Here is a 72,089-nt window from a genome sequence, read left to right as displayed (position 1 = left end):
ATGGGTGAAAAGAATTCTCACAATAGGAAACAATTATGAGAGGATGGCAGCAAGCTAGAACCATGAATCCTGAAGAGAATGGAGCAAGATTTAAGAGAAACTCTTCTTCGGTCTTCAAAATTCGAGAATGATGACGAGAAACACCACCATGAATTTTTTAGACACTCCGGGCGAATCAAAAGCGAAGAGGTTGAGCCAACGATGAAGAGAATTTGACCGATCTTGGAGAAATACATATGACTGATGACAATTCATTCTTACGTCAAACTTGGACAAGAATTTGTGAAGCTCCGGGGAAAATTAGAAGAGTTAGGTAAGATCCTAGGAAAAGACCTGTGGGTTAGGGCCCACTCAAAAGAAACACCGTCGAACGATTACTTGAAAGGGAGATTTCACCCGTTGATTTAAATGGCTTGGATAAGATACCAATCTCGAAAGAGCTTGAACGAATGCAGAGTGGAAACATGAATCTTCAAGATAACTTGAACACTCCGGAACAATCGAATAGCAGGTGAGGAATGATTATGAGGTGCACCGTTATGGGAAAATATTTGAAACGAGGAAAAAGGGGTATGATCAACAACGCTTGAATTGAATCCACCGGATAAGAAAAGAATGACGAATGATGAACTTGAAACTTCCTTAGTATCTTCCTGAGAATCAACGGATAAGAACATTGACGGAAAAGAATTGAGAGACTTCACATCAATAAAAAGGATACTTGATTAAGAAATCAGAGTCCTTGAAGAAAAAGGGTGGGAGGGTGGGAAAGCAAAGGCAACTTGGGACGGATGAAACAAACAACATTGAGAAGACTTGAGTTGATCAGGCGGATGTTGAAAAAGATCGGATCCACTTGAAGAGAAACACGCCGGTTGAAAAGGATTGACATGACAATCTTGATTATTAGGAAGGATTAGTATTCACATAGAAATATGAGAAAACTGCTTAGGAAAAGTATGGAATCAACATTTGACTTCGAAGCAACTCGAATACCACAACTGAAAACAAAACAAAGGATTGGCTTGCAGAATAAGCCGGAACAAACATATGATAGAGATTTCGTCTGAAGTTTTCGTGGTGGGGCCCACATGGGCTCGATCGTACAGCACCATCATGTACAAGGCAGTGCACATGACATACGAAGCGTCCCCGATTCAGCATAGCGAAGGACTCTTTAAGACACAACGAGACCACTGTAAAACCAACGGTGAATAGGCGGACCACTAGACGTCGAACCCCAATTTCATATCAAACATCTGTTGGAAAGATATCCTAGGAGTTACTTGAAATCCCACTTATAAACTCCCGAAACTTTCCGGTTATGCAATCAGGTCTTGTGAATAGAGGGGAAGCATAATATCTCACCCAAAACTAGCAAATCCTACATCCAGCTGTATCCATCCTTCAACACATAACCAAGAAACCTTCGGAAATCGTTTACCTCAACATTCGAAAAGCATCCGTTATACAAGTTATGGCAATACTCCCGAACTCCCACCCCAGTACTGGGTGGCATCGAGGTTATCTCACCAACAACTTCATAAAAGAGATTTTCGATGTCGGCGAACTCAGGTATTCCAGAACTGCAACGATAAAATTGTGACGACAACACCTCGGAGCTCAACTCCCCGGGACACTACCACAACCCCTAAATGTCAGGAGGCACCAAGAACAATGTTCTCATCACAAAACCATCGGAACGATTACAAGATACCCGCGTGATCCTAAAAAATTTTCGTGAAATTTGAGAAGAGGAGAGTCAAAACTCTATGTCAGGAGGCCTCACCAGAGCGACGAAGGGACTGAGGAGAAAAAAGAATCCTACTCTCCGATGTATATAATCCTAAGACTCAAAACATTTTTTTTCTATACTCAACAACGCCAGCGATTCGATCATGCAGGGGGCTCCTAAGTCGGGGAAGGCTCTGATACGACTTGTTACACCCATGATGCGGCTATATCTCCCACGTGTCGGAGCACGACTTAGAGGCATAACCGCATAGTAGGCATGTCGGAAGATGGGTAATCTTTACACATCCCATGTACTAAATAAGAAAGGGATAAAGAGTTGGCTTACAATCGCCACTTCACACAATACATAAATATAGCATTACATCATCCAGAATACAATCAAGCTCCTACTACGAAACCAAATAAAGAAAGACAACCCCAAAATGCATAGATCCCCGATCGCCCCGACTGGGCTCCACTACTGATCATAGGAAACACAACAACACAACGAACAAGATCTTCATCGAGCTCCCACTTGAGCTGGGTTACGTCATCTGCACTGGTATCATCGGCACCTGCAACTGGTTTTGGAAGTAATCTGTGAGTCACAGGGACTCAGCAATCTTACCCCCTCGCGATCAAGACTATTTAAGCTCATGGGTAGGAAAGGGTAGTGAGGTGGAGCTGCAACAAGCACTAGCATATATGGTGGCTAACTTACGCAAATGAGAGCCAGAAGAGAAGCAAAGCACGGTCGTGAACTAGAAGTGATCAAGAAGTGATCCTGAAACTACATACGTTCAAACATAACTCCAAAACCGTGTTCACTTCCCGGACTCCGCCGGAAAGAGAACATCACAGCTACACACGCGGTTGATGCTTTTTAATTAAGTTAAGTGTCAGGTTTTCTACAACCGGATATTAACAAATTCTCATCTACCCATAACCGCGGGCACGGCTTTCGAAAGTTCAAACCCTGCAGGGGTGTCCCAAATTAGCCCATCACAAGCTCTCACGGTCAACGAAGGATATTCCTTCTCCCAGGAAGACCCGGTCATTCTCGGAATCCCCGTTACAAGACATTTCGATAATGGTAAAACAAGACCAGCAAAGATGCCCGATGCGCCGACATCCCGATAGGATCTGCACATATCTCATTCTCAGGGTAACATTGGATGAGACTAGCTACGAGTAAAACCAAACCTCAAGTTTCCCCGAGGTGGCCCCGCAGGTAGCTCGGTTCGGACCAACACTTAGACAAGCACTGGCCCGGAGGGTTAAAATAAAGATGACCTCGGGTTGGCCAACCCAAGGGAAGGGTAGGTGGTGGTGAGGCAAATGGTAAAACCAAGTTTGGGCCTTGCTGGAGGAGTTTTATTCAATGCGAACTGTCAAGGGGTCCCCATAACACCCAACCGTGTAAGGAACGCAACATCAAGGAACATAACCGGTATGATGGAAACTAGGGCGGCAAGAGTGGAACAAAACACAAGGCATAAGGTCGAGCCTTCCACCCTTTACCAAGTATATAGATGCATTAATTAAATAAGTGATATTGTGATATCGCAACATATCCATGTTCCAAACATGGAACAAGCTCCATCTTCACCTGCAACTAACAACGCTATAAGAGGGGCTGAGTAAAAGCGGTAACTTAGCCAAACAACGGTTTGCTAGGAAAGGAGGGTTAGTTCCTTGACATGGCAATATGGGAGGCATGATATAGCAAGTGGTAGGTATCGCGACATAGCAATAGATCAAGCAACTAGCAAGCAAAGATAGAAGTGATCCGAGGGTATGGTCATCTTGCCTTAGATCCCGCAAGGAAGAAGAACGAGTCCATGAAGAAGACAAACAGACGTAGTGGAACGGATCCTCACAACTCCGGAACGAAACCGAAGCTAACGCGAGAAGCAACCCGGAAAGAAGCAAACAACATAACAAACAACCAACACATAAGCATAGCATGATGCACAACCAAGTATGATGCATGTCCGAATTAATGAGGCATGGCATGGCAAAGTGCACAAACAACATGACAAATTAAGTGGAGCTCAATGTGCAACGAGTTGCATATTGACGGAACACCACATGTCTTATTTAGTTCTCTCTCGTTTATGTACCCAACGATATTAAATGTTGTTAAACATGACAAGAGGGTGAAGCATAAGAAAACTATACTATCTAAATAATTTAAATGGGGCCGGATATAACAAACAACAAATCCGGTAAACCCCCATATGCATTAGCAATTTAAGGCAACCACAACTTTAAACATTTTAAATGTTATTATCATGATGCAGATGACATGTTCAAGTTTATGCAATTTTTTTAACAAAAATGTTGATATGAGCAGATGTGAGGCATTTGTCATCGTGGCGGAAATGAAAGGGGTGCCACGGAAACGACTCCGAAAATGATGCCATGGCAAAATATCGGTTTCGGTAGCTCATGGAGATACTGGTGCAGAAGGAAAAGTGACGTGAGCGTGTCATGCAAGATGGTGGGGTGATCCCGGTAACCGGGTTCTCACGGGTTAGCGGCAAACGAGGAGGACCGAGCAAGTGACAACTCAGACATGGTGCAAACATAGGGTGCATCTCATACAATCACATGCAATCGCTCTCGGAAGGTCGTCTCGGGGTTATACCTCAACGCGTGCGCTTCCGGACGGTTCAGGTTTGTAGAGGAAGTAGTCGTTCATGTCCGTAGATGTTTAGGGGGTCACCACACAGAACTTGACGTCCATGAGGTCTTTGCGGGTCGACGGTAGTGGTTAACGTTTTGTAGACGTTTGAGTCATCGGTAGAGGAACTTGACGCTTGCGTTACACGGGTCTTCGACAATGGTAGTGGTACATATCGTAGTGGAACTTGGTGCATCCAAGGTCTTCGGGCGTAGTGGTACACATGTCATCGGGGTACTTGTCGGATCCGAGAGGTACTTGGCAACAGTAGTGGTACACATGGTCTTCAGCGTGAGCAGTTGTACACGGTCGGAGGGGAACTTGGCACGTCATCGTGTAGTCATACATCGACGTCCTCATGCACTTTGACGACTCTGGAAGAGGAACTTGGCAACCACTGTCTTGACGTCAACGGTGCCAGGCAGCGGAGAGCACACACAACAGGGCACAGCAAAAATTGTGCACGGCAGCAACGGGTTGTCCAAAGGAGGCAGAGGCCATGGCACCAAGGATGAGCGGCGGCTGGAAGGAATGGCCGGTGTCGGCCTTGGCACGAAGCAGGGAAACAGCGGCAAGGGCATCACAGGAGCATGGCAACGAGGCAGCGCTGCTCGGGGTCGAGATACAGGGCACACCAGATGTTTGTGGCGGTGCAGAGGAAGGAGAAGGACAGCCGCTGGGCTTGGGAAGGCGCCGAACTTGCTGGATCTCATGGGGTCTTGGTGGGGCATAAGGTGACGGAGCTTCGGCGGGGTCGAGCGTGGCCGAAGGAGCATCGGCAGGGTAGCCAAGGAAGCAAGGCGAGTGCTCCCACGACATGGTAGCGAGGAGGTAGAGGAGAGCTAGCACGGAGGAGGTTGGGCGATGGGAGGACCTTCGCTCACGGTAGAGCTAGGGCTCACCAAAGCAGTGGGTCGCGGGCGCCATGCCAAGGTTGAGGTGGCGGAGGTCGGACACGGGCGCCGGGGCCGCTGTAGATGAACCTTCAAGGCAATGCAGGAGGCTAGGCGCGACGCCGTGGGCAAGGCGCCGACGTGGAGGAGGCGGCGCTCGACGGCGGGGCTACCATCGAGGAGACATGGTAGCATCGGGTGGGAAGAGGACGAGGGAAAGGAGAGGGAGTGGGACAGCGAGCGAGAGATGGGGGTCGAGCGTGGCGGCGGCGAGCAGGGAAAGATATCGAGAGGGAGTGGTTGGGGCCTAGGGTTAGAGTCCAGATGGGCCTGGGGAATGGTTGGTCCCGCGTGGGAGGTTGGCCTGGGCTGGGTTTCTCTCTCCTTCTCTCTTCTCAAAACTGGAAAAGAAAAAAAGGAAGGAAGCAAAAGAGAGAATTAGGGAAGGAATTCGGGAATGAGTTTACTTTTTCTGGACTCGTGAAAATGTGCTCGTTCCAAGAAAATTGGAGTGCGAAAGATAGCAAGGTTTAAATTCAAAAGCATTTGAATTTAATTCAAATGGTTTGAACAAGGGTAGGATTTTGAAGTGCCCAAAAATGTTCAGATTTTTGGAGGAACCTCGGTAAATGGGAAAAGAATTTTTGGCAAGGTTTTGAAGTCAAGCTTGAACGAGGAAAGACATGGGGAAAATGCAAGTGTGTTATGGTGAATTCCAAAAGAATGGAATATTTATTAGAGCTCCCTAATATCAGGAGGATATGCTGGAAAGAAAATCACCATGTGAATTCCCTCGGTTTAAAGGGACCGAAGATCCATACGATTTATTTAGTTGAGCTGGAAAGAATAAAGACATGATGATATGATGCAATGCACATGATGCAATGACCCAAACAAATCAAACGACGAAAATATGGAAATCAAGGAAGGCATCTGAAGCTCCGGTCTTGGGGCGTCACACTACGGGTCCATAGTTATTAGCTAGATGGATTCGTCTCTCTTTTTGGATCTCAATACAATGTTCTCCCCCTCTCTTATGGAGATCTATTTGATGTAATCTTCTTTTTGCGGTGTGTTTGTTGAGATCGATGAATTGTGGGTTTATGATCAAGTCTATCTATTAACAATATTTGAATCTTCTCTGAATTCTTTTATGTATGATTGGTTATCTTTGCAAGTCTCTTCGAATTATCTGTTTGGTTTGGCCTACTAGATTGATCTTTCTTGCAATGGGAGAAGTGCTTAGCTTTGGGTTCAATCTTGCATTGTCCTTTCCCAGTGACAGTAGGGGCAGCAAGGCACGTATTGTATTGTTGGCATCGAGGATAACAAGATGGAGTTGTCATCATATTGCATGAGTTTATCCCTCTACATGATGTCATCTTGCTTAAGGCGTTACTCTGTTTTCATTAACTTAATACTCTAGATGCATGCTGGATAGCGGTCGATGAGTGGAGTAATAGTAGTAGATGCATGCAGGAGTCGGTCTACTTGTCTCGGACGTGATGCCTATATACATGATCATACCTAGATATTCTCATAACTATGCTCAATTCTGTCAATTGCTCAACAGTAATTCGTTCACCCACCGTAGAATACCTATGCTCTTGAGAGAAGCCACTAGTGAGACCTATGGCCCCCGGGTCTATCTTCGGCATATTAATCTTCCAATACTTAGTAATTTCCTTTGTTTTTTACTTTGCTTTTATTTTACTTTGCATCTTTATCATAAAAATACTAAAAATATTATCTTATCATATCTATCAGATCTCACTCTCTTAAGTGGACGTGTAGGGATTGACAACCCTTTATCGCGTTGGCTGAGAGGATTTATTTGTTTTGTGCAGGTACGAGGGACTCACGCGTAGCCTCCTACTGGATTGATACCTTGGTTCTCAAAAACTGAGGGAAATACTTACGCTACTTTGCTCCATCATCCCTTCCTCTTCGAGGAAAACCAACGCAGTGCTCAAGAGGTAGCATGCGCCACTAACGGGCCTTTTCCTAGTAGTGCAAAGCCTCGTTTAGGAGCGGGGTTTGGACATGGTTAGAAGTTTCTGGGCCGAGCTCGCATGACCTGGGCCTCCAGGTTTCGAAAGTAGTATCCGGAGAAGAGTCCGGCCTTGCAATGATTGTCGGAGACGCTATTCTTTCGGTGTTGAGCTCTAAGGCTGCAAAGTGTCCGGCGGGATCTAAACTCCCATCTTCAGACATGATGATGCGCACCGGATCTAAGGACAGAGCGGTGGTTGAGGCCGTGAACCCTTGGAAGATCAAGTCTCCTCGGATATCAGTGACATAGTTAAAGTATCTAAAACTATTCTGGTGACTAGGGGCGTAGTTGTCGATCTACTCTAGGTGGCCAACTGAGTTGGCCCGCAGTGCGAAGCCGCCGAATTCAAAGATCTGGTAGGGAAGGAAAATATCCTTCGTGACAGCATTGTTGTAGATGATTGATGGAGCCATTGAGCCTTTCGACGATGGCACAGTGGAGATCTCAATGAAAGCACCAATGTCGGTGTCAAAACCGGAAGATCTCGGGTAGGGGGTCCCTGAACTATGCATCTAAGGATCAATGGTTGTCGGTGTCAAAACCGGTGGATCTCGGGTAGGGCATCCCGAACTGTGCGTCTAAGGCGGATGGTAATAGGAGGCGGGGGACACAATGTTTACCCAGGTTCGGGCCCTGTCGATGGAGGTAATACCCTACTTCCTGCTTGATTGATCTTGATGATATGAGTATTACAAGAGTTGATCTACGACGAGATCGGAGAGGCGAAACCCTAGAAGCTAGCCTATGGTATGATTGTTCTTGTCCTACGGACTAAAACCTCCAGTTTATATAGACACCGGAGGGGTCTAGGGTTACACAGAGTCGGTTACAAGGGAGGAGATCTACATATCCGAATCAGCAAGCTTGCCTTCCACGCAAAGGAGAGTCCCATCCGGACACGGGACGAAGTCTTCAATCTTGTACCTTCATAGTCCAACAGTCCGGCCAAAGGATATAGTTTGGCTGTCCGAGGACCCCCTAATCCAGGACTCCCTCATAGCCCCTGAACCAGGCTTTAATGACGATTAGTCCGGCGCGTAGATTGTCTTCATCATTGCAAGGCAGGTTCCTCCTCCGAACACTCCATAGAAAATTTTGAACACAAGGATAGTGTCCGGCTCTGCAAAACAAATTCCACATACCACTATAGAGAGTATAATATTTCCACAAATCTAATCTGCTGACAACTTTTCATAACGCCATGGCCACGGTTATTATTCTAACCATTTTTCTCAACCAGCTACTGCATATATTGCGAGTCGGTTTTCTTGGCACGTCTTGTCGAAGCAGATATCGTGTCCCCTTATCCTGGGATCCTCATCAATATGGGCGTGGGTAACCCAACCGCGCCATCAATCACGAAGCTTGGGGAATAAGCGAGTTTTACCAGGCAAGTGGGGAGGCCCGCAGTTTCTACCGCCCTTATAAAGGGATAAGGACTCCTCTTTTTTACCCACGCCCTCTTCTTCCCTGCCTATCCATTCTCGCGCACTCGAGATCTAGCGCCCAAGTTCGCATCTTCTCCGCAAAAACACTCCGAACTTTTCCGGAGCGGGAGGCAAGTGGATGGCCTCCTCCGTTACGGAGGAGAACATCACGAAGCTCCACAGATATCGCGCACCGGCTCCCAGGCGCGGGGTAGATCGTTCCTACCCCCGAGCCCCAGGAAAGGGTTGTATTCGTTACCCATTTCGTCCGCGGGCTGGGATTTCCCCTCCACCCATTTGTTCGCGGGCTCATGTTCTACTACGGGCTGGACTTCCATGATCTGGCCCCCAATTTCGTCCTCAACATCTCGGCGTTTATCATCGTGTGCAAGGCTTTCCTCCGCATTAAGCCCCACTTTGGCCTATGGCTGAAGACCTTCAATGTTAAACCGAAGGTGGTGGTCGGCCAGCAAGCGGAGTGCGGAGGCGCCATGGTGAGCAAAATGCCCAATGTCACCTGGCTCGAAGGCTCCTACGTGGAGACCATGAAGGCGTGGCAATCGGGGTGGTTCTACATCACCGAGCCGCGCGACACCAACTGGGTGGCGGCCCTCGAATTCCTATCCGGCATCCTCATGCGGCTAACCTCCTGGAAGGAGAAGGGCTTATCTTGGGGTTCATCGGTGGAGCTGACCGGACTCCAGAACTGTGTTAAAAACATGATAAGCATGAAAATCAAGCTTGTCAACGTGGTCTAGGTCATGCTCTTCCGCCGGATCCTCCCGTGTCAAATACGGGCATTCAATATGTGGGAGTTCGACTCGGCAAGGCACCAGACGTTGCGAGAGCTCTTTGACACGACGCACCAGGACATCTGGAGGGTGTTGTTCAAGTCTGCCGAGGTACCTCCTCCCCTTACCGAGGACCGCGAACTCAGCGCACATCGCCCTGCTAATCCGGTAAGCTCTTTATATCTCATAAGGCGTTTCTTTCCTTAGTATAATTATGTGAGGGATCTGAGCCTCCACATTATTTGACAGGAATGGGTCGCGACAGCGGAGCGGATCGACTGTCCGGCCCCACTGCTCGAAGATCCAGCAAGTACTCTCCTGACAGAGCTGCTGGTTCCGGCGCCCTATGAGGCGCCGGAGAAGAAGGCCAAGAAGAAGGCCACGGGGACCAGGAAAGGTCTCCAGCGCAAGGTTGTACCGGACTCGTCGTCCGATAACACCGAGACGCCCTCCTCCCATGAAGACGAGGAGGAGGAAGAGGAAAATTCTCCCTCTCCAGCCGGGGGGAGATAAGAAAAGGAAGGCCGCCCCATCCGGGGAGGCCAAACGGTCCAAGAAGGGAAGAGCCCTCCTTCCGGACCGCTCCACCACGGCCGCATTCAACGACGAGGAGTGGTTGCCCAGGGACAAGCCCCTGGCGAAGTCGTAAGAATCAGGATACCATAATAGTTCTGGTATATTTCTTTTTATTGTTTCTTATCATGTCGAACATGATCATGCATCCCACCCAAGGACCGTCTGGACGTATCCTCTTCGGATGGGTCTCTGGGCCTGTCGGAGATGAACAGTGATTCGCTCCCGACCGCCTCCTCCCCCCGCCCTAAGGATGACGCCGAGGTGTTGTCCCGAAGGGCACCAAGCCAAGGGAAGGTAGTTCCGGGGGCGCCCCAAGGCGACCTCCCAGACGTCGGGCGCATGGGAGGCAAGGCTCCCATGGGCCCTAATGATGGGGGCAGAAAGTCCGGCTCCCGCCGAATACTGCGCCGGAACCTCCAGTGGTTCTGGACTCTGTCGGGTGACCCCTCACTAAGGGGGGCGAGCCATCTGTGCCAATGGCCTCTGTCCATCCAGAGGCACCGGAAAACTTGCTGCAAGCGCTTCGCGTCGCTTCCATTGACGAAGAGCACTGCACTGTCATGAGTGCGGTGGTAGAGAAGGTTCAGTCCGCTAAAAGCGGACTGACTAAAGCCTGTGCCAGCCTCCTAATAGGCTTTGTGGTAAGTAATCAATTTATAAGAAAATGTTATAGCATCGACAGTAGCCCCTGATGCTCTGTTTGGCGTTCGCAAAGAAAGGCCGAACAGAGGATCAAATAATAATCACAGGAGTCTAATCAGAATGTGTCTTATGTGAATAAGCAGGCTTCGCTGCTGGCTGCCGCCGCTCGCACTGCGGAGGTCTCCGTACTGAAGCGGGACCTTGAGCGGTCCGAAAAAGAGCTCGGCCTTACCAAGAGGCAGCTCGAAGAGAACAAAGGTAAGTAATACCCGTCCGTATATTGATAAGGAATAAAAAAAGAATGTGGTTGTTAAGTCACAGGATCATCATGAATTTTGCTAGGGGCCATGACCGAAGTGGCGGCCCTGAAGGAGGCACTGTCCGAGGCTGAAGACAAAGCAGCCAAGGAGCGCACCGAGCGCGAGAAGTAAGAGGCTCGAGTTGGCAAGGTGCAGCAAGAGCTCCAGGATTTCGTCAAAATATACCCATCCTTGGAGCGTGACTCTAAGACGCAAGGGTCTGAGCTTGTGAACGCCCTTGAGAATGCAAAAAATACCAAGGCCAAAGCCCACAAGGCCCTCCAGGAGCTTCAGGCAGTCAATAAGATAGCGGCGGGTAAGGAATTCATTATGCAAAGCAAGCATGTGACGGAAACTTTCCTTTTACTTACATGAGTTCGGAGCTCTCCAGGAGCGTTCGCAGATCTTCCCCGCAGTGTGTCCGATGTCGTGGAATTTTACCGTGCCTAGGAAGGGAGCTCAACAGAGAAGTTGTCCTGGTCTCAGTATACTGGGACCGAACATCTGATGACCTTGTGCGACCAGTTGAAGCAATTGGTCGAGCTCCACAAGGCGGCCGAACAGGCCATGAAGGGCCTCATAGTCCGGATGTGGCCTGGTGAGCCCCTTCCTGGTAGCTACTTTGGCCTGGTGAGGCGGCTTGTGAATGCCTGCCCACGACTTGAAGTCATAAAGCGGTCTGTCTGCATTGAGGGTGCGCGTAGGGCTTTTGCCCGAGCGAAAGTGCACTGGGCGAAGATGGACGCCGAGAAGCTGGTGAAGGAGGGGCCGCCGGAGGGCAAGGAGTATCGCCGCCCCGAAAAGTATTATGACAGCGTCCTGAAGGGGTGCCCGCCTTGTGGCGGAGGAGTTTTCTAAGGATGTAATATTTGAATGAATGTACACATGTGATCCTGTAATATGAAAACGAGCTCATATGCGCTATATAACGCTTGTTGATTTAAAATATTACCTTCTGTGCGACCGTTTATAAATTCTAAGAGTTGGCTACTCGTTGGCTTCTGCCCCCATGTAGCTAGTACTGAGGTGCTCGGGATAAATCTGATCACTCTTTATCCTAGTTTTGGGTCCTTCGAAGGAGCTGTTCAGCACAACGAACCAGGCAATCGGATTATAAAGCTTTATCACTCTCACTTAGCCATAGAAGTCTACAATTTTAAATTTTGGAGAAGCCCCTAGTATTCGGAAGGTCGAAGTTGGGGCGCTATGAACGCCTAAATCAGACAAGGCCGACTCCTCGCCTGAAGTAGAAAAAATCTTTAGGGATTTGGGACCTCTCGAACAGTGACCAGCTCTCGCAGCATCATGATAGTCAGTTTTCGGCTTTCTCTACTGAGGTGCTCGTCCGGAAGAACCGGGACGCAATCGCAGTAGTTCTCCCAGTTCTACCTTAGCCGATATAGCGGAACGTAAGGCACCAAAACATGGGAGCCGGGAAAACCCAACTATTAACCCAAGACATGATTCGGAGCTGATGCATATAATGCTATAAGTTCGGGGTGCCGCACTGTCGAAAGTGTTCAGACTTTTCTAGCCGTGTTATGGGGTACACTCAAGCCCCTGGCGTACTGATCGTACCAGAATGTATGGGAGCAACTTGTCATGAATAGACAAACAAGGAAAAAAAGATGAACAAATGTAATAATAAGCTGACACTGTGCATTGTTATTTATAGGATACGTCAAAGCGTATGTGTATAAGTAGTACAATAAGCAAAAATATGACTATCTGACATGTTCGATCCAAGGGCGAGCTGCGTGTGGGTATGTAAAACAGGTATAATGATCGGTATGAGAGACCACCTGGGGATTCCCTTGTAAGTCAAAGCTTCTTGCTCCCTTGGTGCTTCCCTCCCGTGATGGGTCCGATGATCTAGCTATCACACAGGGCCTCCAGAGAATAGGGTCCTGAAAGGAAGAAAATGATAAAGATATACTGGTCCTGAGGCGGTTGAACCGTATGTCGGCGTTCTGGGAACAGGGGTCCCCAGACTTGCCTGCCTGCGGCCTGCGGCGTGGCTCGAGGAGGGGCCCAGCACGACCCATCTTCATCAACACAGACCCAAGACCCTCGCGAGGGGTCAAGCCTCGCGGGGTGGACGACACAGAGCTTCCTCAGGCACGGCCTCATCAGGCTGGCTCGCAATGAGGCGGAGATATCAAGGCGGGGTACCTCACGATGTTCCCGTGACGCAAGCCATGACGACCAAGGGTGCCAGGTGGGCGCCAGCCCGCGCAGTGTCCTCCTTTCCTCTTTGGTGCAAAGGGAGCAAGCGTAGGCGAGAGCATCAAGCAAAGGCACCCATTTCGGTGCAACGAGACCAAGACCAGCCCAATGGCAGGGAGGAAGTCATTGTGGAGCCCAAGCCATCGTCACCACTAGAGCCTTTGGCAGGCGAGAACCAACTTTAGTCAGGATAAGTGTACCAGATTTCCCCCTTCGAAATGGCCAATTGTTGGCGCCCTTCCCGCTTAATATTTGGGAAGAGGACTAGGGCCTTTGCCTATAAATAGGACTAGCCACCCCCAGGGTAGAGGGAGAGAGAATCGAGAAGAGAGAGAGAGAGAGAAGGGTGACTGAACTCCTCCTAGCAGTTCATCCCCCCAGCCAAGAACAGACCCTCGCGAGGCTGTTCTTCCTTGTATTGCTCATCATCATCAGCCCAAGAGGCAATCCACCACACCACACACTTGAGTAGGGTATTACACCACAACGGTAGCCCGAACTAGTATAAACCCTGTGTCTCTTGTGCTGTTCTTTCCATAGCTTAGATCTTAGCGAGGCGGAGGGGTGCAGGTAGGTAGAAGGCGAAATCTCCGCGCACACCCTAGTGTTCGAACCTCAAGGGTCTACCGGAACCCGAAATCCGACATTTGGCGCGCCAGGTAGGGGTGCACCGGAGTTTTCCCTTCCGCCACCGCCACGACCTGCCTCGCGATGAGTAGCGCGTCGCCCGCTCCGGCCTCCGGTGCCAGCACGGGGGCCAGGGGCACCGAGCCCTGGCCCCAGCCCTGCAACGGGTATGGTGGTCGGACAAGTTCAAGCCAACGACGCCGCCCTGCTGCAGCGGCGCGACTGATCCGCTGGCCTTCTTGCTGGCATACGAGGAGGCCATCCTCAAAGCTGGAGGTGACGTTAGGGTCATGGCCAGCTGGCTCCCCACGGCCCTCACCGGCGCTCCGCGCGCATGGCTGCTCCACCCGCCGGCAGCCTCCGTGGCCTCTTGGGAAGAGCTCCGCAGCCTCTTCCCCGCCAACCATGCTACACCAACACCCTCGGTCGTCGTGGCCCTCCTGGGTGGCTCGCAGGCGCCGCCTACAAGTCACCACGTCAAGCCGTTCATCCGCCGGGTCAGCGCCGCTTCCACGCGGCAGGGGGCTCTCCCGGACCGGGCGGTGCCCAAGGCTGGCCTGACCTTCTGCTCGGAGGACCACCCCTCCAACTCGGCCTGCTCGGGTGCGCTCCCCATGCTGTGCACCCCCACCATCTGCCAGGTGGCCGTCACCAGAACTCTCATCGATGGCGGTGCGGGCCTCAGCATGCTCTCAGTTGACGCCTTCAACCTCCTCTTCATACCCCTGGAACGGCTGCAACCCAGCCGGCCCTTCTCGGGCGTTGGGGGCGGATCATCCAGCTCCTTGGGACAGATCCGGCTCCTAGTAACCTTCGGCACCTACAACAACTTCCGCACGGAGCTGGTCGACTTTGACATCGCCCCCATCGGCCTCCCCTACAACGCCATCCTCGGCTACCCAGCGCTGGCCCAGTTCATGGCCGCGACGCACCCGGCGTACAACCTCATGAAGATGCCCGGGAGCAGCGGTGTCCTCACCGTGCACGGGGACACCGGAGACGCGCTGCGAGTGCTCAAGCTCGCCTTCAAGATGGCGGCGTTGGCACAGCCCGCCGACTCGGAGACCCCCGAGCCCAAGGGGCTGCACCCGCCAAGAAGAAACAGTTGTTCACCCAAGACAAGGCAGAAACCAAGCAGATACCCATCGATGAGGACGGGTCCACCCATGCCACTTTCACCATAGGCGCCAACCTCGAGCCCAAGCAGGAGGAGGCCCTAGTCAGGTTCCTGCGCGCAAACAAGAAGGTATTCGCTTGGGAGCCTGACCAGTTAGCAGGGATCCCTAGGAGCGTAATCGAGCATCACCTCAACGTGTGCCCCAACGTGCGCCCTGTGAAGCAGAAGGCAAGGCGGCAGTCCACAGAAAAGCAGGCCTTCATCGTCCAAAAGACCCGCAAACTAGAAGCCGCTGGGGTAATTCACGAGGTCCGATACCCGGATTGGTTGGCCAACCCTGTCGTTGTGCCAAAAAAGGGAGGGAAGGAGCGCATGTGTGTCGACTTCACCAACCTCAACAAGGCATGCCCGCAAGATCCGTTCCCGCTCCCCCGCATCGACCAGATCGTCGATTCCACCGCAGAATGCGACCTGCTATGCTTCTTGGATGCCTTCTCTGGGTATCACCAGATCAAGATGGCGGTAGAAGACGTCGAAAAGACAGCTTTCCTAACCCAGTGTGGGGTGTACTGCTAGACGTGCATGCCATTCGGGCTGGGTAACGCAGGGGCGACCTTTCAGCGGCTGATGCACATCACCTTGGGCCCGCAGCTCGGGAAGAATGTTGAGGCTTACGTCGATGACATTGTGGTGAAGTCTCGGGAGGCCAGGACCCTGATACAAGACCTGGAGGAAACCTTCGCGAGCCTCAACCCAGAGAAGTGTGTGTTCGGAGTCCCCTCGGGCAAGCTCTTGGGTTTCCTCGTGTCCCACCGAGGCATCGAGGCTAACCCGGAAAAGGTCAAGGCGGTCGAGGACATGAGCCCGCCAAAGACCCTCAGAGAAATGCAGAAGCTCACTGGGCGCGTGACCGTGCTGGGGCGCTTCATCTCCAAGTTGGGGGAGCGAGCGCTGCCCTTCTTCCAGCTAATGAAGAAAAAGGGGCCCTTTGAATGGACTAAAGAGGCCGACAAGGCGTTCCAGGATCTCAAGAGATACTTGACCAGCCCTCCGGTCATGGTGGCCCCGCGCCCTTACGAGCCCCTGGTGCTTTACCTCACCGCCACTCCCTACTCCGCCAGCGCAGCCCTGGTGGCGGTTAGGGAGGAGCGTCGAATCAAAACCACAGCAGCAGCCCGGGACAAGGCAAAACAGGAACAAGGAAGGCCCATGGAAACCGCCACCACGGCTGAGGAGGATCAGCCGCTGTAGAGGAGTGCACCGGAGGCCGAAGAGGCCCCTCTCCCAGATGGCCAGCCTTAGGAGGCCTCATCGCCTCAGGAGGCGCCAAGGTCTCCGGAGGGCGCCACCAGCACTGACGCACCCAACCTCGTTGAGCACCCAGTGTACTTCGTCAGCACGGTGTTGCGGGACGCGAGGGCACGGTACCCCATGCCTCAGAAGCTCCTCCTCGCGCTACTGGTGGCCTCGCGCAAGCTGCGACACTATTTTCAGGGTCACCCCATCAAGGTCGTCTCTTCATACCCCCTGGAGAGAGTGCTCAGGAGCCCTCACTCAGCTGGAAGGGTCGCTGAGTGGAACATAGAACTGCAAGCGTTTTAGCTCGAATTTAGCATGACTAGAGTCATCAAGGGAGCAGCATTAGCGGATTTTGTGGCAGAATGGACAGAGGCACCAGGCCTCAAGGCCGACGAGGATCGGTCCCTCTCCCCGGGAAGCGAGGCGCCAGAAGGCTGGGTCATGTACTTCGATGGGGCGTTCTCCAGACATGGCGCTGGGGCTGGGGCGGTGCTTATATCGCCCACTCAGGACAAGCTCTACTACGCTATACAACTCTGTTTCCAGCAAGGTGAAAAGGTCTCCAACAACATACCGGAGTATGAAGGTTTAATAGCGGACTTGAAGGCCGCAGCTGCCCTGGGGGTGAAACGCCTCAGCATCAAGGGCGATTCGCAGCTCCTTGTCAATTTCTCCAACAAGGTGTACGAGCCGAAAGATGAGCACATGGAAGCCTACCTTGTGGAGGTCCGCAGGATGGAGAAGCAGTTCTAGGGGTTGGAGTTGCAGCATGTGCCCCGTGGCACCAATCAGGAGGCTGACGACATCACCAAACAGGCGTCCAGGCGGTTACCTCAGGAGCCTGGCGTCTTCGAGGAGTGGCTCTTCAAGCCCTCAACCCTGCCGTCATTGTCAAACACGGATCAGTCTTGGGAGGAGCTCCCCCAGCCACCTGCCTCAGGAGCCCAGGTCTGTGGCCCGGCCTTAGGAGCACGCCTGCTCCTGAGGATGGAACCTCAGGAGGGGTGCTGGATCACGGAGCTCCGGAGTTACTTAACACAAGGGACCCTGCCGGAGAAGGAGGAGGAAGCAGAGCATGTGGCATGGCAGGCCACGGCATACTGCATCAAGGATGGAGAGCTCTACCAGAAGCGACCAAATGATGTATCCCTGCGCTGCATCTCCAGGGAGCAAGGAAAGGAACTGCTGGAAGATATACACGGCGGAGACTGTGGACATCATTCATCATCACGGACCCTCATCGGCAAGGCGTTCCGCAGTGGGTTTTATTGGCCCACCGCACTCAATGACGCCGTCGTACTGGTGAAAGCTTGTGAGGCCTGCCAGTTCCACGCCAAGCAAATCCATCAGCCGGCAGGAGGCCTGCAGACTATACCCCTTTCGTGGCCATTCGCAGTCTGGGGGCTGGACATCCTGGGCCCATTTCCTCGGGCGCCAGGGGGCTACCGCTACCTCTACGTCGCCGTGGACAAGTTCACCAAGTGGGCTGAAGTAGAGGCCGTCCGCACCATCCCCGCGGGTTCCGCGGTCAAGTTCATCAGGGGCATCGTGAGCCGGTTCGGGGTGCCGAACCGCATCATCACAGACAACGGTTCGCAGTTCACCAGTAACCTCTTCAAAACATACTGTGCTAACCTTGGAACGCAGATATGCTACGCTTCGGTGGCGCACCCCCGAAGCAACGGCCAGGACGAGCGAGCCAACGCAGAGGTCCTGAGGGTCCTCAAGACCAGGATGTTCAAGAAGAAGTTGGAGGCCTGCGGCAGAGGTTGGTACGACGAGCTTCAGTCCATGTTGTGGTCCATCCGCACAACCGCGACCAAGCCGACTGGAGAGACCCCGTTCTTCCTGGTCTACGGAGCCGAAGCGGTCCTCCCTCACGAGGTCAGACGTCGCTCCGCGCGGGTCCTGGCGTTCGACGAGGCGCAGCAGGATGCCATGCGGGGGATGGACCTCGTGCTGGGGGAGGAACGTCGCCGAGAAGCCGCGCTGCGAGCGGCGAGGTACCAACAAGCACTGCGACGATATCACTGCCGCAACATCCGCCCAAGAACTCTCGAGGTAGGAGACCTCGTGCTCAGGCGGGTTCTCTCCAGGGAGGGACTGCATAAGCGCTCTCCCATGTGGGAGGGCCTGTTCAAGGTTGTTCATGTTTCCAGGCCCGGCTCCGCGCGCTTGGAGACTCAGGAGGGGGTGCTGGTCCAGAACGCATGGAACATCCAGCACCTCCGGAGGTTCTACCCCTAAAAAGGCCCAGAGCCTGTGAAGAAGGCGAATGCCTGTGAAGATTATCCTTTTTGGAAAAGGCCCAGAGCCTATGAAGAAGGCAAATGCCTGTGAAGCTGTCGCATTTTGGAAAAGGCCCAGAGCCTGTGAAGAAGGCGAATGCCTGTGAAGCTGTCACGTTTTGGAAAAGGTCCAGAACCTGTGAAGAAGGCGAATGCCTGTGAAGCTGTCGCGTTTTGGAAAAGGCCCAGAGCCTGTGAAGAAGGTGAATGCCTGTGAAGCTGTCGCCTTTTGGAAAAGGCCCAGATCCTGTGAAGAAGGCGAATGCCTATGAAGCTGTCGCGTTTTGGAAAGGGCCCGGAGCCGGTGAAGAGGGCAAATGCCCGTGAAGCCTGCTTCCCCCAAGAAAGGCCCGGAGCCTATGAAGAAGGCCAACGCCTGTGAAGCTCGCCGCCCGTGACACTCTCACGTAATAATGAGTTGGGGTTGTACACGCCCCGGAGTCTCAGGAGCGCCGGCCTCAGGCCCTGGGGCTCCCTCCCACGCCCAGTGGCAGCACTTAGCTCCGCGCTGGTGAGAAGATGTCGAAGACTAGATTAGGTGCCGGACGCGGCTTTTTCATTTGCTTTCCGCAGTTGACTTGTTCATTCTCATTCGAAGTTTTATTGAAGTTGTTGCCATCTTTGGCTCATGGTTCTTCGACTTTTCACTCTCCTACCTCGATTTCTCTTATGCAAGGCCTCGCGAGGGGGGTAGCCAAGCGCCCTCGTGAGTGTTCCTGTCCTAGTCGTTCAAAGGTTTCGCGACCTGGGTCCATTACAGGAGCACCCCTCCAGTCCGTGCCCCACGGGCACCGCGACACGAACACAGGGCCTAGGTCGGTCGCCCCCCCCATGGCTAGGGCCAGGAACTATCCACGCGCGGGCACGTAGCCGGAAGGCACGATAACGGAAGCAAAGTGATGATTAACAGCAATAACCCAAACACGCCCCTGCGGGGCTCCATGCTACTGTCTTTTTACGCAGGAAAAAGGAAAAGAAAGAACAAATCAGGCGCAGCTCGCCTCACACCGGCCTGCAGGGAAGACTCGAGCTGCCTCCGGGGCTTAGGCTGACTCCCTCTCGCACTTCACCGAAGTGCGACGGCGGGCAGACATGCTACCACCTCCCAAGCAGGTACGACGGCGTGGAGGCTGACCGCGGCCATCGCTAGAAGAGTCGCCGCCTGAAGAAGAACCGGTGAAGCTTGGTGAACCCTGAGCGCCGCCAATCACGCGAGCGCTGTCCTCTCCATCATCGTCGGGGCTGGGTTCCCGGCCACGGTCGTCGTCCTCAGGGCAGCACCCTGCACGGCGACCATCTTCCCCAAACACCCTCACGTAGAGGGTGGCATCGCTGTCAAACTTGAAGTGCATGGTGCACCGACGGCTCAGGCCACGCGCGCGGGCAAACATCTGCCAACCACGGGTAAAGGCCAGGCTTCTGGCTGCGGAGACCTCCAGTGAAGCCCATGAGGCCCGCTGCAGCAGCTGTCTGCCTGAAGCTAGAGGCCGCCCAGGGAGCCGGCCGGGAGCTTGCCGAGGAGGAAGCGAGGAAGTTGAAGTCGGGTGCTAGTCGGCTCCGCCGACCACACAACGAACTTTGGCAGCACCTCTGCAGCGCCAAAGCGCGGCCTAGGGGAATGCGTGACCGAAGCACGCCCCCCGGCCGCAACAGTCCTCCCGTCACCGTGCTGGAAATCGTCTCCACGGCCGCGCGGAGGTGCCGTGGTGGCCACAGGATGTTTGCGAGGGCGCCCTCAGCCGCACTTGGGCGGGGGAGAGGCAGGCTCAACCTGGCGAGCCTTCCCCTTCTCTGCGGCCGAGAACCTCCTCGATGGGGCCATGAAGAAGAAGGAGAATCAAGGGGGAATGAACTGGAAGGGCGCGCGCCGATTCATACTTATAACCGGCGTGGGCCAACCGTCGGCCCCCATGATCGTAGGTAATCATGACCCGCTTTGCATGCAGGGACTTGTCCAATCCATGCAGTTGCCGAGGCGCCGTGGGGAAGTGGAGACGCCCACGTCCAATCAACCGCCATGCGGCGCCCAAGGCCACAGGCTGTTAGGGCCCGCGGCGCTTCGCACTTGCCCTTTCGCCTCCCTGCACGGCCAAGTCCGGGAGCGCCTTGGGCCCGGGGGCTACTGTTGGCGTTCTGGGAATGGGGGTCCCCAGACTTTCCTGCCTACGGCCTGCGGAGTGACTCGAGGAGGGGCCTAGCATGGCCCATCTTCATCAACACAGACCCAAGACCCTCGTGAGGGGTCAAGCCTCGCGGAGCGGACGACACAGAGCTTCCTCATGCATGGCCTCATCAGGCTGGCTCGCAAGGAGGAGGAGAGATCAAGGCGGGGTACCTCACGATGTGCCTGTGACGCAAGCCATGACGACCAAGGGTGCCAGGCGGGCGCCAGCCCGCGCAATGTCCTCCTTTCCTCTTTGGTGCAAAGGGAGCAAGCGCAGGCGAGATCATCAAGCAAAGGCACCTATTTCGGTGCAACGAGACCAAGACCAGCCCAATGGCAGGGAGGAAGTCATTGTGGAGACGAAGCCATCGTCACCACCAGAGCCTTTGGCAGGCGAGGACCAACTTTAGTCAGGATAAGTGTACCAGATGTCCCCCTTCGAAATGGCCAATTGTTGGCGCCCTTCCCGCTCAATATTTGGGAAGAGGCCCAGGGCCTTTGCCTATAAATAGGACTAGCCACCCCCAGGGTAGAGGGAGAGAGAATCGAGGAGAGAGAGAGAAGGGTGACTGAACTCCTCCTAGCAGTTCATCCCCCAGCCAAGAACAGACCCTCGCGAGGTTGTTCTTCCTTGTATTGCTCATCATCATCAGCCCAAGAGGCAATCCACCACACCACACACTGGAGTAGGGTATTACACCACAACGGTGGCCCGAACCAGTATAAACCCTGTGTCTCTTGTGCTGTTCTTTCCATAGCTTAGATCTTAGCGAGGCGGAGGGGTGCAGGTAGGTAGAAGGCGAAATCTCCGCGTGCACCCCAGTGTTCGAACCTCAAGGGTCTGCCGGAACCCGAAATCCGACACCGTATTGTGGGACGTACCATAGTCGTGCCTCCGCCTAAACCCATGGTATCTTTAGTGTGTAGTTATGTACACGCGGCGCAAATTCCGTCGCTTGACTGGGACTAGGACGGAGGCTGAATTGCTAGGCGATCTCTGAACGCGCCTGGTGATTCTGTTGCAGGTTAATTCGGACTCGCTTGAATGTGTCTGTGGACCTTGTCCCCGAATTGGCGGTTTGCCTCAAAAGGCTGCTTTGCACTTCTGCTGCAAGGGCCGCAGTGTGCTCCTCTGTGCGGAGTGAGCATTCTGTGTTTCTGTTAACTGTTATAACCCCGCGAGGTCCTGGCATTTTGAGCTTGAGGTATGCGTAATGTAGTACCGCATTGAATCTAGCGAATGTTGCTCGTTCGAGTAGTGCGTGATAGCCACTGTGGAAGGGGACGATATCGAAGATTAACTCTTCACTTCGGAAGTTATCCGGAGATCCGAAGACCACTTCCAGTGTGATTGAGCCCGTGCAACAGGCCTCTACACCTGGTATGACACCTTTGAAGGTGGTTTTCATGGGTTTGATCCTCAAGGGGTCTATACCCATTTTGCGCACCGTATCCTGATAAAGCAGGTTTAGGTTGCTGCCACCGTCCATAAGGACTCGAGTGAGGTGGAATCCGTCAATGATAGGATCAAGGACCAATGCGGCAGAACCGCCATGACGGATACTAGTGGGGTGGTCCCTGCGATCAAAAGTGATCGGACAAGAAGACAATGGGTTGAACTTCGGGGCGACTGGCTCCATCATGTAGACGTCCCTGAGTGCACGCTTCCGTTCCCGCTTGGGTATATGGGTTGCGTATATCATGTTCACCATTTTCACTTGGGGAGGAAATTTCTTCTTTCCTCCTGTGTTTGGCGGCCGGGGCTCCTCCTCGTCGTCGCTATGCAGCCCCTTTTCCTTGCTTTCGGCATTCAACTTGCCGGCCTGTTTGAATACCCAGCATTCTCTGTTGGTGTAGTTGGCTGGCTTATGGGGGGTGCCGTGAATTTGACACGAGCAGTTGAGTATGCGATCCAAACTGGACGGGCCCGGATTGTTTCTTATGAAAGGCTTTTTCCACTGACCGGATTTAGAGCCACTGAATCCGGCATTGACTGTCGTGTCTTCGGCGTTATCGTCGTTGTTGCGGTGCTTGTATCTGTTGCGATGTGGCTTGCCGTTGTTGTCTTTGGCCTCCGATGTGCCAGGGTTTCTTGCTGTGTTGTTGCTACGGGCCAACCAGCTATCCTCGCCCGTGTAGAAGCGGGTCATGAGTGTTGTGAGGGCTGCCATGGACTTTGGCTTCTCTTGGACGAGATGTCTGGCGAGCCACGCGTCACAGATGTTATGCTTAAAGGCCGCTAGGGCTTTGGCATCCAGACAGTCCACAATTTAGTTCTTTTTGGTTAGGAACCGAGTCCAAAATTTCCTGGCTAACTCTCCGGGTTGTTGGGTTATGTGACTTAAATTATCAGCATCCGGTGATCGCACATAAGTGACCTATAAGTTGTCCAGGAATGTGTTTGCCAAGTTCTCCCAACTTTCGATGGAGTTTGCTGGCAAGCTATTTAGCCAATGTCGAGTTGGTCCTTTGGGTTTTAACAGGAGGTACTTGATGGCGTGTAGATCATCCCCGCGGGCCATGTGAATGTGGAGGAAGAAATCCTCTAACCATACCGCGGGGTCAGTAGTACCATCGTATGATTCAATGTTCATGGGTTTAAACCCTTCTGGGAATTCATGATCCATTACTTCATCAGTGAAGAATAGGGGGTGTGTGGCGCCTCTATGCCGGGCTATGTCATGACACAGTTCGTACGAGTCTTGTCTGCTGTGTTCGTCACGACCGGATTTGCTTTTGGTATATCCTGCATGACGGTCATCGTCATGTGTTGGGGCGCGCCCTCGTGATCCTAAGATCGATCTTTTGTGTCCTCCTTTGTTTTCCAATACGTCTCGCAGGTCCTGTGTGTTACCCCGGGCCTTATTGTTTTTGTTTGACTGGTGACGGGGTGCGGGCTGGACTTCGAGCTTATATGCCACTTTGTCCCAGCCACGAGGTGGCTGGTCTGCCGCATCATACGGTGGAAGCGCATGCTTTAATGCTTCCTCTTCGAGTTGCGCTATCAACCTGCGCTTTGGGAAACTTTTGATTGGGCTCTTGAGTTCGTGTTCCTCGGCTGCCAGGACCTTAGTCCATCTATCCGCTAGCAGATCTTGCTTAGCTTGAAGTTGTTGTTGCTTTTTCTTAAGGCTTTTTGTTGTGGCAATAAGCCGGTGCTTGAAGCGCTCCTATTCGACGGGATCCTTAGGCATGATAAATTCTTCATTGCCGAGCCTCACCTTGTCTTCGGAGAGAGGCATGTAATTTTCATCTTCTGATTCTCCGTCTGCTGCCTGTTCCTTAGGGCTGGCTTGCCCATCCTCCTGCTCAAAGCTTGGCTGGAGGGGATTGTCTTCGTCTTCGGCACTATTTGAAGCGTTATTGTCTCCTATGCCGGTATCGATGTTTTTACTATGGCGGGGCTTAGGGCGGCGCCGATGACGCCGGTTCTTGGATTGCTTCTCGGGGGGATTATCCTCCGTTGCCTTATTGCCATCGCTTTCTTTGGGGGTGTCCACCATGTATATATCATAAGATGAGGTGGCAGTCCAGCGCCCTGTGGGTGGTGGTTCCTGTTCGTCTCCCGCATCGTCGTCCATACCATCGATGTCTTCGGAGTCGAAGTCGAGCATGTCGGTTAGGTCATCGACAGTGGCTACTAAGTGGGTGGTGGGTGGGGAACGAATTTCTTCACCGTCCGCTTCCCACTCGAGCTGGACAAAGTTCGGCCAAGGGTCTCCTGACAAGGAGAGAGACCGTAATGAGTTTAGCACGCTGCCTAGGGGCGAGTGCTGAAAGATATCCGCGGAGGTGAACTCCATGATCGGTGCCCAATCAGATTGGATGGGCATGGATGCGAGCGGTTCGAAGTCTGTGGCCGGGGACGAATCCGAGTGTCCAGCAACACAGGTCTCATGGAGGTGAAGTCAGTATTTGGCTCTATCGCCGCTGAGTGTGCAGCCTCCGTAGCGGGGTCCATGCACCCGTCCTCGGATGACGCGATCTGTTCCGGATTGAGGGCTGGAGTAGTTACATGTGTGATCTCCCGAACACTGTCCGATGGCAGAGCTAAATCATGCTCATCGTGACTATGCGGCGCACCTTACATGGGTTCGAATCCGTCAAAGATCAAGTCTCCGCAGATGTCGGCGGTATAGTTCAAGCTTCCAAACCTGACCTGATGGCCAGGGGCGTAGCTCTCAATCTGCTCCAGATTGCCGAGCGAGTTGGCCCGCAGTACGAAGCCGCCGAAAACGAAGATTTGTCCGGGGAGGAAAACCTCACCCTGGATCGCATCATTGCCGATGATCGAAGGAGCCATCAAGCGTTGATTGTGACGGCATAGTGGAACTCTCAATGAGAGCACCAATGTCGGTGTCCAAACCGGTGGATCTCCGGTAGGGGGTCCCGAACTGCGCGTCTAAGGCGGATGGTAAGAGGAGGCGTGGGACACAATGTTTACCCAGGTTCGGGCCCTCTCGATGGAGGTAATACCCTACTTCCTACTTAATTGATCTTGATGATATGAGTATTACAAGAGTTGATCTACCACGAGATCGGAGAGGCTAAACCCTAGAAGCTAGGCTATGGTATGATTGTTCTTGTCCTACGGACTAACCCTCCGGTTTGTATAGACACCGGAGGGGGCTAGGGTTACACAGAGTCGGTTACAAGGGAGGAGATCTACATATCCGAATCGCCAAGCTTGCCTTCCATGCAAAGGAGAGTCCCATCCGGACAAGGGACGAAGTCTTCGATCTTGTACCTTCATAGTCCAACAGTCCGGCCAAGGGATATAGTCCGGCTGTCCGAGGACCCCTAATCCAGGACTCCCTCAATGGTAACAGGAGACAAGGGACACGATGTTTATCCAGGTTCGGGCCCTCTTGATGGAGGTAATACCCTATGTCCTACTTGATTGACTTTGATGAGTAGAGGGGTTACAATAGTTGATCTACCAATAGATCGTAATAGCTAAACCCTAGATGTCTAGCCTATATGATTATGACTGTCTCTTCGGACTAAACCCTCTGGTTTATATAGACACTGGAGGGGGCTAGGGTTGTAGAGAGTCGGTTTACAGAGAAAGGAATATTCATATTCGTACGCTAATCTTGCCTTCCATGTCAAGGAGAGTCCCATCCAGACACGAGGGAAGGCCTTCTATCTTGTATCTTCACGACCCATCTGTCCGGCCCACATCACGTAGCCCAGACACCCGAGGACCCCATAATCCAGGACTCCCTCACCCGGCAAGGAAACTGCCGCATGCGCTGCTGCCGGGAGGCTGTGGCTGCCGAGAAGGCTGGGAATGGCGATGGGTCGTACTACAAGATTCATCAAACCAAAGGCCATGATCTCCAAGAGTGTCATCGAGTTGAGCAGCTCGTCAAGAAGCAGAGGGCTGAATATGAGAAGCGTGACAAAGAAAAAGGTCAGAATGGCACTAGCGAGAAGGGCCGAGGTGGTGAAGCAAATCGCCTCGGCAAGGCTTTCCGGAACCAAGGAAAACCCGCTAGGGGCCAAGAGAAGGAAGGTTACAGTAATGAGAGTGATGGAGGGGATGAAGAGGAAACTAGCGAGCAGGAATTCCAGAAGGCCACTGGCGCCCTATGCATTGATGGGGTGCATCTTTTCACTCCTCTCACCGCCAACTTAAATGTTGGGCACGTGAGGTCAATGATGTGGAACCAGCGGCAGAGTCTCGGAAGCCGCTCAAATGGTCACGCACGCCCATCATCTTTACCGAAGAGGACCATCCTGACTGCACCAACATAGTAGGGTGTTTGTCGTTGTTGGTCTCTCCAACAATTCGCAACCTCAAGGTCACAAAGATGTTGGTGGACGATGGGGCTGGGTTGAATCTGATCTCCCCGAGAGTTATCGGCAAGCTTCAGATAGCAGAGGAAGAACTAAAGGTCACGGGCATGTTTCAAGGAGTCAATCCTGTCAGGAGTCATCCTAAGGGAAAGATCAAGTTGCCAGTGACATTTGGTGGAGAATTGAACTACTAGACTGAGAAGGTTGTGTTTGATGTGGTTGACCTTCCCTTGCCGTACAATGGGATCCTTGGACACCCAGCTTTTGCAAGTTTCATGGTGGCATCCCACTATGCCTACAACACCTTGAAGATGCCAGGGCCGATAGGAGTCATTTCCATTCCTTCAGATGAGAAAGGCACAATCATTTGCGTGGGTAAGATGTACCGGGATACAGTCGCGACGGAGGCTGTAGTAGCAGCAGTTCCCGCCAAGGAGAACAAAGGAAATAAGAAGGATAGGAGGGACACCAGCAAGAAATCCAGGAAGCGTGCCTCTTCGGAGTGAGCAATGCCTGTCGATGACTTGCCGGAGAGTTCCAACAGCAAGATATCCAAGGTTGTTGCACCACATGTGTAAAAGGTCCTGGCAGGGCTGGCTGGCGTTGATGGTACCTTTGCTATCAACGCCACCCTTGATGACAAATAGAAAAGCACGCTCATTGCCTTCCTGCGGGTGAATGTCGGTGTGTTTGCCTAGCAACCATCTGATATCCCTGGTGTTCCCAGGGAGGAAATCGAGCACCACCTTGTTGTCTTCCCACATGCCCGACCCATCAAGCAGAAGGTTCAGAAGAAGGCCTTAGAGAGGGAGCAGTTCATTGCCAAGGAGATTAAGAAGCTTGAAGCAGCTGGTCTGGTCAGAGGAGTATTGCATCCAACATGGTTAGAAAACCCAGTGGTCGTATGCAAGGCTAACAGGAAGTGGAGGCTTTGCATATATTTCACAGATCTCAACAAAGCTTGCCCAAAGGACCTATTTCCCTTGTCGCGCATCGACCAGATTGTGGACTCCACTTCAAGTTGCGATTTGCTCTTTTTTCAGATCGTGGACCCATTTCTCATCAGATTTTCATGTCCAAGGAGGACGAAGAGAAGATTTCATTCATCACCCATGTGGTACATACTGCTTTTTCTGCATGCCTTTCGGGTTAAAGAGTGTTGGGTCCACTTTTGCAAGAGCAGTCCAGATTGGTTTTGAACCACAGTTGCACAAAAACATTGAGGCATATATGGATGATATTGTGGTCAAGACCAAGGACAGATCAACCCTCATCCAGGATTTGGAAGAAACATTTGCTAATCTGCGCAAGATCAACTTGAAGCTAAATCCAGAGAAGTGTGTGTTTGGCGTTCCCTGCGGCAAGCTACTTTGGTTCTTCGTGTCCCATCGAGGGATCGAAGCCAACCCCGACAAGATCAAGGCTATCGAGCAGATCCAAGCACCTAAAACAGTCAAGGATGTGAGGCGTCTGACAGGGTGCGTTACTGCACTTAGTAGATTCATCTCCAAGTCTGCCGAGCGTGCCCCACCGTTGTTCAAGATTTTGAAGAAGGCAGGGCCCATGAAGTGGACCCCGGAAGCAGACACGGCATTACAAGACTTAAAGACCTACTTGCCTCTGTGCCCACCTTGGTTGCCCCCAAATCACAAGAGCCGTTGTTGCTATACCTAGCGGCAACTAATCACGTGGTAGTGGAATAGTGGGAAGTAGAGGAAACAGAGAGTGAGCAAAGCCCGGCAAGACCGGATGAAGGTTAGGACAAAGAAGGACATGGCAGCAGGGGAAACTTCAAGGACGCGGCAAGGAAGAAAGTGGTGCAACGCCTAGTGTACTTCGCCAGTTCCCTGTTATAGGGGGCTAGATCGAGGTACTCTGGTGTGCAAAAGTTGATTTTTGGCCTCCTCATGGCCTCAAGGAAACTCCACCACTACTTCCAAGCCCATAAGATTGCGGTTGTCACCCGCTTTCTATTGCAAAGATTACTCCGAAACCCTGAGGCTACCGGCAGAATAGTGGTGTGGGATTTAGAGTTATCCAGCTTTGTCCTAAAGTTTGAGAGCACATCAACAATTCAGAGAAGGGCATTGGCTGAGTTTTTTGCAGAATGGACGCCAACTCCTAATGAGGAAGTGCTGAAAACAGTTACCCCCGGCAAGGAGGCACCCCAAGAATGGATTATGTATTTTGATGGTGCATTCTCCCTACAAGGTGCTGGGGCTGGCGTGCTTCTAGTTGCCCCCACTGGGGAGCAGTTGAAGTACGTCATCCAGATGTATTTTCCATGAGAGGAGGCAACCAACAATACAGTAGAATATGAAGGGCTCCTTGCCGGCTTATTATTGCCAAAGAATTGGGAATCAAGAAGTTGATCATTCGAGGAGATTCATAACTTGTGGTGAGACAAGTCAACAAGGCTTACCAAAGTCCATTGATGGAGGCATACATTGAGGAAGTGAGAAGATTGGAGGAGCAATTTGAAGGATTTCAAACTGAGCACGTACCACGAGCGAAAAAGAGCATACGTGATCATCTGTCAAAGTGTGTTGCGCAAAAACTTCTTGTGGAACCAAGAACTTTTGTTCTCCATCTTACTCAGCCCTCCGTATCCCCGGCAACAATGGACCAAAAGAGGAGGAAGTTGCACTCCAGTAAGCTTCTCCCGGTAGAGCCTCCCGGGGCTCCTGGTAGGGACCCTGCCGGAAACAACTCCCCATCAATTGCCGGGTGGCACTCTCCTGCTGGGCCACTGGTCCCTGCAGTCGAGGAATGTGCTCCCGCAGATAAGGTGGTGTTCCTAGTCCTTGTTGCCGATCCCCAAGCTCCAACTTAGGCAAGACACATAGTCCATTTCCTCCAAACTGGAGGAACTGCCCGATCAGCAAGATGAAGCTGAAAGAGTAGCCCGGAGGGCCAGTATGTATTAGTTTGTCGATGACACTGTATACAGAAGGAGGCCCAATGGTGTGAAATTAAAGTGCATCTACCGGGAAGAAGGAAAGGAACTACTGGCGGAAATACACAAAGGCATGTGCTGAAGGAAATATGCCCTAGAGGCAATAATAAAGTTATTATTTATTTCCTTATATCATGATAAATGTTTATTATTCATGCTTGAATTTTATTAACTGGAAACATAATACATGTATGAATACATAGACAAACAGAGTGTCTCTAGTATGCCTCTACTTGACTAGCTCGTTGATCAAAGATGGTTAAGTTTCCTAGCCATTGACATGGGTTGTCATTTGATTAACGAGATCACATCATTAAGAGAATGATGTGATTGACATGACCCATTCCGTTAGCTTAGCACACGGTCGTTTAGTATGTTGCTATTGCTTTCTTCATGACTTATACATGTTCCTATGACTATGAGGTTATGCAACCCCCGTTTACCGGAGGAACACTTTGTGTGCTACCAAACGTCACAACGTAACTGGGTGATTATAAAGGTGCTCTACAGGTGTCTCCGAAGGTACTTGTTGGGTTGGCGTATTTCGAGATTAGGATTTGTCACTCCGATTGTCGGAGAGGTATCTCTGGGCCCTCTCGGTAATGCACATCACTTAAGCCTTGCAAGCATTGCAACTAATGCGTTAGTTGCGGGATGATGTATTACGAAACGAGTAAAGAGACTTGCCGGTAACGAGATTGAACTAGGTATTGAGATACCGACGATCGAATATCGGGAAAGTAACATACCGATGACAAAGGGAACAACGTATGTTGTTATGCGGTCTGACCGATAAAGATCTTCATAGAATATGTCGGAGCCAATATGATCATCCAGGTTCCGCTATTGGTTATTGACTGAAGACGCGTCTCGGTCATGTCTACATAGTTCTCGAACCCGTAGGGTCCGCACGCTTAACGTTACGATGATACTTATATTATGAGTTTACATGTTTTGACGTACCGAAGGTTGTTCGGAGTCCCGGATGTGATCACGGACATGACGAAGAGTCTCAAAATGGTCGAGACATGAAGATTGATATATTGGAAGCCTATGTTTGGATATCGGAAGTGTTCCGGGTAAAATCGGGATTTTACCAGAGTACCAGGAGGTTACCGGAACCCCCCGGGAATCAAATGGGCCTTAGTGGGCCTAGGTGGAAGAGAGGAGAGGAGGCAAGGGCTGGCCGCGCGCCCTCCCCCCTAGTCCAAATAGGACAAGGAGAGGGGGGCCGCGCCCCCCTTCCTTCCTTCTCCTCCACTCCTTCCCCCTCAAGTCCTAATCCAACTAGGAAAGGGGGGGGAGTCCTACTCCAAGTGGGAGTAGGACTCCTCCTGGAGCGCCCTCTCCCTTGCCCGGCCACACCCCCTTGCTCCTTTATATACGGGGGTAGGGGGCCACCTAGAGACACAACAATTGATCATTGATCTCTTAGCCGTGTGCGGTGCCCCCCTCCACCATAGTCCACCTCGATAATACTATAGCGGTGCTTAGGCGAATCCCTGTGTCGGTAGAACATCAACATCGTCACCACGCCGTCGTACTGACGAAACTCTCCCTCAACACTCGGCTGGATCAGAGTTCGAGGGACGTCATCGGGCTAAGCGTGTGCTGTCGGAGGTGCCGTATGTTTGGTACTTGATCGGTCGGATCGTGAAGACGTACGACTACATCAACCGCGTTGTGCTAACGCTTCCGCTTTCGGTCTACGAGGGTACATGGACAACACTCTCCCCTCTCGTTGCTATGCATCACCATGATCTTGCATGTGCGTAGGAAAATTTTGAAATTACTACGTTCCCCAACAGTGCCATCCGAGCCAAGTTTTATGCGTTGATGTTATATGCACGAGTAGAACACAAGTGAATTCTGGGCGATATAAGTCATACTTCTTACCAGCATGTCATACTTTGGTTCGGCGGTATTGTTGGATGCAGCGGCCTGGACCAACATTACGCGTACGCTTACGCGAGACTGGTTCTACCGACGTGCGTTGCACATAGGTGGCTGGTGGGTGTCAGTTTCTCCAACTTTAGTTGAACCGAGTGTGGTTACGCCCGGTCCTTGCGAAGGTTAAAACAACACCAACTTGACAAACTATCGTTGTGGTTTTGATGCGTAGGTAAGAACGGTTCTTGCTAAGCCCGTAGCAGCCACGTAAAACTTGCAACAACAAAGTAGAGGACGTCAAACTTGTTTTTGTAGGGCATGTTGTGATGTGATATGGTCAAGACATGATGCTAAATTTTATTGTATCAGATGATCATGTTTTGTAACCGAGTTATCGGCAACTGGCTGGAGCCATATGGTTGTCGCTTTATTGTATGCAATGCAATCGCCTTGTAATGCTTTACTTTATCACTAAGCGGTAGCGATAGTCGTGGAAGCATAAGATTGGCGAGACAACAACGATGCTACGATGGAGATCAAGGTGTCGCGCCGGTGACGATGGTGATCATGACAGTGCTTCAGAGATGGAGATCACAAGCACAAGATGATGATGGCCATATCATATCACTTATATTGATTGCATGTGATGTTTATCTTTTATGCATCTTATCTTGCTCTTATTGACGGTAGCATTATAAGATGATCTCTCACTAAATTTCAAGATAAAAGTGTTCTCCCTGAGTAGGCGCCATTGCCAAAGCTCGTCTTTCCCAGACACCACATGATGATCAGGTGTGATAAGCTCTACGTTCATCTACAACGGGTGCAAGCCAGTTTTGCACACGCAGAATACTCAGGTTAAACTTGACGAGCCTAGCATATGCAGATATGGCCTCGGAACACAGAGACCGAAATATCGAGCGTGAATCATATAGTAGATATGATCAACATAGTGATGTTCACCATTGAAAGCTACTCCATTTCACGTGATGATCAGTTATGGTTTAGTTGATTTGGATCACGTGATCACTTAGAGGATTAGAGGGATGTCTTTCTAAGTGGGAGTTCTTAAGTAATATGATTAATTGAACTTAAATTTATCATGAACTTAGTACCTGATAGTATATTGCTTGTCTATGTTTGATTGTTGATAGATGGCCCGTGCTATTGTTCCGTTGAATTTTAATGCATTCCTTGAGAAAGCAAAATTGAAAGATGATGGTAGCAATTACACAGACTGGGTCCGTAACTTGAGGATTATCCTCATTGCTGCAGAGAAGAGTTACGTCCTGTAAGCACCGCTAGGTGTACCTCCTGCGCCAGCAACTGCAGAAATTGTGAATGACTGGCAGTTGCGTGTTGATGACTACTCGATAGTTCGGTGTGCCATGCTTTACGGCTTAGAACCGGGACTTCAACGATGTTTTTAACGTCATGGAGCATATGAGATGTTCCAGGAGTTGAAGTTAATATTTCAAGCAAATTCCCTGATTGAGAGATATGAAGTCTCCAATAAGTTCTACAGTTGTAAGATGGAGGAGAATAGTTCTGTCAGTGAACATATACTCAGAATGTCTGGGTACCATAATCACTTGACTCAGCTGGGAGTTAATCTTCCGGTTGATAGTGTCATTGATAGAGTTCTTCAATCACTGCCACCAAGCTACAAGAGCTTCGTGATGAACTATAATATGCAAGGGATGAATAAGACAATTCCCGAGCTCTTCGCAATGCTAAAAGCTACGGAGGTAGAAATCAAGAAGGAGCATCAAGTGTTGATGGTCAACAAGACCACTAGTTTCAAGAAAAAGGGCAAAGGGAATAAGAAGGGGAACTTCAAAAAGAACAGCAAGCAAGTTGCTGCTCAGGAGAAGAAACCCAAGTCTGGACCTAAGCCTGAAACTGAGTGCTTCTACTGCAAGCAGACTGGTCACTCAAAGTAGAACTGCCCCAAGTATTTGGCGGATAAGAAGGATGGAAAGGTGAACAAAGGTATATGTGATATACATGTTATTGATGTGTACCTTACTAGAGCTTGCAGTAGCACTTGGGTATTTGATACTGGTTCTGTTGCTAATATTTGCAACTCGAAACGGGGACTACGGATTAAGCGAACACTGGCAAAGGACGAGATGATGATGCGCGTGGGAAACGGTTCCAAAGTCGATGTGATCACGGTCGGCACACTACCTCTACATCTACCTTCGGGATTAGTATTAGACCTAAATAATTGTTATTTGGTGCCAGCGTTGAGCATGAACATTATATCTGGATCTTGTTTGATACGAGACGGTTATTCATTTAAATCAGAGAATAATGGTTGTTCTATTTATATGAGTAATATCTTTTATGGTCATGCACCCTTGAAGAGTGGTCTATTTTTGATGAATCTCGATAGTAGTGATACACATATTCATAATGTTGAAGCCAAAAGATGCAGAGTTGATAATGATAGTGCAACTTATTTGTGGCACTGCCGTTTAGGTCATATCGGTATAAAGCGCATGAAGAAACTCCATACTGATGGACTTTTGGAACCACTTGATTATGAATCACTTGGTACTTGCGAACCGTGCCTCATGGGAAAGATGACTAAAACGCCGTTCTCCGGTACTATGGAGAGAGCAACAGATTTGTTGGAAATCATACATACAGATGTATGTGGTCCAATGAATGTTGAGGCTCGTGACAGATATCGTTATTTTCTCACCTTCACAGATGATTTAAGCAGATATGGGTATATCTACTTAATGAAGCATAAGTCTGAAACATTTGAAAAGTTCAAAGAATTTCATAGTGAAGTTGAAAATCATCGTAACAAGAAAATACAGTTTCTACGATCTGATCGTGGAGGAGAATATTTGAGTTACGAGTTTGGTCTACATTTCAAACAATGCGGAATAGTTTCGCAACTCATGCCACCCGGAACACCACAGCGTAATGGTCTGTCCGAACGTCGTAATCGCACTTTACTTGATATGGTGCGATCTAGGATGTCTCTTACAGATTTACCGCTATCGTTTTGGGGTTATGCTTCAGAGACGACCGCATTCACGTTAAATAGGGCACCACCAAAATCCGTTGAGACAACGCCTTATGAACTTGGTTTGGCAAGAAAGCAAAGTTGTCATTTCTTAAAGTTTGGGGCTGCGATGCTTATGTGAAAAAGCTTCAATCTGATAAGCTCGAACCCAAATCAGAGAAATGTGTCTTCATAGGATACCCAAAGGAGACTGTTGGGTACACCTTCTATCACAGATCCGAAAGCAAGACATTCGTTGCCAAGAATGGATCCTTTCTAGAGAAGGAGTTTCTCTCGAAAGAAGTGAGTGGGAGGAAAGTAGAACTTGATGAGGTAACTGTACCTGCTCCCTTATTGGAAAGTAATACATCACAGAAATCGGTTTCTGTGACACCTACACCAACTAGTGAGGAAGTTAATGATGATGATCATGAAATGTCAGATCAAGTTGCTACTGATCTTCGTAGATCAACCAGAGTAAGCTCCGCACCAGAGTGGTACGGTAATCCTGTTCTGGAAGTCATGCTACTAGATCATGATGAACCTACGAACTATGAAGAAGCGATGGTGAGCCCAGATTCCGCAAAATGGCTTGAAGCCATGAAATCTGATATTGGATCCATATATGAGAACAAAGTGTGGACTTTGGTTGACTTACCCGTTGATCGGCAAGCAATTGAGAATAAATGGATCTTCAAGAAGAAGACTGACGCTGACGGTAATGTTACAGTCTACAAAGCTCGACTTGTTGCGAAAGGTTTTCGACAAGTTCAAGGGATTGACTATGATGAGACCTTCTCACCCGTAGCGATGCTTAAATCTGTCCGAATCATGTTAGCAATTGTCGCGTTTTATGATTATGATATATGGCAGATGGATGTCAAAACTGCATTCTTGAATGGATTTCTGGAAGAAGAGTTGTATATGATGCAACTCGAAGGTTTCGTCGATCCAAAGGGAGCTAACAAAGTGTGCAAGCTCCAGCGATCCATTTATGGACTGGTGCAAGCCTCTCGGAGTTGGAATAAACGCTTTGATAGTGTGATCAAAGCATTTGGTTTTATACAGACTTTTGGAGAAGACTGTATTTACAAGAAAGTGAGTGGGAGCTCTGTAGCATTTCTGATATTATATGTGGATGACATATTGCTGATCGGAAATGCTATAGAATTTCTGGCTAGCATAAAGGGATACTTGAATAAGAGTTTTTCAATGAAAGACCTCGGTGAAGCTGCTTATATATTGGGCATTAAGATCTATAGAGATAGATCAAGACACTTAATTGGACTTTCACAAAGCACATACCTTGACAATGTTTTGAAGAAGTTCAAAATGGATCAAGAAAAGAAAGGGTTCTTGCCTGTGTTACAAGGCGTCAAGTTGAGTAAGACTCAATACCCGACCACTGCAGATGATAGAGAGAAAATGAAAGATGTTCCCTATGCTTCAGCCATAGGCTCTATCATGTATGCAATGTTGTGTACCAGACCTGATGTGTGCCTTGCTATAAGTCTAGAAGGGAGGTACCAAAGTAATCCAGGAGTGGATCACTGGATAGCGGTCAAGAACATCCAGAAGTACCTGAAAAGGACTAAGGATATGTTTCTCGTTTATGGAGGTGACAAAGAACTCATCGTAAATGGTTACGTTGATGCAAGCTTTGACACTGATCCGGACGATTCTAAATCGCAAACCGGATACGTGTTTACAGTGAACGGTGGAGCTGTCAGTTGGTGCAGTTCTAAACAAAGCATCGTGGCGGGATCTACATGTGAAGCGGAGTACATAGCTGCTTCGGAAGCAGCAAATGAAGGAGTCTGGATGAAGGAGTTCATATCCGTCTAGGTGTCATACCTAGTGCATCGGGTCCAATGAAAATCTTTTGTGACAATACTGGAGCAATTGCCTTAGCGAAGGAATCCAGATTTCACAAGAGAACCAAGCACATCAAGAGACGCTTCAATTCCATCCGGGATCTAGTCCAGGTGGGAGACATATAAATTTGCAAGATACATACAGATCTGAATGTTGCAGACCCGTTGACTAAGCCTCTTCCACGAGCAAAACATGATCAGCACCAAGGCTCCATGGGTGTTAGAATCATTACTGTGTAATCTATATTATTGACACTAGTGCAAGTGGGAGACTGAAGGAAATATGCCCTAGAGGCTATAATAAAGTTATTATTTATTTCCTTATATCATGATAAATGTTTATTATTCATGCTAGAATTGTATTAACCGGAAACATAATACATGTGTGAATAGATATACAAACAGAGTGTCACTATTATGCCTCTACTTGACTAGCTCGTTGATCAAAGATGGTTAAGTTTCCTAGCCATTGACAGGGGTTGTCATTTGATTAACGGGATCACATCATTAGGAGAATGATGTGATTGACATGACCCATTCCGTTAGCTTAGCACACGATCGTTTAGTATGTTGCTATTGCTTTCTTCATGACTTATACATGTTCCTATGACTATGAGATTATGCAACTCCCGTTTACCGGAGGAGCACTTTGTGTGCTACCAAACATCACAACGTAACTGGGTGATTATAAAGGTGCTCTACAGGTGTCTCCGAAGGTACTTGTTGGGTTGGCATATTTCGAGATTAGGATTTGTCACTCCGATTGTCGGAGAGGTATCTCTGGGCCCTCTCGGTAATGCACATCACTTAAGCCTTGCAAGCATTGCAACTAATGAGTTAGTTGCGGGATGATATATTACGGAACGAGTAAAGAGACTTGCTGGTAATGAGATTGAACTAGGTATTGAAATAGCGACGATCGAATCTCGGGCAAGTAACATACCGATGACAAAGTGAACAACGTATGTTGTTATGCGTTCTGACCGATAAAGATCTTCGTAGAATATGTAGGAGCCAATATGAGCATCCAGGTTCCGCTATTGGTTATTGACCGGAGACGTGTCTCGGTCATGTCTACATAGTTCTCGAACCCGTAGGGTCCGCACGCTTAACGTTACGATGACAGTTATATTATGAGTTTATATGTTTTGATGTACCGAAGGATGTTCGGAGTCCCGGATGTGATCACAGACATGACGAGGAGTCTCGAAATGGTCGAGACATGAAGATTGATATATTGGAAGCCTATGTTTGGATATCGGAAGTGTTCCGGGTAAAATCGGGATTTTACCGGAGTACCGGGAGGTTACTGGAACCCCCCAGGAATCAAATGGGCCTTAGTGGGCCTAGGTGGAAGAGAGGAGAGGAGGCAAGGGCTGGCCGTGCGCCCCTCCCCCTAGTCCGAATAGGACAAGGAGAGGGGGGCGGCGCCCCCCCCTTCCTTCCTTCTCCTCCACTCCTTCCCCCTAATGTCCTAATCCAACTAGGAAAGGGGGGAGTCCTACTCCCAGTGGGAGTAGGAATCCTCCTGGCGCGCCCTCTCCCTTGCCCGGCCACACCCCCCTTGCTCCTTTATATACGGGGGCAGGGGGCCACCTAGAGACACAAAAATTGATCATTGATCTCTTAGCCATGTGCGGTGCCCCCCTCCACCATAGTCCACCTCGATAATACTGTAGCGGTGCTTAGGCGAAGCCCTGCGTCGGTAGAACATCAACATCGTCACCACGCCGTCGTGCTGACGAAACTCTCCCTCAACACTCGGCTGGATCGGAGTTCGAGGGACATCATCGGGCTAAACGTGTGCTGAACTCGGAGGTGCCGTACATTCGGTACTTGATCGGTCGGATTGTGAAGACGAACAACTACATCAACCGCGTTGTGCTAACGCTTCCGCTTTCGGTCTACGAGGGTATGTGGACAACACTCTCCCCTCTCGTTGCTATGCATCACCATGATCTTGCGTGTGCGTAGGAAAATTTTGAAATTACTACGTTCCCCAACATGTGCGGCTCCCAAAGTGGATCAAGGATTGTTGTTGGCAAAGCATTCCTGATAACCCACAAGTATATGGGATCGCAAACGTTTTCGAGGGTAGAGTATTCAACCCAAATTTATTGATTTGACACAAGGGGAGCCGAATATTCTCAAGTATTAGCAGCCGAGTTGTCAATTCAACCATACCTTGAAACTTAATATCTGCAGCAAGGTATTTAGTAGCAAAGTAATATGATAATAATGGTAACGGTAGAAAAAGTAATATTTTTGGGTTTTATAGTGATTGTAATAGTAGCAACGGAAAAGTAAATAAGCGAAGAACAATATATGAAAAGCTTGTAGGCATTGCATCGGTGATAGAGAATTATCTCGAATGCGATCAATCATGCAACAGTTATAACATAGGGTGACATAGAACTAGCTCCAGTTCATCAATGTAATGAAGGCACGCATTCCGAATATAGTCATACGTGCTTATGGAAAAAAACTTGCATGACATTTTTGTCCTACCCTCCTGTGGCAGCAGGGTCCTATTGGAAACTAAGGGATATTAAGGCCTCCTTTTAATAGAGTACCGGACCAAAGCATTAACACATAGTGAATACATGAACTCCTCAAACTACGGTCATCACCGGTAACGGTCCTGATTATTGTCACTTCTGGGTTAATGGATCATAACACATAATAGGTTACTACAGACTTGCAAGATAGGATCACGAACTCACATATATTCATGAAAACACAATAGGTTGAGATCTGAAGTCATGGCACTCGGTCCCTAGTGACAAGCATTAAGCATAGCAAAGTCATAGCAACATCAATCTCAGAACATAGTGGATACTAGGGATCAAACCCTAACAAAACTAACTCGATTACATGATAAATCTCATCCAACCCGTCAACGTCCAGCAAACCTACGATGGAGTTACTCACGCACGGCGGTGAGAATCATGAAATTGGTGATGGAGGAAGGTTGATGATGACGATGGCGACGGATTCCCCTCTCTAGAGCCTCGAACGGACTCCAGATCAGCCCTCCCGAGAGAATTTAGGGCTTGGGCGGCGGCTCCGAATCGTAAAACGCGATGAATCCTTCTCTCTGATTTTTATTTCCCTGAACGTGAATATATGGAGTTGGAGTTGAGGTCGATGGAGCGTCAGGGGGGCCACGAGGCAGGGAGCGTGCCCAGGGGGGTAGGCCCACCCTCACCCTCGTGGACAAGGTGTGGGCCCCCTGACGTGGATTCTTCTTCTAGTATTTTTTATATATTCCAAAAACCTTTGCTTGTCCGTTGATTTTCAGGTCATTCCGAGAACTTTATTTCTGCACAAAAGTAACGCCATGCCAATTCTGCTAAAAACAACGTCAGTCTGGGTTAGTTCCATTCAAATCATGCAAGTTAGAGTCCAAAACAAGGGAAAAAGTGTTTGGAAAAGTAGATATGACGGAGACGTATCAACTCCCCCAAGCTTAAACCTTTGCTTGTCCTCAAGAAATTCAGTTGATAAACTGAAAGTGATAAAGAAAAACTTTTACAAACTCTGTTTGCTATTGTTGTTGCAAATATGTAAAGCCAGCATTCAAGTTTTCAGCAAAGATTATGAACTAACCATATTCACAATAACATTTAGGTCTCATGTTTACTCATATCAATGGCATAATCAACTAGCGAACAATAATAATAAATCTTGGATGACAACACTTTCTCAATACAATCATAATATAATATAACAAGATGGTATCTCGCTAGCCCTTTCTGAGACCGCAAAACATAAATTCAGAGCACCTTTAAAGATTAACGACTGACTAGACATTGTAATTCATGGTAAAAGAGATCCAGTCAAATCATACTCAATGTAAACTAACAGTAATGGATGCAAATGACAGCGGTGCTCTCCAACAGGTGCTTTTTAATAAGAGGATGATGACTCAACATAAAAGTAAATGGATAGGCCCTTCGCAGAGGGAAGCAGGGATTTGTAGAGCTGCCAGAGCTCGATTTTGAAATAGAGATGAATAATATTTTGAGCGGTATACTTTCATTGTCAACATAACAACCAAGAGATCTCGATATCTTCCATGCTACACGCATTATAGGCGGTTCCCAAGAAGAATGGTAAAGTTTATACTCACCCGCCACCAACAAGCATCAATCCATGGCTTGCCTGAAACAACGGGTGCCTCCAACTAACAACAATCCTGGGGGAGTTTTGTTTGCAATTATTTTGATTTGATTTGAGCATGGGACTGGGCATCCCGGTGACCAGCCATTTTCTCGTGAGTGAGGAGCGGAGTCCACTCCTCTTGAGAATAACCTGCCTAGCATGGAGGATACATACAACCCTAGTTGATACATGAGCTATTCGAGCATACAAAACAGAATGTTTATTTGAAGGTTTAGAGTTTGGCACATACAAATTAACTTGGAACGGCAGGTAGATACCATATATAGGTAGGTATGGTGGACTCATATGGAATAACTTTGGGGTTTTATGGAATTGGATGCACAAGCAGTATTCCCGCTTAGTACAAGTTAAGGCTAGAAAAAGACTGGGAAGCGACCAGCTAGAGAGCGACAACAGTCATGAACATGCATTAAAATTAATCAACACTGAATGCAAGCATGAGTAGGATACAATGCACCATGAACATAAATATCGTAGAGGCTATGTTGATTTTGTTTCAACTACATGCGTGACCATGTGCCAAGTCAAGCCACTCGAATCGTTCAAAGGAGGCTACCAGCCTATCATACCACATCACAACCATTTTAATAGAATGTTGGCACGCAAGGTAAACCATTATAAATTCCTAGCTAATTAAGGATGGCATAAGCAACTACAATCTCTAATTGTCATTGCAAACATGTTTCATTCATAATAGGCTGAATCAGGAACGATGGACTAATCATATTTACAAAAACAAGAGAGGTTGAGTTCATACCAGTTTTTATCATCTCAATCAGTTCATCATATATCGTCATTATTGCCTTTCACTTGCACGACCGAACTGTGCAGATAATAATAATACTTCACGTGCATTGGACTAAGCTGGAATCTGCAAGCATTCAATTCAAGAGAGAAGACAAGGTAATATGGGCTCTTTGTTAGATCAACAATAATGCATATAAGAGCCACTCTACATTTTCATTAAGGTCTTCTCCTCTCGACCCCCAAAGGAAAGAAAAGAAATAAAACTATTTACACGGGAAAGTTCCCAACAAGCAAAAGAAGAACGAGAAATCTTTTTGGGTTTTCTTTTTAATTATACTACTACAGGCATGGAAAGTAAACTAGCTGAAAGCTACAACCAATTTTTTTGTTTTTTCTTAAGGTTTTTCAAAAACACAAAAAGAAAGCTTAAAAAGAAAATAAACTAGCATGGATGATACAATGGAAAAGTATGAGCACCGACAACTAGCATGAGTGTGTGAACATGAATGTAATGTCGGTGAGAAATACGTACTCCCCCAAGCTTAGGCTTTTGGCCTAAGTTGGTCTATGCCCATGCATCAAAACTGTAGTTGGAGTCGTGCTGAGATGGGTCCTCAGATTGCCACTAATTGGCGATCTCCTCCGGATTCCACTGATAAACGGACTGATGGTGAGGGTCAGATGGTGGCTCCGGCTCTGCAGCTGACATTTGGTTCCGGTAGGCAAGAATGTCCTACGGTGGAATAAGGTATATGCCTGGAAATATGTTAAACAAAGAGGGCGCAGGCAAGGTAATAAACTCACAATAGTTTTTGTTAAATATCAATTTATATTTGAGTGTCTTATTTCCATCCTTAACAATAAACTCATGTGCTACCATACTCTTATAACCTAGAGCAATAGGAGGCAGCAACTTTTCCTCTTTCTCATAGTGCCTGATAGGTATGTTAAAGTGTGCAACAAGGCGCGAGGCAAAAATGCATCCGAGGACAGGGCCGTTTGTATGGTTCAGATTTAACCGTCTAGCAACAATAGTGCCTAAGCTGAAAGTAGTATCATTAAACAAGGCATGGCTCGAAATAGCAATATCAGGAGCACTAAGATTCCCACAGTTCCCGCGACCAATTAAGCATCTACTAGCAAATATTGCGAAGTAACATAGAACAGGAAAATGTATGCTAGTGATTCTCGCATCGGAAACTTTCCTCGTTTCCCCTACAACAATCATATCAATAAATCCCTCCACATCATTGCGATGTGGTTCCTCTATGCTTCCCTCAAAGGCTATCAAACAGACCCGGCAAAAATCATAAAGTGACATCTCCTTATGAACATCATATAAATAAAATTCCACCGAAGGTGGTGATCTCCTAGCATGGAAATGAAAATTTTGCACAAAGGTATTGGTGAGTAAGAGATATTGTTCACGTTGGTTGTGGAAGAAGGCGGTGAGGCCTGCATTCTCAGCCAAATGATAAAAATCTTCATGAATCCAGGCTTCTTTCAAGAACTCATCACAAGGCCATTCACATGGTCGAACCTCCACAGTACGAGGGAGATTATACTTGGGATTCTTTTTCTCTTCACTTTGCTTAACCTTCGAGCTTCAGCGCGATGAGCCCCTCAAAAATCTCTTCATCTTTTTCTGAAAATTTCTGTAATTTTTAGTAAATTAAAATAAAAGTGAGGCAAACTCAACAAAATTGATAGCAACTACTCCTACAAGTGCCTAGAGGCCATATCATGCATTAAAACTACTTTTGACCACATAAATTTGACATGCAAGCTCAAGAACAGGGTCACCTAAGCAACGAAAAATTGCAATGAATAAAGCACTAGAACAGAAACTAATTGGACCGTTGGAGGAGTCACATACCAAAGAACAATCCCCCAAAGCAGTTTTGTGAATGGAGCTTTGAGCAAGAATATCGAAAGTGGCAGCAAGATGAGCAAGAACTCTGGTTTGAGCTGGCTAGTGAGTTTTTTGGGAGGAAGAAGGAGTGTGTGGTGGCTGGAATAAGTGGAGGGGACCCACGTGGGGTCCACGAGGTAGGGGGCGCGCCCTCCACCCTCATGGGCACGTGGCTGCTCCCCCTACTATGTTCTCAGTTCCAGATATTCTCAAATATTCTAGAAAAAAATCATATTTAATTTTCAGGGCATTTGGAGAACTTTTATTTTCGAGGTAATTTTTTATTGCATGGATAATTCAGAAAACAGACAGAAAATACTATTATTGCTTTATTTAACATAAATAATAGAAAGTAAAAAGAGGGTACAGAGAGTTGTGTTTTCTAAATTCATCCATCTCATGCTCGTCAAAAGGAATCCACTAACAAGGTTGATCAGGTCTTGTTAACAAGCTCATTCCGAATCGCATGAAACCGAAGAATTTTCTAATAACACGAGGTTACCTCAACGGGGATATGCACATCCCCCACAATAAGAATATCATATTTCTTCTTGACAGTAGGAAGAGGAAATTCAAAAACTCCAATAGTAATTTTTGAAAATTTTCCAATAGAATTGATACTGTGGACTTGAGGTTGTTTCCTCGGAAAGTGTACCGTATGCTCATTACCATTAACATGAAAAGTGACATTTCCTTTGTTGCAATCAATAACAGCCCCTGCAGTATTCAAAAAGGGTCTTCCAAGAGTAATAGACATACTATCGTCCTCGAGAATATCAAGAATAACGAAGTCCGTTAAAATAGTAACATTTGCAACCACAACAGGCACATCCTCACAAATACCGACAGGTATAGCAGTTGATTTAATAGCCATTTGCAAAGATATTTCAGTAGGTGTCAACTTATTCAAATCAACTCTACAATATAAAGAGACATGCATAACACTAACACCGACTCCAAGATCACATAAAGCAGTTTTAACATAGTTTCTTTTAATGGAGCATGGTATAGTTGGTACTCCTGGATCTCCAAGTTTCTTTGGTATTCCACCTTTAAAAGTATAATTTGCAAGCATGGTGGAAATTTTAGCTTCCGGTATCTTTCTTTTATCAGTAACAATTTCCTTCATGTATTTAGCATAAGGATTCATTTTAAGCATATCAGTTAAACACATACGCAAAAGGATAGGTCTAATCATTTTAGCAAAGCGCTCAAAATCCTCATCATCCTTTTTCTTGGATGGTTTAGGAGGAAAAGGCATGGGTTTCTGAACCGATGGTTCTCTTTCTTTACCGTGCTTCATAGGAACAAAGTCTCTCTTATCATAATGTTGATTCTTTGATTGTGGGTTATCAAGATCAACACCAGGTTCAATTTCTACATCATTACCATTGCTAGGTTGAGCATCAACATGAACATCATCATTAACATTATCACTAGGTTCATGTGCATTACCAGATTGTGTTTCAGCATCATAAATAGAAATATCATTGGGGTTCTCAAGTATGTCAACAACAGGTTCACTAGAAGCATGCAAAGTCCTATGATTTTTCTTTTTCTTCCTTTTAGAAGGACTAGGTGCATCAACATTAGTTCTCTGAGAATCTTGCTCAATTCTCTTGGGGTGGCCCTTGATACTTCCATTTTGCATCATGCTATTATATCAATATTTATTGCATTATGGGCTGTTATTACACATTATGTCACAATACTTATGCCTATTCTCTCTTATTTTACAAGGTTTACATAAAGAGGGAGAATGCCGACAGCTGGGATTCTGGGCTGGAAAAGGAGCAAATATTAGAGACCTATTCTCCACAGCTCCAAAAGTCCTGAACTTCACGGAAGTCAATTTCAGAATATATAATAAATATTGAGTGCGAGAAGTTCACCAGGGGGGCCACACCCTGCCCACGAGGGTGGGGGCGCGCCCCCCTTCCTCATGGGCCCCCTGGTGGCCCTCCGATGGGGCTGGGGGACCTGTTCTGCTGGGGAAACTTCCCTCCGGGAGTGGGAAATCATCGCCATCGTCATCACCAACGCTCCTCTCATCGGGAGAGGGCAATCTCCATCAACATCTTCACCAGCACCATCTCCTCTCAAAACCCTAGTTCATCTCTTGTATCCAATTCTTGTCTCCAAGTTTGGGATTGGTACCTGTGGGTTGCTAGTAGTGTTAATTACTCCTTGTAGTTGATGCTAGTTGGTTTATTTGGTGGAATATCATATGTTCAGATCCTATATGCATATTAATACCCCTCTGATTATGAACATGAATATGCTTTGTGAGTAGTTACGTTTGTTCTTGAGGACATGGGAGAAGTCTTGCTATTAGTAGTCATGTGAATTTGGTATTCGTTTGATATTTTGATGAGATGTATGTTGTCTCTCCTCTAGTGGTGTTATGTGAACGTCGACTACATGACACTTCACCATTATTTGGGCCTAAAGGAAGGCATTGGGAAGTAATAAGTAGATGATGGGTTTCTAGAGTGACAGAAGCTGAAACCCTAGTTCATGCGTTGCTTCGTAAGGGGCTGATTTGGATCCATATGTTTCATGCTATGGTTAGGTTTACCTTAATACTTTAGTTGTAGTTGCGGATGCTTGCAATAGAGGTTAATCATAAGTGGGATGTTTGTCCAAGTAAGGACAGCACCCAAGCAGCATTATCATTCTTCTTCTTATTTGATTCATTGAGAAAATCATTCTGAGCTTTACGTACTTCTTCCACTTGAGTGGTAAACATAGAAGCATGTTTACTAATAAGGTTAAGTTCACCTTTAACATTAGCCATATAATCACTCAATTGTTCAAGCATATCAGCATTTTATTTCAATTGTCTACCAACATAAGCATTGAAGTTTTCTTGTTTAACCATAAAGTCATCAAACTCATCCAAGCACTGGCTAGCAAATTTAGTAAATGGAATTTCACATTAATCAAATATATACAGAGAATTTACCTATACTACGTTTGTCGGGTTATCAAGACCATGTATTTCTTCAATAGGTGGCAAATTCTTAACATCTTCAGCTTTAATAGCATTTTCTTTCATAGATTTCTTTGCCTCTTGCATATCTTCAGGACTGAGAAATAGAATACCCCTTTTCTTCAGAGTCATTTTAGGAGTTGGTTCAGAAATTGTCCAATTATTTTCATTAGTCAACATATTATTCAATAGCAATTCAGCTTTGATCAACAGTTCTTTCCCTCAAAACACAACCAACACAACTATCCAGGTAATCTCTAGAAGCATCGGTTATTCCATTATAAAACATATCAAGTATTTCATTTTTCTTAAGAGGATGATCAGGCAAAGCATTAAGTAATCGGAGAAGCCTCCCCCAAGCTTGTGGCAGACTCTCTTCTTCAATTTGCACAAAATTATATATTTCCCTTAAAGCAACTTGTTTCTTATGAGCCGGGAAATATTTAGCAGAGAAGTAATAAATCATATACTGGGGACTACGCACACAACCAGGATCAAGAGAATTAAACCATGTTTCTGCATCACCCTTATTGAGAACGGAAATAACTTAAGGATATAATAGTAGCGAGTTTTCTCATCATTAGTAAATAGGGTGGCTATATCATTTAATTTAGTAAGATGCGCCACAACAGTTTCATATTCATAGCCATAGAAAGGATCAGATTCAACCAAAGTAATCATCTCAGGATCGATAGAGAAATCATAATCCTTATCAGTAATAAAGATAGGTGAAGTAGCAAAAGCAGGTTCATATTTCATTCTAGCATTCAAAGACTTTTCTTTAAGCATAACTAATAATTTCTTAAGATCAGATCTATCATTGCGAGCTAAGAAGTCTCTAGCAATTTCTTCATCCATAACATAACCCCCAGGAACAACATGCAATTCATATCTAGGGGAGAATCTTCATCATCACTTTCATCAATATTATCAGTTTCAATAATTTCATTCTCTCTAGCCTTAGCCAGTTGTTCATCAAGAAATTCACCTAGTGGCACAATATTATCAAGCATAGAAGTAGTTTCATCATAAGTATTATGCAAAGCAGAAGTGGCATCATCAATAACATGTTGCATATCAGAATTAATAGCAGGTGTAGGTGTCGCAAGTTTACTCAAAACAGAAGGTGAATCAAGTGCAGAGCTAGATGGCAGTTCCTTACCTCCCCTCGTAGTTGAGGGAAAAATCTTCGTTCTTTGATCTTTCAAGTTCTTCATAGTGACCAGCAGATATAAATCCCAAGTGACTCAAAGAATAGAGCTATGCTCCCTGGCAATGGCGCCAAAAAATAGTCTTGATAACCCACAAGTATAGGGGATCACAACGGTTTTCGAGGGTAGAGTATTCAAACCAAATTTATTGATTCGACACAAGGGGAGACAAAGAATATTCTCAAGTATTAGCAGCTGAGTTGTCAATTCAACCACACCTGGAAACTTAATATCTGCAGCAAGGTATTTAGTAGCAAAGTAATATGATAATAATGGTAACGGTAGCAAAAGTAATATTTTTGGGTTTTATAGTGATTGTAATAGTAGCAACGGAAAAGTAAATAAATGAAAAACAATATATGAAAAGCTCATAGGCATTGGATCGGTGATGGAGAATTATGTCCGATGCGATCGATCATGCAATAGTTATATCATAGGGTGACACAGAACTAGCTCCAGTTCATCAATGTAATGTAGGCATGTATTCCGAATATAGTCATACGTGCTTATGGAAAAGAACTTACATGACATCTTTTGTCCTACCCTCCCGTGGTAGCGGGGTCCTATTGGAAACTAAGGGATATTAAGGCCTCCTTTTAATAGAGTACCGGACCAAAGCATTAAAACATAGTGAATACATTAAATCCTCAAACTACGGTCATCACCGTTAATGGTCTCGATTATTGTCACTTCGGGGTTAATGGATCATAACACATAATAGGTGACTATAGACTTGCAAGATAGGATCACTAACTCACATATATTCATGAAAACACAATAGGTTCAGATGTTAAATCATGGCACTCGGGCCCTAGTGACAAGCATTAAGCATAGCAAAGTCATAGCAACATCAATCTCAGAACATAGTGGATACTAGGGATCAAACCCTAACAAAACTAACTCGATTACATGATAAATCTCACCCAACCCATCACCATACAGCAAGCCTATGATGGAATTACTCATGCACGGCGGTGAGCATCATGAAATTGGTGATGGAGGAAGGTTGATGATGACGATGGCGACGGATTCCCCTCTCCGAAGCCCCAAACGGACTCCAGATCATCCCTCTGGAGAGAGAGTTTAGGGCTTGGTGGCGGCTCCGTATCGTAAAACGTGATGAATCCTTATCTCTGATTTTTTTTCTCCCTGAACACGAATATATGGAGTTGGAGTTGAGGTCGGTGGAGCGTCAGGGGGCCCACGAGGCAGGGGGGCGCGCCCCCACCCTCGTGGACATGGTGTGGCCCCCCTAACGTGGATTCTTCTTCCAGTATTTTTTATATATTCCAAAAATAATCTCCGTTGATTTTCAGGTCATTCCGAGAACTTTTATTTCTGCACATAAATAACACCATGGCAATTCTTCTAAAAACAGCGCCAGTCCGGGTTAGTTCCATTCAAATCATGGAAGTTAGAGTACAAAACAAGGGCAAAAGTGTTTGGAAAAGTAGATACGACGGAGACGTATCAATTCCCGCAAGGATTCTATTGGCCCACAACCCTCCAAGATGCGGTCAAGCTAGTCACCAAGTGTGAAGCCTGCTAGTTCCATTCCAAGAACATCTATCTGCCTACACAAGCTCCTCAAACAATCCCTTTGTCATGGTCGTTTTCGGTCTGGGGGCTTGATATCCTCGGCCCTTTCCCCCGAGCTGCCGGGGGCTTTGAATTCTTGTTCATTGCCATAGACAAGTTTACAAAGTGGCCGGAAGTAGATGCTATGAGAAAGGTGACTGCTCAGTCAACTATCAAGTTCTTGAAAGGATTGGTGTGCCGCTTCGGGGTCGCTGCCCGGATCATCACCGACAATGGCACCCAGTTCATGAGCCACGCCTTCATGCAATATGTTCATGCCCTCGGAAGAAAGATCTCATTTCCCTCTGTTGCACATCCCAGAAGCAATGGACAAGCTTAGAGGGTGAACGCTGAAGTGTTGCGAGGACTCAAGACAAGAACATTTGATACGTGAAAGTGCAACTATCCCTAGGTGGTTTTGGTAATTCATAACAACATATAGCTCGTTGAGCTAATGCTATTCCAAGATGATTATTTCAGGAAAGATCAATGATTGGCATGGCATGGATGTGAAAGTGGAACCCTCAAAATGCTAAGGACAAAGGATTGGCTCAAGCTTGAAAGCTCAAGACTCCTCATTTTATATTTTAGTGATCCAAGATCACATTGAGTCTTTAGGAAAAGCCAATACTATCAAGGAGGGATGAGGTGTTGCTTAATGAGCCTCTTGCTTCATGTGCTTAGTGATATGCTCCAAAACCCTCAACTACTTTCCCATATCCACATATGACCTAAACCCTAAGCCAAACTCGGTCCTACCGATTCTTCCTATCCAGCACCACCGAGTTTCACTTGTCATTAGCCACTGCCAAACCCTAGCAATTCGGTCCTACCGATAGGGATCTCGGTCTCACCGAGATGGGGTTGCAAACTCTCTGTTTCCCTTTCGTAACTTTTCGGTCCCACCGAAAGAGCGAATTGGTCCCACTGAGATTGCAATGTAAACTCAGTGTTTCCCCTTTGTAACTTTTCGGTCTCACCGAGTTCCACTCGGTCTCACCGAAAGACCAAATCGGTCCCACCGAGTTTGCCTGACCAACTCTCTGGTTAGCTAATTACCAAATTCGTTCTCACCGAGTTTGTGTAATCGGTCTCACCGAGATTACGTTATGCCCAAACCCTAACCATATCGGTCCTACCGAGTTGCATGTCAGTCCCACCGAAAATCACTAACGGTCACTAGGTTTACATTTTCGGTCCGACCGAGTTTGTTGATTCGGTCCCACCGAGATTGGAAAACTGTGTGTAATGGTTGGATTTTGTGTGGAGGCTATATATACCCCTCCACCTTCTTCTCATTCGATGTGAGAGCCATCAGAACACACACACCATTCCAACTCATATGTTCTGAGAGAGAACCACCTACTCATGTGTTGAGACCAAGACATTCCATTCCTACCATATGAATCTTGATCTCTAGCCTTCCCAAGTTGCTTTCCACTCAAACCCTCTTTCCACCAAATCCAAATCCTATGAGAGAGAGTTGAGTGTTGGGGAGACTGTCATTTGAAGCACAAGAGCAAGGAGTTCATTACCTACACACCATTTGTTACTTTTTGGAGAGTGGTGTCTCCTAGATTGGCTAGGTGTCACTTGGGAGCCTCCGACAAGATTGTGGAGTTGAACCAAGGAGTTTGTAAGGGCAAGGAGATCGCCTACTTCGTGAAGATCTACCGCTAGTGAGGGAAGTCCTGTGTGGGCGATGGCCTTGGTGGGATAGACAAGGTTGCTTCTTCGTGGACCCTTTGTGGGTGGTTGCTTCTTCGTGGACCCTTCGTGGGTGGAGCCCTGTGTGGACTCGCGCAACCGTTACCCTTGGGTGGAGCCCTGTGTGGACTCACGCAACCGTTACCCTTTGTGGGTTGAAGTCTCCATCAACGTGGATGTAGGATAGCACCACCTATCCGAACCACGGGAAAAACATCTGTGTCTCCAATAGCGTTTGAATTCTCCAAACCCTTCCCTTTACATTCTTGCAAGTTGCATGCTTTACTTTCCGCTGCCAATATACTCTTTGCATGCTTGCTTGAATCATGTGATGATTTCTTGACTTGTCCTAAATTAGCTAAAATCTGCCAAGAACTAAAATTCGGAAAAGGTTAAGTTTTTATTTGGTCAAGTAGTCTAATCACCCCCCTCTAGACATACTTTCGATCCTACAATACGATGCAAAAGTGCGGCAGGCGATGGATAGATGATCTACCGGTAGTTCTCTAGTCCCTCGGAACGACACCAAATCGAGCTACGGGCAGACTCCCTTCTCCCTATTCTATAGGGCAGAAGCAGTTATCCCCATGGAACTCGTTTGTGGGTCACCTTGAGTACTTTCCTACGATGAAGTAGTGCAAGATCAGCACCGGCGTGATGACACTGTGCTTCTCGAGGACAACCGTCTCCGGGTGGCTACGCGTGCTGCACGCTACCAGCAAGTCCTGCGTTGCTATCATAGTCACAGGGTTCACGCCCGGTGTTTTGAGGAAGGCGACCTAGTCCTTAGGCGCGTTCAGTCCGCCAAGGGTACAAACAAGTTGACGCCGAAGTGGGAAGGCCCTTAACAGGTAGTTCGAGTCACCAGACCTGGCACAGTCCGTTTGGAGACTGGAGATTACATTGAATTGCAAAACTCATGGAATATTGAGCATCTCCGCAAGTTCTACCTATAAGGCGCGGCTTTCGGGCCCTGCCCGGCATCCACCCTTTTGTACATGACTTGCCTCAGTTGCATTAACCCCTTGTACAAAGCCAAGTGCAGACCCTGAGGAACAGAGAAATAAGTGAACCGCTGGGGGGGCCGACAAGTTGCATGCATGCATAAGCATTTCATGAGCATCACATGTTCATGTAGATAAGATCGCATTTGGCATAATTTCCATTTGCATAAATTGCAGGCTCCTGCCGAAGACTTGGCCTCCTAAGGGAGATGGAAAGATGAAGCCTACACTATGATCTTTGACCAGCCAAATAGATAAGTTATATCTCTTGTCCGTACATGTTCTGTCAGCAAAAACTTGTGCATAAGAGAACCTCGCTGCTTTTTGGAACTTAGGTGCTCCCACAACTTATCTCGAATGATGCTTCAGTCGGGTTTGTAGCAGTGTCCTTTGTTGAAAAAAGATTGGCGGGGGGCTGGTCACTCATCACAATTTGTGCTCGGTAGGCTTGACTCCCCGACAACAAAATAGAGGGTACCGACAGGATAGCCTGTCGGTGGAAACTCATTCATTTAAAAATATAGAGACACTCCGCCTCTGCATGGACATATACATGCACGAGTCCCTGACAAGGTACATCATTTTCATTAATATGCTGATCAAACAAGTAAAGACCTTACATAACACAAACGCGGATTCAAGAGATTACATTATTTGAACTAAAATTTGGCAATTGCCTACAATTTTATGGTTGAAAAAATATAAGTGCCCCGTAATCTCCTCTTTTTGTTTTCCCTCCGCTAGGTATTACGGTGGGAAGAGGAGAGGACTAGAGGAAGAACCCAAGCAGGAGCCCATCCCGGCCCCGTCATGTCCCGCCGGACGTGGCCTGACAAGATCAGGAGTGGCAAGGCTGTGAAGGAGGGGCACGGGGAGCAGCTTGGCGGTGCGCTGGTCACCACCTCCAGGACCAACAGGAAGCCCTGGCTTGAGCACCAGTGGAGTCATCCACCAAAGCTCAGCTGGAAGACTGTTGCAGGGGAGGAGAAGGCAATAAGGGAACATCCCTCTCCGGCCATCACCCAAAGAGACTAGTGATGATGATGTCGGGGAGGGAGGGGCAGAGCGGAAAGACAAGGCAGTAGGTCGCCAGTAGGAGGCAAAGGCATCAGCGCCTCATACTCTGACCTGACGCCCTGCCACCCACCTTCTACGTCTCCCCTTGTTTTCTCTCCATCACCAGCGCTTCACGGAAACGCAAGGCCCCCGGCCCGACACCTTCCCCGGAGAGGCAGCCGAAGGCCAAGATGACTAGGGGGCTCAAGGTGCGCTCCGCCCCACCTTGGCGGGAAGGATGGTGCGCCTGCCTTCAACATCAGCCCCAGACCCACCGGAAGGGGCAGAGCTAGGATTAGCAACAATCCTTAGCTCTATATACCGGACAGGTGTCAAATGCCCCAAGAACCAGGTCGCCGGGCCAACAAGAGGCAGCAGCTCAAAGCAAGATGCCACGTTATGCAACAGATGGCCAACCGAGGCAAGGGTGACAAGCATTTCACTGCAATGGGAAAGCTTGATATCTCCCACACCACAGACGACTCGCCCACCACGGCTTCTCCAGGGTTGGACCAGACTCACTCCCCAAGCATTAGCATGGGCAATCGGTATTCCCAACCTCAAGCTACGACCTGGGACTGGATCCAGGCTCTTCCCTTCAACATAACTAGCAGGAAGCAAGGGATGAATGAGAAGGGATGTGAGGACGAATGACTCCGCTCCTCCCCCGCCCCTCCTTTTATAGGCGGGTTGGGGAAGGGAGCCGGTCCCTCCATGGGTAACCGCCACCCTCCTCCACTAATTCAAGAAGGTCGAGCCCCTGCCTTGATGCTCTCCAGCACCATGCGCCTCCGTAACCTACCCCGCGCGATGCATGCAGCATGCGTGGCTGAGGATAAAGGCGTGGAGGGAAAAGTGAATTGGCAGTTACTCCCCAGTGCGTTAAAGTCATTTACAGGCCATTACGAGAGTGTCCCCACCATGACTGGCTCTATGCGATGCACGGGAAAATAGGAAACTGGCTCGGACTCAAGATAATGAAGAAGTAGAGAAGATCTCAAGGGGCCAACCGCTTCCTCGCCCCTGCCTGTGCACTTATTAGGGCCTACCCCGGCGATGCCCAATAGCGCGTTCGGGGCAGGCCCGGGGGCTTCTGTCGGTTCAACAAACCCTTGGTCCGTTGCCCAGACTATGCACATGCACGAGAACAAGTTCACAACACCAAGGGCATATTGGAGCACAAGGGACCCTAAACCCTAAACCCTAAACCATAAGCCCTGCAAGGTTGGGTCTGCCCTGGAAGCATGCCTTCAGGCTGCCTCGGCAGGCCTACCGGGGCTTACGGAAGCAGAACCACGCCACCGCACCACCTCATCAAGACCCAAGTCGTCAATCGGTGCGGTGTCAAGCTCCAAGGTGACTATGTGGCCGGCCACATGGCAGCCACTTCCTACAAAAAAAGCCTCCAAGTGACACATGTCCTGAGACGTGTCATGTAAGCAGGCGTGAAGCTGGCAAAACAACCCGGCAGAGCCTGCCGGGCAAGCTGTGATGTGACGTTGAGTGGCGCATTTAAGGCGCCCTGTCAGCCTGCAGAGTTAGGTATGATAGCACTGTTTGCTATCTAATCAGTGCATAATGACCGATTTGCCATTGTGGTGACCCCTTGATCTATAAAAGGAGGCCCAAGGCAACCATAGAAAGGGTTGGACAGTTGAGTAGCTAATCCGCGCCCTCACATACTCATATACGCACAGGCGCTTCCGTCCCGAGGGAATCCGGTCGGGCAAGCGTGTTGTGCCCACCACCATTTTTCCACCATCAATCCACCAAAGGAGTAGATTTTTACTCCTCACAGCGGACCGAACCTAGGTAAAGATTGACCGCATGATCTCTGCTGTGATGTACCATGCTCCTCTGCTATTTGTCCAACGTGCCATCACCCACCGAACCAGAAAGGGACGATTGGTCCCATAGGTGGTCGTGGTTTCTTGTGACACATATTTGCCGCATAGCACACACATCTTGTTAAGATGAATCGTTTGTTTTCTTCTGGATCATCACAAAAAGTTCATCTGAGTGATGTGTTCTTCTGGATCATCGAAAAAGTTCATCCGAGTGATTTGTATGCCATCTATCAAACACATCTTGTCTTGGGTAATCATTTGTATTATTTCTGCTCATCGCAAACAGTTCATCCAAGTGACCTATAAGCTGTCTATCGCACACACCTTGATCTATCTAACCATTCTTGTTGTTTTGGCTCATCGCAAATAGTTCATATGTATCATCTGTATGCCATGTATCGCACACGCAATTATTTTCTGAATCATATTTGATCGATCCATCATCGCACACAGTTCATCTTATTGGTGATGGTTTTATTACCATATTGTTTAAGATTCATGCATCGCACATAGTTTTATCGATTGGTTTGTGATACATGTGTCGCGTCAGAACCATTCTTTAGTAGTGATACGATCTCGACGTACGTAGATCAACTTGTACTCCATACTCCTTTATTAATATAATCAACTAGGGCGTTAGGTTTTACCTATTCGAGAGGGCCCAAACATGCGTAAAACTCGTGCCCTTTATCTCCTATTCACCATCGTTCCATGATCCACATTGCGGTACCCCCTACCCGAGATCTGCTGGTTTTAGAACTAACATTGGTGGCCCATACAGGTCCAGTTGTGTCATCAAAAAGGATCGATGGCTCATTTGCAGATTAACTACGACATCGCCTGCAGTGACATCTTCGTCTCCGATAAGCTTTATGCGTTCGGTGATAAGTATCCAATGTATCTATAATTTTCATTGCTTCATGCTATTATTTTATCAATATTGGATACATTATATGCATTTTATCTCACTTTTGGGACCAAGCCTATTAACCCATGCCTAGTGCCAGTTGTTGTTTTCTCCTTGTTTTTGATTTTCGATACCAAACAGAGTCCAATGCTACGGAACTTTTTGACAAAAATTTTCCGGACAAAAGTGACCCTAGATGCTTTGGGGGGAGACGAGATGCGAAGCAAGCAGACGATAAGGCAATAGGGTGCGCCCAGGGTAGTAGTGCGCGCCCTGTTACCTTGTGGGCCCCTCGTGGCTCCGTCTGACCTAATTCCGTTTCTACAAATGCTCAAATATTAGGAAACCCTAGAGAGCCACCAGAAACACTTTTTCCTCCGCCACCAGGTTCTGTTCTTTCGCGTTCCCATATGGAGGCCTTTTCTGGTACTCCGCAGTAGGGGGAATCGATCATGGAGGGCTTCTACATCATCCTTGCTGCCTTCTGATGATGCGTGAGTAGTTTACCATAGACCTACAGGTCCATATCTAGTAGCTAGATGGCTTATTCTATCTCTTTGATGATCAATACAATGTTCTCCCCGATCTTCTTAGAGTTATATCTGATGTAATCTTCTTTTGCGATGTGTTTGTTGTGATCCGATGAATTGGGGGTTTATGATCATATTATTAAGTGAAATTAATTGAGTCTTTTCTGAACTTTATTATGCATGATTAATATAGCTTTGTATTTCTCTCTGATCTATCCGTCTAGTTTGGCCAACTAGATTGATTTATCTAAGTGGGAGAGGTGCTTTGTCATGGGTTCAATCTTGCAGTGTCCTTAACCAGTGACTTAAGGGTAGCTAGGCACGTATTTATTTTTGCCATTAAAGATAAAACGATGGGGTTTATTCAGATTCATTGGGTTTACTTTGTCTACATCATGTCATCTTACTTAAAATGTTACTCTAATTTGTGATGAACATTATACCATAGATGCATCCTGGATAGCAGTCAATTGGTGCATTAATAGAAGTAGCTGCAAGTAGGAGTCGATCTACTTGTCACGGATGTGATGCCTATATCTGTGATAATTGCCATGAATAATTTCATAACTACGTGCATTTCTACCAATTGCCCAACAATAATTTGTTTACCCACCGTATCCTATGTGTTCGAAGAGAAGCCTCTAGTGAAAACTGTGCACCCCGTGTCTACTTTTATCATATTATTAAAACCAAAAATACCTTGTTGCAATTTTATAATTTTTCTTTTACTTTTGTTTTCTATCAATCTATTACTATCAAAATTAATCCTTGCAAGTAAATGTTATTTGTAAACTGCATTGGTATTTCCCCGAAGAGGAGGGGTGAAGCAGTACAGTAGAGATAAGTATTTCCCTCTGTTAGAACTAATGTTATCGAACAAACAGGAGAACCAAGAAAACTCCTCTAAGCAACACCCACACAAACAAAATCAAATACTTGCATCCAACACGGGCAAGAGGGTTGTCAATCCCCTTGAACTCGTTACTTGCAAGGATTAATTCTAATAGTGATAGATAGATATAATGCAAAGTAAATAAAAGTAAATAAATTGCAGCAAAGTATTTTGTTTTTGAGCAATATGATAAAAGTAGTCCCCGGGGCCATAGTTTTCAATAGAGGCGTCTCTCTCGAAGCGTACGGTGGGTGAACAAATTACTGTTGGGCAGTTGATAGAAAAGCGCATAATTATGACATATTAATGTCAATGATCATGTATACAGGCATCATGTCCGGGACAAGTAGAACGACTCCTTACTGCATCTACTACTATTAGTCCACCAATTGACCGCTATTCAGCATGCATCCATGGTATTAAGTTCATGAAAAAACGGATTAACGCCTAAAGCAAGATGGCATGATGTACGAGTGATTCAAGGAAATTGTCTATCGTTTGATATAGTGACATCAATACTCAGGCATACTAACAAACAATCTTTCCCTTCAAAATAAAGAATGCTAAAGAATGTTATCACTACAAAATCATGTAGCCCATCATGCTTAGTCTTCCTAGAATTAAGATATTAACCATGAACTACCCTGATGACAAGCCGAGCAATTGGATCATACTTTTTAACGCGCTTCAACATTTTCAACCCATGCAATACATGAGCATGAGCCATGGACATAGAAGTATAGGTGGAATAGAATGCGGTGGTAGAGATTAATAATGTGATGTCTCGAAACCGACGCTCCAGTTGCCTTCCTTTTTTTTAATTGTAGCCATGTGATTCAATTGTTTGTTGCATTCATCATCGCATCACTTGCATTGCATCGACACCCATGTTGTCATCCTTATCAAAACATGCATCCGTTCGTAGTTGTCATGGAATATCACGATCACCTATGGGGCCATGAGTCCCTTTGTGGTTCAGCAAAGGGAGAGCTCACGTTGCACCAAGAGCAGAAGCCATGAGGCAGCATAGCGGCAATGACACTGGAGGTTTTAACCCATGTTCGGGCCACCATGAGGCATAAAATCCTACTCCTGCTTTAGTGGATTAGATGGTGGAACACAAAAACATGCAAGACTTGAACCTGGCAAGGTTTCCTTAGGGGTGCCTTGGCGGGAGTTTCTACCTTTGGCAGACCGACAAGCCTGCTGGGGCAATCTGGGAGTTGTCCATGGGGGCGGCCTCGACCCGACCGGGCTCTCCTGCCCAGCAAGGGAGTCCTTCCCAAGGTGGTGCTCCGTTGTCTCGTATATTGACTTGGTTTTCATGGTCTAGTCATTAATCTCACAAAGACTAGTTTCTCTGGCTTGGCTTTGCTCTGTATGTTAATGTAGCCATTCCTTCATCAAGCTCTGGATGCCGGGGTGGAGGTATATCGTCCATGCACAAGTCAGGGGAAACACACCCCTATTTGTGTACCCCGACAGAAGCCCCCGGGCCTGAGCCATATGTGTCCTTGGGCATGTTGGGTTAGTCCCCAAACAGTGCACTGACACGCGTCGAAGAAGTGATGCACATGCAACGGTTGTTATGATGACTAGTCAATCCAATGTCCACTCCGCGTAATTACCGTAGGTCATGGGGTCGTGGAACAGTAGCAATTAATGGGTAATGCACCTGCAAAACGGTAACTTTCTGAGGAAAGATAGCGAAGAACCTGCCCTTGCGCCTATTCCCAAGAAAAAGGCAGCGTGAAGGGGCACTGCTTAGTTGCATCTGTCCCTCCTTCATTCATCTTCTTCCTCAAGCCAAGCAACTGCTCCCATTGCCAACATCCGCCCCCCCAAAGCTCTGCTTGATCCTTTGCCCATCCTGTGAGCCCAATAGATGTGGCAAAAGACGGGCACCACAAAAGGGAAGCGGGCGGCCGCCTCAAAAGATGTCGCGGCGGAAGGGAGGAAGAAAAGGGCGGAGGAGCTGGACAGGAAGCGGCAAGATGACATGGTCTTCTTCCTGTTGAACTTGGGTGGTAACACTATGATCGCGAAGTATGAAAACGTGTGGGGGAGGGAAGTTTCGAAAGGGCAAGGAGCACCCGTGGTCTTGCCGGAGGGGGCCAACGTGCCATCGGATTTGTACCGCTTCTTCTGCGTGTACTTCCTCTGTGACCTCATCTCCCCTTTTTCTGATTTCTTTGGTGCCATGATGATGGTGTACGGATTCCATCTTATGGATTTCACGCCCAATGCAATGGCATGTATGGCAATCATTACCCATCTGTGCGAGAACTTTGTTGGAGTTGTCCCCAATCTGGACCTGTTCGGGCACTTCTTCGTCCCACGGGTGAAGACAAATCTCACCACTCCAGGAATATAAGCTGGATTCCCCAGGGCAAGAAGAACGAATGGGATTATCTCCCCGGCCGGCAGCGCAGCATATGGGAGGAATGGAGGGTGGATTGGTGTTGGACTTAGGACAAGGACGCTCCATAGTTCTGCGTGGCACAGACTGAATGAGTCATGCCCGGCACCAACTAGAGCAAGTTGGGCCTCACTGATACAGGCAACGCCCGACGATGAACATGATTGCTCGCCTCAAAGCTGCCTGGCTAACCGTCGAGCATGTGGGGGCCGACTTCCTCCGGCGTCGCATCACACTGCTGCATAAGAAGGACAGGTTTGCCTAGTAATACAGGAATTCTGTCGACAGGATGCACCTTTACCCAGGCCCCGTCAACAACTTGTCGATATACGACCACGGTTGGCTGTGCGAACAGCTAGTCGGCGGCCTAGGGCCGTTCCATTTGCCGGCAAGGATTGTCCCACTACATGTCAACTCTACTCGGGACCAGATTCTGAAATAGGTGCCAGACTGCAACGCCTATGGAGTTGAGGCAGATTGACAATTGCTTGAACTAGACGCAGAGATAGAGTGGGTCTCCAGTTTGGAAGAAAGGTCTTCCAGGGTGGAGAACAACCTTGTGAGAGCACCTCCAAGGCAGAAGGGGCGTTCATCACAAAGCCGATTGTAGAGGATAGAGCACTCAAGGCCGTTGGAGGAACGAGGCTCGGAGATGAAGAGGAGGAGGATGCTAAAGGTGAAGGTTCTTCGGATGAGGGGAGCGAGGAGCATGACACGGAGCAGCTTGTTTGGATTGACCTTGCCGCGACTAGAATTCATTAGGCCACCATAGTAGAGGGCCAAGAGGAAGGCGGGGTTGAGAAGGCAGGGCAGCCCAATGAAGAGTAGGAATGGCTCGCGATGGGCCCTCAAGCCTAGGGCCTGATCCAGATCAACTCCTTCGCAAGTGAACCAGCCAGGGAAAAGTGGCCCCTGCCTCCTCGACAGTCACAAAGAGGGTGAAGAAGATTTCCTCTAAGGTTGACATGTCAGAGGTGGTACGTCGCCAATCCACTCGCCTGTCGGAGGCCAAGACCCCACCCGCCAAGCGACGTGCTATCACGGGGGTTTATCTTAGCCCCCAATCGAGCCCAGCTTCTTCACAAAGCTCAATCCTGCTAGGAACCTCGCCCCCACTGATGAGTTCAAGGCTACCGGGAAGTTCTGCTCTCCCAACCCTGAAAAGGGGCAGGGTGACCTTGCCACCTGCTACGTACGAGCTCAGTTCCATGCTTGTGGACCTAGAGTAAGGAGAACAACTGAGCTTCTTTTTGAGGCATTATGCACTTCATAATTGTTGACTCAATCTTGTTTTGTTGAATTGGCAGAGATGAAGAATCCCTCATCCAGCGGGCCAAACGAACCAAGCACGCGGTAGCGCTGGGACCTTCAGCGAGCACGGGTCTAGTGGGGGATAGGATAGGGGATCCTGTACCCAGCCCCCAGCCCAGCTCCCGGCATGAAGGCATGGGGTAGAGTTCGCCTGCCAGAGAGATGCGGAGGAACATGCTTCATCACCCACCAAGGGAGAGGAGGAGATCCATTAGGATAGGGTCCAACAAGGGGGGCCCACCGCAACCAAAGTACAAGTATAAGAATCACCATCAAGGGCCTCCACCGAGGGGGTCTGCTCATGCTGAGGTTGCAACCACCGAGGGAGCGGACATGGACCGCATGCCGGCAACTGGCGTTGCCGGGGAGGGGGACGTTCCCCCACAACAAACACCACTGGGTAATCCACTTGTCTTTGTCTCTTCTTTCTTGAAGTGCTTAACCTCTTGGACCTTGATCTTCGGCAATTTACAACTTCTTATTCTTCCACCTGTCAATTTTATTCACAGCCCCGGCAACTGACGTACCAGAGCTCTTAGAGGAAGTGGCCAGCATTGGGAAGGATGCTACCGAGGAGGCAGATGGAATCGCTGCCGCGGAAGGCCAGGAACAGACTATAGGGGATATACAGGAATCCCCCAAAGAGACGAAGAAGGTCCCCGACAGCACATCCGGCACAGACGCAGTCATTGAGGAGAAAACCCCTCTCCAATCGATGGGTCCCTTGCCTCCGAACTACCCTCTGGCCACAGCTCCGCTATCTTCCCTAGGAAAGTTGGCGTTGATCCTTGCTCAATCTGGGCCCATTGCCTCAAGCTCATCTGTATCAACTACTGCAGACTTCAATGAAGAAATCAGATGCATACTTGCGCCGCTGTCTTAGAGAGTTGAAGAAACTAGTGCTTCTGCTGATGGCACCAAAGATTTGGCTTTCCTGGAATCCATGGTGGCGGGGTTCAAATATGTGAAGCACAGTTACAATCTCAAGGCGCATGTAGTCAAGGAGCAGTGTGATTCTGCTGATCTTATGGACAAGAAGCTAGCGGACAAGGGCAATGAGCTACACGAGTGGTACAAGAAGCAGTCCCACTCCATCATGCGGCAAGAGGAGGTACTAACCCTGGACAAGGAAGATATCACTCCCGGGGAGGTTTGCTTGGCAGAGCGCAAAGCGCTTCTAAACACCAAGGAGAAGGACATCTCTGCTAAGGAAGGAAACCTCGAGGACACCCTTCGCGGCAAGGATGAGGACTAGAGGCTCTTGTCGAATAGCATACCAAGGACCTAAAGGATAGCCATAAAGCCACTCTCACCTCGCTTGCTCTTGATTCCTTAGCCTAATTGAAGAAGGTTACCGATGAGCTAGTTGTTGCATCTGCCGCCAAGACTGGTCTTGAACATCAAGTGAGTAAGCTGATGGAGGACCTTGCTAGGAGCAACAAGGAGATCGCCGCTCTCAAGGAAGAAGCGCAGAAAGTAGAGACCATCCCGAAGGAGGTGCAATCGCAGCTTTCCTCCAAGAGCCAGGACATTGACACCGCCAACGGTGCCATTATTGATATGAAGGCAAGGCTCAACTTCTTGGAGAAAGAAATTGAGTCTGTCGGTTGCCGTGAAAGGTTTCCGATCACAAATCTGACCAAGGCCAGGGCTCTCCAGAAGGACGCAGAAGAGAAGCTTGAAAACCAAATCCAACAGCATGACCTCTGGATTAAGAGCATGGTTGACATAGTTGAATGCCTCACTACCCAGATCTCGAAGATGGACATGAAGAGTTGGGCCTCCTCCGTTGGTAAGCACGAAGTCCCAAGTGTGAAGCTGACACTTTTCTTTGGAGGCTTGATTAGAGGGCTGAAGACGTACGAAGACGACAAGGCCGCTTGCTTTGCTCACAAATCCCGGAAGCTTGCTCGCGACGCCCTCTTTCTCGTATTGAGCAATCTCTCCTTCCACACAGACCTCAACCTTGCCCATGGTTTCAAGAAGCTGTCATCAGGCGCTGACACTTCTACCGCTGCGGCGAAGGCTGCCTCCTCGCTGACAAGGTTCTCTTAGTCCCAAGGGTTCCTGGAGGTCGCCGCGCCCAGCCTTGAGCCATTCTTGTTGCCGTAGTGCCCTGCAATAAGACACAACATGTATCCTGTCTTTAGGCTCTGTACTGTTCTTGCTTTGGTGCCTGTCGAACCGATGTTTATTATGCTAATGCATACTATCCCTCTTGTGTTTACCCATTGATATTCATATGGTTAGTTTCCCTTGCGTATTTTGGTTGCCCGCCAACAGCATACTGCCACAATTGCTTAGTGGAATGGGTCATTAGCATTCAGCTGGCAAGGGTACTCTGCTGGTGATTTTTTCCTTAACAATCCTTGATGCTGCCACCCATTTTGTTGAGAAGGCTCGAAACTAAACGAGGGCATAGAAAAATATAGTAATTTTCCATTGTACGAGGGGCTTGCCATACAAAACCTTGGTTGTCCAAGGGATGTGCAAGTGCATGTTCTGGAGAAAAGTTAACAAGCATGCCAACTTAGCTTTTGTCTATGCTCCCCTCTTGCGGGGGTGTATATTCGATTAGGCATAACATCGCCTCTTCCACCTGTGGTTGCCCTTCCTATTGGTCCCCCCTTGGGAGACTTGTGCTCGCACATACATTTCATTCTGCAAAGAAAGAAAACCAAAAGGAGCACAAGGGAGGGACTAGGCAGAACATTAGTTACGCACCCAGCCCCAGCACGAGCTAGGGGAGTCAGCGAAAACGTTCACAACTAATTTCATATGGTGGGAACGGAATAGGATCGAACCCCCTCCTTTTCCTCTAATTCCAATGGTCTCACCACGGATGGCATCAAGGACACGTTGGCGCAGAAGACCTTGCCGGGGTTCTCTTGTCGGGAGCGCCAGCCAACGGATTTGCTCCAGTGTGCAACTCAGGATTTACCCTTGGCGGGTTAAATGCAGAACCAAGCTCCACGCGGGTTTATCGACGCTGGTGGCCTCACCATAGCGCAACCTAATCATTGGTGACCGAGGAGTGAGGGGGAGGCCCATTACGGACCATTTTCTTGTCTTCCCGCCCAAGCGACACCTTTTGGGATCGGATACGCTTTGACAGGAGACCGTGAGGAGGGTGGCATCGCCACACGTCTTCCTCCTTCTTCTAGCTGTGAGGTTGTACGGTGGGCATGCCATCCGCACCAACCATGGCAACCGTATCGCCGCCGCCCCTTATCCTAGCCGTCGCCGCCGTAGTGGCGGAGACGAGTGATAGGGCGTGAGAGTAGCACCGTTCCTCTTCTTCGAAGCCATTGATGAAGAGGGTGACAATGAAGAAGATGATGATGATGGATGCACTGTTCACAACTTCGGGTTCGCTCAAGCATGTTGCCCCCTACTTGGCATGCCAAAGATGTCGTGTAAGCTCATGATCACCTATGGGGCCATGGGCCCCTTTGTGGCTCAGCAAAGGGGGAGCTCACGTTGCACAAAGAGCGGAAGCCATGAGGCAGCACGACGACGTTGACACTGGTGGTTTTTACCCAGGTTCAGGCTTCCATGAGGCATTAAACCCTACTCCTGCTTTAGTGGATTAGATGGAGGAACACAACAACACGCAATGCTCGAACTCGGCAAGGTTTCCTCGGGGGAGCAGCTACGCGCATAGAAGTGTGAGAGGTAGCCAAAGTGGCAAAACAGTCTTTTTCAAGTGATTAGATAGCTAACAGTTCTATCATACCTAATTCTGGCAGTTAGGACAAAGTGCATTAAATGCACTGCTAAGTGTCATGTTGAGGGAGAAGCCGAGCAAGCCTGTCGTCCGCTTAATCATCCTTTTCTTATCTATTCGACACGCCTCTGGACGGGTGTCAAATGGGTGTGATCTATCTCCCAACGGGCTGCCACATGCTTAGTGGAAGCCAATTAATCATCAGGAGGCTCGACACCGCACTCATATGTGATTTGCGTCGCTGTGCGATGCAGCGGTGGTGCCTTGGCGGGAGTTCCTGCCTTTGGCGGACCCGGCAAGCCCGTCGGGGCAATCTTGGACTTGTCCTTGGGGGTGGCCTCGACCCGGCCGGGCTCTCCTGCCTGGTAAGGGAGTCCTTCCCAAGGTGGTGCTCCGTTGTCTCGTATATTGACTTGGTCTTCTTGATCCGCTCTTTGATCTCACAAAGAGCGGTTTCTCTAGCTTGTCCTTGCTCTGTATGTTGAGGTAGACATTCCTTCGTCAGTCTCTAGCTGCCGAGGTGGAGGCTTTTCGTCCATGCACAAGTCAGGGGAAACACACCCCTATTTGTGTACTCCGATAGTAGTTGTCAGCTTCCCCACTCTATCCCTTGTCCGTTCTGGGTCCATCCACACTCGCACGTTCCCGTGGCACCTCCGAAATATTATTTTATAGGTGGGATAAAAATGTTCTTGGAATGGGTTGAAAGTTGGCGTGTGGTCTCGTTATATTGTAGGTAGATCGCCTGGCAAATCTCATCGCATACTGAGTCTGTTCGATACCCCAACTGATAAACCTATGTCAGGCCGCTCTTCTCTTCTATCCTCTTTGCCCAGTCTTATCTACATAGCCCACTAATCCCCGCTTAAACTGCCTCTGCCCGCGCGTCTTGGCGCCGCCACTACCCGGGACCTTCCTCATGCCTCAACCAGCCCCACTGTGTTCCGCCGCCCCGGCATCTTTCTGGCTAGCCTCCAGCGACTAGCGCCGCCCCGCGCCTCCGACCCCATCACCTGCAGGTCTCGCCGCCACCCCCTGCGCCTTCTCTCCTTCTTTCTCCCTCTAAACTCTCTCTACCTCTGTCCAGGACTCCGCCGCTGACCGGATTTGCTCGCCCCCACGCTGGACCTTCCCCGTTGACCACGTCATTGGGAGTACCGTCACTGGTCGTCTCCGTCCCGCCTCCGTTCAGATCTGGTGGCCCCACCCTGGATATGTCGTTCCCCATCGCTGGAAGCCTCACCGGCGCCGCCCGCTCCGCTACCCACTGTCGACGAGGACCACCGCCACCTCGCCCTCCCCTACCTCTACTCGTCCTGCTTGCCTCCGGCTCTCTGCCAAGGACCGGCTGGTTCTTCTGAACCAGCCTGGACCGCCCCGAAACACCCCGATCGACCGCCTGGACCGAACTGCCCCAAACCAGCCCTGACTGGCCCATGGGCCCTATGGTGAGCACCCTCTGATAAGCCTCGCCCCGTAGCAACATGTGATCTTGTCATGCGTCATACTTGGTTGTGCATCATGCCTTGTTCATGTGTTGTTTGTTTACCATTTTGTTTGCTTCTTTTCGGTTCTGCTTCTTCTCGATAGTTCAGGTTTCGTTGCGATTGTGAGGATGCGTTCAACTACGTTGGTTTGTCTACTTCATGGACTCGATCTTCTTCCGAGTGGGATTTCAGGCAAGATGACCTTTACCCTGGATATCACTACTATCTTTGTTTTCCTAGATGTCTCGATGCTATCGCTATGTCGCGCTACCTACCACTTGTTTGTCAAGCCTCCCAAGTTGCCATGATACATCCTCTAACCTTTTCACCATCCCAGCAAACCGTTGTTTGGCTATGTTACCGCTTGCTCAACCCCTCTTATAGGGTTGCTAGTTCCAGGTGCAGTGCTTGTTGTTCCATGTTCGTACATGGATATCATGGGATATCACAATATCTCTTATATAATTAATGCATATATATACATGGTAAAGGGTGGAAGGCTTAGCATTTTGCCTAATGTTTTGTTCCACTCTTGCCACCCTAGCTTCCTAGATACAAGTGTTATGTTCCTTGATGAGCGCTCCAAACACATGTGGGTGTATGGGAACCCCCTGACTAATTGCTTAGGAAAGAACTCCTCCAGCAAGGCCCAACTTTGGCTTTAAAATTTGCTAACATCATAATATTGATAATGATAAATTGACGCATAGGGAGTTAGCTCTACCCAAGGATTCTTAATTCAACATAATACGGGTGGGCTAGTGCCAATGGTGTTGGTCTAATACGTCTCCGTCGTATCTATGGTTTTTGATTGTTCCATGCCATTATATTATCAACCTTGGATGTTTTATATGCATTCATATGCTATTTTATATGATTTTTTCGGACTAACCTATTAACCTAGATCCCAGTGCTAGTTTCTGTTTTTCCTTGTTTTTAAGTATCATAGAAAAAGAATATCAAACAGAGTCCAATTGACCTGAAAATTTACGGAGATCATTTTTGGACCAGAAGAAGCCCACTGAGCATCGGAGATGGACCTGAAGAGTCCCGAGGCCATCACGAGGGTGGGGGCGCGGCCTACCCCCTGGGCGCGCCCCCTATCTCGTGCACACCTCGGAGATCCCCCTGACTTGTTCCCGACGCCAATGCCTCTTATATATCCCAAAACTTCTAGAAAACAACCTAGATTGGGAGTTCCACCGCCGCAAGCCTCTGTAGCCACTGAAAACCAATCTAGACCCATTCTGGCACCCTGCCGGAGGGGGGAATACCTCTCCTGTGGCCATCTTCATCACTCCAGTGCTCGTCATGACGAGGAGGGAGTAGTTCACCCTCGTGGCTAAGGGTATCTCCTAGTAGTTATGTGTATGATCTCTCTCTCTCTCGTGTTCTTGATTCGACACGATCTTGATGTATCGCGAGCTTTGCTATTATAGTTCAATCTTATGATGTTTCTCCCCCTCTACTCTCTTGTAATGGATTGAGTTTTCCCTTTGAAGTTATCTTATAGGATTGAGTCTTTAAGGATTTGAGAACACTCGATGTATGTCTTGCATGTGCTTATCGGTGGTGACAATGGGATATTCACGTGATCCACTTAATGTATGTCTTGGTGATCAACTTGCGAGTTTCGTGACCTCGTGAAGTTATGCATAGGGGTTGTCACACGTTTTCGTCTTGACTCTCTGGTAGAAACTTTGGGGCACTCTTTGAAGTTCTTTGTGTTGGTTGAGTAGATGAATCTGAGATTGTGTGAAGCATATCGTATAATCATACCCATGGATACTTGAGGTGATATTGGAGTATCTAGGTGACATTAGTGTTTTGGTTGATTTGTGTCTGAAGGTGTTATTCTAGTACAAACTCCAGGATAGATTGAACGGAAAGAATAGCTTCGTGTCATTTTACTACGAACTCTGGAATAGATCAATCAGAAAGGATAACTTTGAGGTGGTTTCGTACCCTACAATAATCTCTTCGTTTGTTCTCCGCTATTAGTGACTTTGGAGTGACTCTTTGTTGCATGTTGAGGGACTGTTATGTGATCCAATTATGTTATTATTATTGAGAGAACTTGCACTAGTGAAAGTATGAACCCTAGGCCTTGTTTCAACGCATTGCAATACCGTTTTCGCTCACTTTTATCATTAGTTACCTTCCTGTTTTTATATTTTCATATTACAAAAACCTATATCTACCATCTATATTGCACTTGTATCACCATCTCTTTACCGAACTAGTGCACCTATAAAATTTACCTTTGTATTGGGTGTGTTGGGGACACAAGAGACACTTTGCTATTTGGTTCCAGGGTTTTTTGTGAGAGACCATCTTCATCCTACGCCTCCCACGGATTGATAAACCTTAGGTCATCCACTTGAGGGAAATTTGCTACTATCCTATAAACCTCTGCACATGGAGGCCCAACAACGTCTACAAGAAGAAGGTTGTGTAGTAGACATCAAGCTCTTTTCTGGCGCGGTTGCCCGGGAGGTTAGTGCTTGAAGGTATGATTTTAACTTTCAATTGGATTATGCCTCACATGATAGTTATTCTGTTGAGTTTGCTCCCACTACTATTTATGAGAAGAAATTTGCTTATGTGGAGAGTAATAAAAATTCTATGCTTGTAGATCATGAAAAGAATGTTTTATGTGATGGTTATATTGAACTCATTCATGATGCTACTAAAAATTATTATGAGGGAGGAATATATGCTTGTAGGAATTGCAATAATATCAAGTTTCCTCTTATGTGTTAAAAATCTTGAAGTTATCCTTGTTTTTCCTTCTTATGCAAGTTGATTCTTGTTCCCACAAGTTGTTTGCTCACGAAATCCCTATGCATATGAAGTGGGTTAGATTTAAATGTGATATTCATATGCTTCATGATGCTCCCTTTATATTTCAAATCTTACCTTTTGTGTGAGCATCATTGAAATCATCATGCCTAGGTAGGGGCATTAAACGATAGCGCTTGTTGGGAGGCAACCCAATTTTATTTTTGTCCTTTGCTTTTTGTTCCTGTTTAGTAATAAATAATTTATCTAGCCTCTGTTATGATTGTGTTTTTATGTTTTAATTAGTGTTTGTGCCAAGTAAAGCTTTTAGGATCTTCTTGGGTGATTGTTTTTTGATCTTGCTGATAAAAACACAAAAGTATGAGCTCACGAAAATACCAATTCTTGCTGCAGTAGATCAATATTCAAATTATTTAGGTCGTCCTAATTTTTCAGAATTTTTGGAGTTACAGAAGTATTAGAAATCTCCATATTCCTACAGAGTGTTCTATTTTTGACAGATTCTGTTTTCGATGCATAGTTTGCTTGTTTTTCAGTTTCTATGGCTTATATTGCTTAATATAAATTGTAGAAATGGTATGTTACAGTAGGCTTCATGTGAGAAAAATTATGAATCTTGTCTTGACAGTACCTAAGTGGTGATTTGCTAGTTTTCTGTTAGTATAAGGAGTGGCTTATACTAACGGAGCTTACTAGTTTTCTGTTAAGTTTAGTGTTGTGAAGTTTTCAAGTTTTGGATAAAGATTCGATGGACTATGGAATAAGGAGTGGAAAGAGCCTAAGATTGGGGATGCTCAAGGCACCTAAAGGTAATATTCAAGGACAACCAAGAGCCTAAGCTTGGGGATGCGCTGGATGGCATCCCCTCCTTCGTCTTCGTTCATTGCTAAATTTACTAGAGGCTATATTTTTGTTCACCACATGATATGTGTTTTGCTTGGAGCGTCATTTTTTTTATTTTTTTTGCTTGCTGTTTGAATAAAATACCAAGATCCAAAATTCTTAAATGATAGAGAGTTTTCACATAGTTGCATAATTATTCAACTACTCTTTGATCTTCACATATATCTTTCGGAGTAGTTTATCGTTTGCTCTAGTGCTTCACTTATATCTTTTTAGAGAATGGTGGTGTTTTTATTTTATAGAAATTATTGACCTCTCATTCTTCACTTATATTATTTTGAGAGTCTTTTAGAACAGCACGGTAATTTGCTTTGGTTATAAAATTAGTCCTAATATGATGGGCATCCAAGTTGGGTATAATAAAAACTTACATATAGAGTGCATTGAATACTATGAGAAGTTTGATACTTTGTAATTGTTTTGAGATATAAAGATGGTGATATTAGAGTCGTGCTAGTTGAGTAATTGTGAAATTGAGAAATACTTGTGTTGAGGTTTGCAAGTCTCGTAGCATGCACGTATGGTAACCGTTGTGTGACAAATTTGAAGCATGAGGTGTTCTTTGATTGCTTTCCTTATGAGTGGCGGTCGGGGATGAATGATGGTCTTTTCCTACCAATCTATCCCCCTAGGAGCATGCACGTAGTGCTTTGGGCTTGATGACTTGTAGATTTTTGCAACAAGTATGTGAGTTCTTTATGACTAGTGTTGGGTCCATGGATTATACTCACTCTCACCCTTCCATCATTGCTAGCCTCTTCGGTACCGTGCATTGCCCTTTCTATCCTTGAGAGTCGGTGCAAACTTCGCTGGTGCATCCAAACCCCGTGATATGATACGATCTATCACACATAAGCCTCCTTATATCTTCCTCAAAACAGCCACCAAACCCCGTGATATTCACATCGTAATATGGCATTTCCATAGCCATTCTGAGATATATTGCCATGCAACTTTACACCGTTTCGTTCATTATGACACACTCCATCATTGTCATATTGCTTTGCATGATCATGAAGTTGACATCGTATTTGTGGCAAAGCCACCTTCATAATTCTTTCATACATGTCACTCTTGATTCATTGCACATCCCGGTACACCGCCGGAGGCATTCACATAATCATATTTTGTTCTAAGTATCGAGTTGTAATTATTGAGTTGTAAGTAAATAAAAGTGTGATGATTTTCATTATTAGAGCATTGTCCCATGTGAGGAAAGGATGATGGAGACTATGATTCCCCTACAAGTCGGGATGAGAGAAAAAGAGAGAAGGGGCAATGTTACTATCCTTTTCCACACTCGTGCTTCAAAGTAGCACCATGATCTTCATGATAGACAGTCTCTTATTTTGTCACCTTCAAATACTAGTGGGAATTTTTCATTATAGAACTTGGCTTGTATATTTCAATGATGGGCTTTCTCAAAATGCCCTAGGTCTTCGTGAGCAAGCAAGTTGGATGCACACCCACTTAGTTTCTTTAGTTGAGCTTTCATATATTTATAGCTCTAGTGCATCCATTGCATGGCAATCCCTACTCCTTGCATTGACATCAATTGATGGGCATCTCCATAGCCCATTGATTAGCCGCGTCAATGTGAGACTTTCTCCTTTTTTGTCTTCTCACAAAACCTCCATCATCATATTCTATTCCACCCATAGTGCTATATCCATGGCTCTCGCTCATATATTACGTGAAAGTTGAAAGAGTTTGAAAAGTCTAAGTATGAAACAATTGCTTGGCTTGTCATCGGGGTTGTGCATGATGGGATCATTTCGTGTGACGAAAATGAAGCATGGCCAAACTATATGATTTTTTAGGGATGAGCTTTCTTTGCCTATGTTATTTTAAGAAGACATAATTGCTTGGCTAGTATGCTTGAAGTATTACTGTTTTTATGTCAATATTAAACTTTTGTCTTCAATCTTTCGGATCTGAATATTCATGCCACAATAAATAAAACTACATTGAAAATTATGTTAGGTAGCATTCCACATAAAAAAATTGGTTTTTATCATTTACCTACTCGAGGACGAGCAGGAATTAAGCTTGGGGATGCTTGATACGTCTCCAACGTATCTATTTTGATTGTTCCATGCTATTATATTATCAACCTTGGATGTTTTATATGCATTTATATGTTATTTTACATGATTTTTGGTACTAACATATTTTACATGCATTTAACCTAGTGGCCAGTGCTAGTTTCTGTTTTTTCCTTGTTTTTTAGTATCACAAAAAAGGAATATCAAATGGAGTCCAATTGACCTAAAAATTTACGGAGATCATTTTTGGACCAGAAGAAGCCCACAGAGCATCGGAGATGGACCAGAAGAGTCCCGAGGCCACCACGAGGGTGGGGGGCGCGCCTACCCCCTGGGCGCGCCCCCATATCTCGTGGCCGCCTCGAAGACCCCCCTGACTTCACTACAAAAAACTACACTTCCGTGATGATACGTGTTTGTCACAGTAGGTCGCTTTTTTGTCATGCATGTACATCCATGAC

At 47.7% G+C, this 72,089-nt stretch overlaps 1 pseudogene; it reads left to right on the top strand.

The window, feature by feature from the left end:
• The first annotated feature begins 32,624 nt into the window (after positions 1-32,624).
• LOC147975470 (uncharacterized) lies at positions 32,625-52,737 on the top strand (annotated as a pseudogene).
• The last annotated feature ends 19,352 nt before the right edge of the window (positions 52,738-72,089 follow it).

This window comes from Triticum urartu, chromosome 4A, assembly GCF_056163025.1.
Source record: "Triticum urartu cultivar PI428250 chromosome 4A, HENAU_Tu73, whole genome shotgun sequence".
Taxonomy (NCBI): Eukaryota; Viridiplantae; Streptophyta; class Magnoliopsida; order Poales; family Poaceae; genus Triticum; species Triticum urartu.
Note: the sequence above shows the minus strand (reverse complement) of the source record. Positions and strands in the feature narration are given on the sequence as shown.